Source organism: Stegostoma tigrinum, chromosome 45 (genome assembly GCF_030684315.1).
Source record: "Stegostoma tigrinum isolate sSteTig4 chromosome 45, sSteTig4.hap1, whole genome shotgun sequence".
NCBI lineage: Eukaryota > Metazoa > Chordata > Chondrichthyes > Orectolobiformes > Stegostomatidae > Stegostoma > Stegostoma tigrinum.
In genome coordinates, this window is record NC_081398.1 from 11,325,437 (window position 1) to 11,397,525 (window position 72,089).

General features: G+C 42.3%; 3 protein-coding genes across 3 annotated transcripts; all 3 read left to right on the forward strand.

Annotated features, from left to right (window-relative positions):
• The first annotated feature begins 4,032 nt into the window (after positions 1 to 4,032).
• LOC132207343 (probable G-protein coupled receptor 139) lies at positions 4,033 to 6,319 on the forward strand. The gene is made up of 2 exons (XM_059642683.1): positions 4,033 to 4,129; positions 5,424 to 6,319. The coding sequence occupies exons 1-2, from the start codon at positions 4,033 to 4,035 to the stop codon at positions 6,317 to 6,319; spliced, it is 993 nt and encodes a 330-aa protein (XP_059498666.1).
• Positions 6,320 to 16,870: 10,551 nt separating this feature from the next.
• LOC132207344 (probable G-protein coupled receptor 139) lies at positions 16,871 to 23,849 on the forward strand. Its single transcript, XM_059642684.1, has 4 exons — positions 16,871 to 17,017; positions 18,659 to 19,533; positions 21,792 to 21,989; positions 23,757 to 23,849. Exons 1-4 carry the CDS (start codon positions 16,921 to 16,923, stop codon positions 23,847 to 23,849), a joined length of 1,263 nt encoding a protein of 420 aa, XP_059498667.1. The 5' UTR covers positions 16,871 to 16,920.
• An 8,813-nt stretch (positions 23,850 to 32,662) lies between these two features.
• LOC132207332 (probable G-protein coupled receptor 139) lies at positions 32,663 to 37,492 on the forward strand. Its single transcript, XM_059642611.1, has 2 exons — positions 32,663 to 32,807; positions 34,576 to 37,492. The coding sequence occupies exons 1-2, from the start codon at positions 32,711 to 32,713 to the stop codon at positions 35,466 to 35,468; spliced, it is 990 nt and encodes a 329-aa protein (XP_059498594.1). The 5' UTR covers positions 32,663 to 32,710; the 3' UTR covers positions 35,469 to 37,492.
• Positions 37,493 to 72,089: the final 34,597 nt, after the last annotated feature.

A 72,089-nucleotide genomic window follows, 5' to 3' on the forward strand; every position in this document is an offset into this window, starting at 1 on the left:
TTGCAATAAATACTGGCTTTCTAATGGTCCATGATTTTGTCAAGTGCATCCAAATGTAACTTCTTCAATTGCCTGGGTCATCCTTGAATTGATGCATTGTTCAATACACTATTTGTTCCATTTATTTTGATTCTACAATGAAATGCATTGACAGTGAGAAATATTGTATTAGTTAACAGTGCTTGGAGGAGACTCCTGGGTTTTACGCCTGGGGCGAGTACCAGCGACCCAGAGATGAGGAGTTGGAGGAAGTAATTGATTATGCTATTTATTATCTGACAATTTCATCGTACTATGGATGGTGATGATTGCTTATTCCAAATTGAGGTGTACATGTGACTTCAGACCCATAATAATGCAGTTCGTTGTTAACTGGCCTCTAGCAATTCAGGATGGGCAATAAATGCTGCCTAGCCAGCAAGACCCTCATCCCATTAATGAATAAAAATGGACAGTGAAAGGTTTACCCAAGGAAAAATATCCTGGCACAGGAGGAAGTCCACAGAAGGCTTGTTTCGCTGATACTAGGAATAGAGGTGACGGTGTTATGAGGAGATGTTGAGGAGGTGAGCCCAGAGTCGTTGTGTTTTTGGCACATCAGAGGTGACACATGGAATCTTACAGGTGTTGACAGGGTAGATGGGGAGAAATTGTTTCTCTGTGTGGGAAAGTCTATGACCAGATAACATCACCTCATAATGAGGAGTGTGATATTTAAGATAGAGATGTGGAGGAATTCGTCTGTCAGTGGGCAGAGTATTTGTGGATTTGTTTTTCACAGCGGCCTGTCATGGCTGGTTTCCAGGTATATTCAAGGTTGAGGCAGGCTGATATGTAAATGGGGTAGCGATGGCCTCAGGGTATTATTGCTGGGCTGTTAATGCAGAGACCCAAATAATATGGTGGGGAGAGATAACAGGAGTTGCAGACGCTGGAGAATCTGAGATAACAAGTTGTAGAGCTGGATGAACACAGCAGGTCAAGCAGTATCAGAGGAGCAGGAAGGCTGACGCTTTGGGTCTAGAAATTTCTGAACAAGGGTCTAGGCCCAAAACGTCAGCCTTCCTGCTCCTCTGATGCTGCTTGGCCTGCTGTGTTCATCCAGCTGTACACCTTGTTATCTCTAATGTTTGGGGACTCAGGTTCGAATCCCAGTGTGTTAAATGGTGGAATTTGAATTCCGTAAAATATCTGGAATTAAGAATTTAATGATGATCATGAATCCATTGGCAATTGTCCATCTGGTTCACTAATGTCACTTCGGGATGGAAACTGCCATCCTTACCTGACCTGTACTACTACTAACTTAAGGCTTAGAGCAAAATGGTTGACTCTGAAGTGCCCTCTGCGCCATGAGGGATGGGCAATAAATGCTTCCTAAAAGTGATGGCCTCATCCTGTAAATGATTTTAAATAAGCAGTAAGAGGATTAAGGATAATGGGGAGAGTGGTGTTGAGGATGATCATATCAGCGATGATTTCAGTGAATGGTGGAGCAGAGTCAACGATCCAAAAGGCCAACTTCTTACAGTCCCGAATATCCTGTTCCAACATTCCCATCCTTCTGGAATATTTCAGTTAGAGGAAGATGAATAAACATGACAATCCAACCCAGTTGCTGTTGCCAGAAAAGCCACAGATTTGCAATCAATTTGGATGGCAGATCATGTAAAAATGAGTTGAAAGCAATTGTTTTCACTCAGAGATGGCTGAGCGTGTGGAGTTCTTCACAGTCTAAAGCTATGGAACTAATTCACTGAATATGTTTAAGACAGGAATGGACAGGTTTCAACACACTGACGGTCTTAAAGGGTATAGGGAGACGGGGGAATGTGGCGTCAAGATAAAGGATCGACTAATACTGGATCAAATGTTTGTGAATGGCTCATGATCTGAACAACGTGCTGTTGCACCCATTTTCTATGTCGCATGATCCTTAGCTTCTCATTGACAACGATGAAATGGATTTTTCAGACTTGAGTTTAATCTTATAAATAGTACAATTGCAGTCTGATGGGATCAGACTTCTGTTCATGTTTGGTTAACCCATGCACATCAATGTTTCTGACTTCTGCCGACAATTGTTTCCATCACAGTTTGACCATGCCTTCTTTTACCAATCACTCACTTTAGGCAGAAATTGCGAATTTGTAGTGAAGGCAGAAAATCTCAGGAATGACTGAGAATCTGGATCAATGATTCACATTCTTTCCAGACCCATGGCCCACTTCAACCGGGCAAATAAGAGCACAACACATTCACATTCATCTTTTAAGCCATAAGGCGCAGTATCCAAAGCATGCACATGTGTGAATCTGGTGGTTTGCCTCCGCACATTTGTCGACAGTAGGTGTAGCCTTCAATAGTAGACATTGAAGCTCTGAACAAGATTGGAAACATGAAAAAACTTTCTGAAGAAGGGTCTATGCCCGAAATGTCAGCCTTCCTGCTCCTCTGATGCTGCCTGGCTGGCTGTGTTCATCCAACTCTACACCTTGTTATTTCACGACCTCGCACTGCCTCCCAAACATTTTGCAACACAGTTCAGACCTTGACAGTGCTCGCCAGTGTGCTGTGATACAATCAATAACCACTGTGAAACTTACTCAGGAAAGTCAAAAACACAATGCACACACTCTCTCTGCTTCCTTTTGCTTTGAATGCCAGGATGTTTACCATAAGATCCAAATAAATTACTAACTGTTGCATTGTTTAATTTATCCAGGGTGTTTTTCTTTTCAAGAACTATTTAACTAATTAAAAAAAAAACTCATATTAGTGCTTGAATCCCCATTATGCCCATCAATATTTATACTTTCCTACATGAAGGCAGTCAGAAGAAAGCTTTAAAGCAACTGTGGCCTCTCCTTTATCTTGCCATAAGGGGTGTGTGTTCCATTTTCTGCTACTGTTCTGTTTCACACAATTTCAGATGCTTGTAAATTTGCTTATGTTTAGGTTGCTTTATCTTTCCTCTCTATTATTGATTTTTGATTTTGAATCAATTCCCTTTCGAGAAAAGGATATCTGAGGCTCGCAAGCTGATGAGAAAGACAAAAAAAACCTTATCTCTGTTTTATTGGTCATCACCTTGTTCAACTTTCAACTGTACATCTTGTAGATGATGCAGGCAGCTGGTGATGGTGGAGGGACAGGGTGCTTGTGGATGTGATGCCAATCAGGCGAGCTGCTGTTTCCTAATTCACGCCAAGCTTCCCCAAGTGGTGTTGGAGCTTCACTTGATCAGGCAAATCGTGAGTGTAACATCACTCTTCTGAATTTCAGGTTGCAGATGCTTGACAGGGTTTAGGGAGTTAGGAGTTGAGTTGCTTATTGCTGTATTCTAAGCTTCCTACTTGGTCTTGCTAGCGTGTGTCTAACTGCAGCTCATGGACTGTACCAAGTAGGCAGGTCAACAGCACATTTTTGTGAATGAGAAATAAATGCTGCCACACGCAGACTCACTTGCACCCCACCACCAGCGAAAAAAGTCGAAGGATTTATTTTTATAGCTATTTGAATGAAATTTCCAGTCAAGAAGTCCGGGAAGTGGCTAGTGTATAAATCAGTGATTATAGCCTCATCGCAAACTCTTCTGTAACATGTCAATACTAAAATACCAATCTAAATACTGACAGTTAAACTCACCCATTAAGCTATTTTTCTGTGCAAATTTTGTTCTTATTTTCAAATATTGATTTTTTTGGAAAATACCTTTGTCAGATTTGTTGCATATGGGCTGCTCCATTCATGTGCAGATTGGGCTAATGTTTGGGTTTGGGAGAAGTTTTAGGAATAACTATTCTGGGCATCACTTTTTTTATTTACAAATTTCTCTTACAATAATTGGTGTATTTCATTACTTTCATTCGTGTGTGTGTAATTAGGCTCCATTAACTTGGGAACTGATTTTCTGATCTGATAAATTCTCCCTCCTATAAATAAAGGAAATGATCTCAATCTCTCAAAGAGACAACTGGCTAAATTTTGACAAGGATCATCAAAATATCCACCATTTGTAAAAGGAAAATCATGTCTCTTGGTTTTTTGATCAAGTTGAAGATTCTGTGGGCGATTACTGCTTTACAGAAGATTTATTATCCAGTTTTAGCCACGTTTAGTGTCCTGGGTAAGTTACACGTGTGGATGATGTTTCAAAAAGTGGAATACAGTCATGTTTCATCGTAACCGTTGTGCCACTTTTTATTTAGAGATCCTCCCTACGTTTGAGCAAAGGCTAGACATCAAGAGGATTCCGTTCTTCTGTTAGAATTCAGAACTGTCATATCACTTGCGAGGCACAAAAGAGTCTCTCCATCTATCTACCTGTCAGTTCTTTGTTTCTTTCTTTCATTTTCCCCCTTCTTTCTTTCTTTCTGACTGTCTGTCTGTCTTTCTTTCTTTCTTTCTTTTTCTTCTTTGTCTTTCTTTCTTTCTTTCTTTCTTTCTTTCTTTCTTTCTTTCTTTCTTTCTTTCTTTCTTTCATTCTTTCTTTCTTTCTTTCCTTCCTTCCGTCTTTCTTTCCTCCTTTCTTTCCTTCTTTCCTCCTTTCTTTTCTTCTTTCTTCCTCCTTTCTCACTATCTTTCATTTATCCTCTTTGTCTCTCTGCTTCTTTCTAAATTGCCGTTACAATGGCTTCTTCTAATGCAGGGAGGAGAATGGGATTTAAAAAAAAAGTGCGTGAGCAATTAATGAAATTTGTCCATGACCCACCTGAATGTAGCAGAACATCAAAGACTCTGACTGGCTCATTTCTGTTCCAACATTTCTTTCTTGATAGAAAATAGGGCTCCAATTTGAAAAGTTGCTCCTTTTGTATCTCTGGAAAAAGAAACATTGGTTTTGTTTTAAGCATGTTTCACGAATTCATGTCTTTTGGGTGAACATATCACAATTTATCTCTCTTTCAGCTAGTTAATAAAATCTCTTTGAGAATCAGGTACTTGATAATTTAAACTTTATTAGAATCCCTCACATAAGCAGCTATTAACCATGCAACCTAAATTTGCTGGTAGCTGATGAATGTTTAAATCTGCCCAGGATTTCAAACAACACTGTTCTGTCTCCGGAAGTGTCCTTGTGCAGCGTTGAACCAAGATATTCTGCTTTTGACTTGTTCTGCAGTTGGATTCTTGTACAATTTTCTTTCTTTGAAGTTTCTGATGGGACATTAATGATTATTCAAAAGATTGTATCCTCTCCCACATTAATTGCTGTTTGGAGAGCTCAAGTCTGAATCCTGCCTTTTCATCATGGAATATTAAACAGCAGCTCTGTGATAACATTTCAGTTTAATGCAACGTCATTGGATATCCAATAAGAATGTGCTTCAATATTTCACTGGAAATAAAGCTACAACAAACAAAAAAAAACTTCTGCATTATATCTGAACAATAAATGATCATTTTTGTCTCCTTTCAAGTTAATGTGATTGCAATAGTGGTCCTGGTTCGAGGAAAGTGCGGCCTTTCCAAATGTGTGACTCATTTCCTGGTGGCCATGGCAGGAGCAGATCTGTTGGTCATTATCTTTGATCTGATACTACGACAAATTCCTATTGCATATCGGGAGGACTTCTTTTTTCTGAATTTTGTCTCCTTGTGCAACATCCATGCTGTTATGCTTTATGCTGCCACAGACTGTTCTGTCTGGTTCACCGTCATGTTCACCTTTGATCGGTTTGTAGCCATTTGCTGCCAAAAGCTGAGAAGTAAACATTGCACCAAGAAAACAGCGTGTGTGGTTTTAGGAACAGTGACTGTGCTGAGTTGTTTGAAGAACATTTTCTGGTGTTTCTTGTATTCAAGTAGTTACTGGCTTTCTAATACCCCATGGTTTTGTAGCGTGATGTATGCTGTAATTACTTCAATTGCCTGGACTATCGTTGAATTGATGCATTACATAATTACGCCATTCATTCCATTTGTTTTGATTCTAGTGTTAAATGCATTGACTGTCAAAAATATTATATTAGCCAACAGAGCCCGCAGGAGACTCCTAGGTCAGTCAACTGGGGACAGTCCCAGTGACCCAGAGATGGGGAGTCGGAGGAAATCCATGATTTTGCTTTTTGTTATATCTGGCAATTTCATTACACTATGGATGGTGTTCATTGCTTATTCCGTATTAAAGCGATTTGATTACTTGGGATATCCAGTTCCGCTGCCAACATTTGTGAATGAGATTGGCTTCATGCTCCAGCTCCTGAGTTGCGCCACGAACACCTTTATTTATGCAGTTACCCAGAGGAAATTCAGAGAAGAGTTGAAGAATGGAGTAATGTATCCCTTCATTAAGTTGGTCAAAATAATTTGTTGACACCTCATGCCAATATTCACCGTTAATACGCCACCTCAGTTTAAATTCTTTTATATTATCTGTTTAATGATTTATTAAAATGATTTGAAGTCTGTGTGCCCACCATGGGTAGTGTTGGTGCCCTAACTGATCCTGATTTTTATAAATGGCTTGAAAGTTAATTTAAGAGGGGTGATCATTATGTTTGCAGGTGAAACAATAATTGGTGTGGTGGCAAGTGGTGAGGAGGCTAGTTTTAGATTGCAGCAGTGTGTAGACAGTTATTTGCAAAGGCAGACCATGACAAATGGAATTCAATCTTCATAACTGTGATGAGATGTCCTTGCACAGGACAAACAAGGCATTGCAATGCATGATGAACTGTTGCATGGGAACAACATATATTCAAGGCGAATGATTCCCAACCTTTTTCATCTCAATGCCCACTTTATTGAGGGAAATAAGACAATGGCACACACACTTTCTTTCACAGTACAAGTGCAGAATCAGACTCTGGGTAGAACAGAAGAGCAGACCGTCCTTGGTGTGTATGATCATTAATTCCTTCAGGTTATCAGGCCAGGTGTTTAACGTGTTTGAGAAGGCGTATGATATGCTTACATTTATGAGTCCAGGCTTAGAGTTTAGGATCAGGGAGAGCGATACTGGAACTGCATTAAACACTGCTTCGTTCTTAGCTCATATATGATGTGCAGTTCTGGAATCCGCATTATGTGAGGGATGTGGTAGTAGGTGAGCAGGTAGGACAGCACATTGCTGGGCTGTTACCTGAACTTGAGAGTTTCAGTAATGAGGAGGGATTGGACATACTGCGGTTATTTTCCTTAGAGCAGAACATATTAACACGGGACCGCATTGTGATGTATCAAACAATGAGGAGCATAGATGTAACCGATAGAAAACAAAGCATTTCCTCTTGATGGAGGGATCAATAACTGGTGACGTTGATTTACCAGGAGGTTAAACAGAGATGGAAAAACTTTTCATCCAGTGGGTGTTTGCTATCTGAAACACATTGCCTGTAAGCTTCCTGGACACAGAAACTCATATAATATTTTGGAGGTATTTAGATATGCCCTTGTAATGTATGTCATACATGGCTAAGTGCCTGGTTCTCGGGTGTGGGATGAGAACGGTAAAGTGTTTGTTGTGACAGCCATAGGATCAAATGGAGTCAGAAGAAGCATGTGTGGGTTGGGTTAGGCTCTTGTAGACGCAAGTTTTAGTTTTTTTTTTGCTCTCAGCTGTTGAGTTAGTCCTTCCCCAATTTAAAGCTGCTATATCCGGTTCTCTCTGATGCTACAAATGCCTCGAGTTCTCTCTCTGCTGTTAGATTTATTCTTTTTATGTTCCTTCTCCTGGACTGCAGAAGGTAGCAAGAGAGGGAATCTGCTTGGCTGAATTTGTCTGTGCCAAGCGAGAGCTTATGAAATGCTGCCACGTTGGAACATTTAATGAGTGAGCATTAATGAATATATGACCTTTTTAGCCATTTCAAGAGACTTAAATTGACGCAAATTCTTTTTTTTTTGTTTTTATTTTGACTGTGGTATAAGAATGAAATGTGTTTTCCTTTAAGCCTAGTAGTTTGATCAATTGATCCAAATCTGGGAAGGACCACCTTACCCTTGCCCTTAAGAAAATTCAAAGTTGGGGTCTAGGCTCTCTCCTTCATATGTATTGATTGGGTTTAGCAAGGCCCGTAACAAGGATCACTGAATTGCTACAGCACAGAAGGAGGCCATTCAGACATTGTGTCTCTGCTGGCTCTGAAAAAGAACAATTCACTTCGAACCTCTCCTCATGTCAGCTGAAGATTTGATTCTCTCCAAATGCCTCAATTGAATTTTCCTCCACCCTTATCCGAGGTAGTGCATCACAATCAAAACAAGTAGCTGCAGCATCGTTCTTCTTTCCCTCCTGGTGTCTCCATTGCCTCTTTCACCAATGATTTCCATTCTGGGTTGATGTGTTGGTGATGATATCATCAATGGGAGCCGTGTTTCATCAATCTTATCTGTGCCTGGACTCCTACTGATTTCAGAACGTAAAGTAAACCTTCAATGAACCTTCTTCATTCTACTTGAAAAGTGATTTCCATCTCTCAATTCTGTCCACCTGATTGAGGCTCCTTATGCTTTTGCAATAATCATGAACCTGTGCCTTACCCTCTTCAATATCTTCACATCTTTGCTAAAATGTGGCATCAAAAAAGAGACGCTACACTTTGTGCCAGTGAGACAGCGTCTGATACACATTAAACATAACCTCCTTGTTTCTTACATGCCCGAGTAATAAAGCCTAGATTTCCCAATAACATTGTGAAGGATTCTTGGCCTCTCATCTTTCTGAGCTCTGTTTATTGCAGCCCAAGTTGTACCAATCACTCCTGATACTGTCGTCCCGCCATCCCTGATGTTAATCGAGTTTAGATTTGCTGCACTCCCTCTTTCATCATTAATGACACGATTGCAAATCCCTCAGAGACAGCTTCTCCTGTAACACCTTTAGAATTGCATGTTTTTATTATATTGCCTGTTTGTGATTGTCTGACAAAAATAAGTTTCTTGACACTTCTTAGTGCCTCAGTGTTTTTAAAATTTCCATGGCCACTGGTCGCCTCTGAATGGGGTATTTTGAGACTTTCCAAATCAGAAAGGACCTGATATAAAGTGTCGAGGCAGCTCGAAGACTGGGAATGATGAAAGATTTACAACCTCATGGGGGCACACTCCCAAATGAATGAATGGCCCACATCCTGTGTTCCCAGTCACAGTGCAACACTGTGGTGTCTGCCAGTTATGAAGTGCCCCACTGGAAAAACAAAAATAAAGCTGAATTACTTTGGAGCCTGGACATTGCATGACACCAGAGAAGACTGCAGGGCTGGGGGAGGTCGACGTGCATAAAGTGTAAAGGTTTGTCAGCAAGTAATCCTGTGTCACTTCCCCAACATGTCCATTATGATTTAGTTGAGGAGCCTGCTCACTGGGCAGCACTGTTCCTTAGGAGAAGACTCACAATGCTCCTGCGCATCTGGCTCACTGGTCACCCTTAGACTTTACGTGTCCTCAATTCTGCAGAAACAATAACTGACACTCCTCTATGCACTTTACTCTTCTCTAAACACTTCTGCTCTCTATTCCTTCCCACGTCAATTCTTATGCCCAGCCCATTATAAATAGTCCACGTGATGTTAGACACAAGCCAAATGGCACTGAGTGCAAAATGTAAGTACGGACTACTCCAGTTATGCAAGACTTTTGTAAGACCACACATTGAGATTTGCCTGCAGAATTGCACTCTATAACTAGGAGATGATTACTTACAAAGACGTTGCCTGTGCGCCTCTCTCTCACTAGTGCCCTTGTACTTCACTTTTTTTTATTCATTTACAGTTTGAGGACACTGGCAGCGAGGCACACATTTAATAGCCATAAGTAATTGCCCAGAGGGCCATTTAAAAGTCAACCACATTGCTGTGGGTTTGAACTGACACTTAGAAATACGTGAGCAGTCAAGTTCAACACATCATAGCGAAGGAAAGTTGGCTGTTGGTCTTGTTTTCAAAAGGAATGGAATACAAAAGAAGGAGGCTTTGTTAAAAATGTACAAGGCCCTGGTTAGGATGCATTTGCAATACTGTGAACAGTTTTGAGACATTTCTCTCAGGAAAGATATTCTGGCATTGTAGGTAGTCCATAGAAGGATTATTCAGCTGGTACTAGGCATGGGGTGACTGCCTTGTGAGGAGAGGTCGATGAGATTGGGTCTGTAGTCTTTGGATTTTGGACAAATAAGAGGCAATGTTGTGGAAACATAGAAGACTGTCTGTGTATTTATGAGGTTGGATATGGCAAGATTATTTCTGCTTGTGAGAGAGTCTAGGAACAGAGAGCGTTACTTCAGAACAAGTGATTACACATTAAAGAAAGCAATGAGGAGGAACGCCATGTCTCAGAGGAGAGCGAGTCTGCGGAATTCGTAACAGCTGAGGGCTGTCAAGGTCGGGTTTTAAGAATTTTCAAGGCTGAAATAGGCAAGTTTTTAAACAGAGAGTGAATCAGGACTTGTCGATAAAAGGCTGGAAAGTACATTTGAAGATGATCTGATCAGTCATCAACTGGGTGGCACAGTGACTCCGTGGTTAGCACTGCAGCCTCACAGTGCCAGGGACCCAGGTTTGATTCCACCCTCAGGTGACTGTCTGTGTAGAGTTTGCACACTCTCGTCGTGTCTGCGTGAGTTTCCTCCGGGTGCTATGGTTTCCTCCCACAGTCTAAAGATGTGCAGGTTAGGTGGATCAGCCATGCTAAATTGCCCGTAGTGTTCAGGGGTGTGTGGGTTATAGGGGGATCGGTCTGGGTGGGATGCTTCAAGGGGCGGTGTGAACTTGTTGGGCTGAAGGGCCTATTCCCACACTGTAGGGAAATTATTGAATGATGGAGCAGACTCAGTTACCCCAAAGACCGACTTCTGATCCTAGCTCTTGTATTCCTGAATGTCCTATTCTAATCTCCCTCACCTTCTGAATGTTTCAGTCTCAAGGAACTGATCCGATGTTGGCAGAAAACCAGCAGGAAAGCTTTCCATTTCAGCAACTTGGATGGCAGGTAATATCGAAGTCAGGTGAGAATAAATATCTTCATTCAGAGACTGCTGACCGTGTGGAATTCTCACTGTACAAAGCTGTGGAACCAATTCACTGAACATACGCAAGGGATGAACTGATAGATTCCTCGTTACTAAACATGTCAAGGAATTTGGGAAGGCAGTGGAAACATGGTACTGTGCTAAAGGATCAATCATGAATAGGTTGAATATTTCAGCAGGGCTGATAGGCCAGGGAGCTGAATTTGCACGTACAAATGCATTGTATTTTGTTCAAAAAGCACACAATTTGTAGACAGTCAATGAATGTGGCATTTTATAAATTCCTACTTTAGAAATAAATCCAGTTTGCCTCCAAACCAAAACATAAACAGATTCTAAACAAGGCTTCACACTCAACATGCATTGTCTGACGTAAAATACCCCCTCTTCGTTCTGCTGATAAATTCTTTAGTTCTCTCAGGACTGTGAATTGAAAGGAATTCTGGAATTTACACAAACACATTGATCAATTAAATCCTTTTATCTGATTAAAGATTGAACAGCATATTAACTTTGTTCAATACACCGACATCGGTGGTGTGAACCTTTGATCTTTTACTTATAAATTATCTGTCTGATACTCCTCTCTCACTAACAAACGAAGACGGTGTGAGGTTCCAACAATTTGTGCTTTCAAATAAACCTGTTGGATGATAACCTGATCTTTTGTGATTTCTGACCACGTGTGTGTGAGCATGACAGTATGTGTGTGTCGTGTAGAGTGTGGGAACATATGTGTGTACATGTGGTAGAGAGTGTGTGAACATATCTGTGTGAGAGCATGTGTGATGGCACTTGCGTGTATGTATGCATGTCTGATTGTGTTTGTGCATGTGTGAGTGTGTGAATGTATGTATGTGTCTGTGTGTGTGTGTTGATTTGTGTGCGTGTGTGTCTGTAAGTGTACTTTTAAAATGTTTCTCATTCCCTTTCCCTGACCCATCTGCAAAAGATCTTGTGCTCCAATGTGGTGTCCTTTTCTTTGCACAAGAAAGTAAACACAGAATGTGGCATCGATGGTGTCAATGACAGGGGAACCTGCAATATCCATAACTAGATTTTCCTGCGACAATTAGATTTATGCTTGATGCTGTTTCTTCTCATGCAGTTGTTATAAAGCTTAGGCTGTATCCCAGCCCTGAGAACAAAAACCAAAGCACCGAAAGACGAACACTGCTCCCTGTAACCTGTAAAAGGTGTGTGAAATGTGGTGTAACCTGCCTTTCAGCAACTTCTTGTGGTTAACTCTAATTAATCCCTGCAACACACTTTAAAACCAACAGGGCACAATTTATTTGTTTAACTCTAATGGTGAGTGCATCATTTAAATTATTAACAAACTGAATAAGTCCATTCTGGCTCCCAAAAATTCCCAAATAATGCAAGATTCTAATGGTGTGCTGTTCCAATAAATACAAGCCCCACTTCTGTTAAAAAAAAAACTGTTGAATTTAGTTTCTCGAAATTATAGCAAGCTACCTCCCCTCTGGAATGTTCAGTACCTTCTCTGTTGAATCATGAGTCAGGAATATTAACTATTCGTGCAGTTGGCCCTGTTGTTATTTCGATGTTTCTTTCTCTAAGACGTAGAGGAGTCTGCGAGCTCAGGGCTGTTAGCTCTGCTGCTTTACACAGAAACAGCAAATCATCTTTTAAAAGGGTAAGGCAATGCTTACCCTCTTGCATTTAACAAACACCAAATTCTAACTTCCTGTGTCCCTGAACACAAGTACTCGACCCAAACTGGCAACAACTCACTCTTTGAAAAAAAACGAGCCATTGTTATGAAAAGACGGCTTCATTTTTTCCCCATAAAACCTTAACTCCTTTGGACTACTAGACCTATTGCTTATTAATCTGGAGTTACATGTTTTATACACATTCTACACATGTACAACATTGAACACCACCATTTCTATCTTTTTGACATCTTTCTTTGGAATTCGCATCAATCATTCATAAATAATATTTTCTTGACCCATAACACGTATGCTCTACAAATGAAATACTTGTAATATGAGATTCCAATGACATAACCTGGTCTCCATGTGTTCAAATTTTTCCAAAGGTATCAAAGCATTGAGATGGATACGTATAATCCTCTCTAATGTATTGCTTGCAGTGTGAACAAAAAATGCATTACCAACTCAATACCAAACTCTTCAACAAAAGGTACTTGGCCAGTAACCATGATGTCAGTCAAACTTTATGATGTAATTGGCTTGTCCAAATTTTTCCACAAGACTTTCAACCTTGGATTTGGGTAAATATCAGATTTGGTTGCAGCCTTGAACTTCCGATATGTACTCATAATTGTTGAGGAATTGGGAAGTGTTATAATCTGTGAAGTCCACACATTTTGACTTGTCTTAATGATGTCTTTTTGGAGCTTACTTCCACTTCCTGCTGATTTAATGTGGCTTTAAGAGGATTAAGCCGGTACATGTGTTGCTTTGTCGGCACAACATTCCCTATACAACCTCACGCACTATAGTCTTCCCCATCTTATTACTGTCTCGGTCCTCATACCACTGTAAGAAAAGTCTTTCAACAATTGTCTGTTCCTGGGACATTTCGCTCACGAGCATTTCCCATTCCTTAATGGAATTCGTCATTATTTGATTTATCCTGAGGCCCATCAAAATACAAATCATCTCGATTTGATTCCTCACTCTGAGTGGTAGTAAGTAATACCTGTTTCTCTTGTTACCTTTCCCTGTCATAGTAGTGTTTCAGCATGTTCACATGACACACTCAGTAATATATATTTTTCGTTCTGGCATCTTTACCAGATAATTCAAAAGAATTAAAATGTTCTGAATTGTGTAGGGACAACTAGAACTTGCTGTGAAGAAATACCCTACCACTGTTAGTGACACCGATACTTTATCCTGACAAACAAATGTGCAACTTTCAGATTTCTTATCTGCTCCTTGTTTCATCAGATGCTGTTCTACCTTCACCTGCAGTGTAGATAATTCAGAGCCTCTGTTTAATTTTTCTCTCCCCCTCAGATACATAATTCAGCTGTGAAATCTCTGGTTTTGGACCCATCAACTTTTCCTTCATTAATTTTAAAGTCCCTCTTCCTTTTTGTCTGAATATCAGTTCAGACAAAGTGAACTGAGTCAATGCATTTGTAGCATTTCCAGTAGCAAATAATATAAATGGGATACTTCTATCCCAATAATTAGGTTAATCTTGACAATCGACTCTCAGCATGGACTTTAAGTTCTGATACTATCTTTCCAATGCTCCCTGGGATTCAGGATGGTATGCACTTGATTTACAGTGTTTGATGGCTAAACTACCCATGACTTCCCTCAACAATTTGTCAGTAGGATTGGTGCCTTGGTCGGACTGAACCACCCTGGCTAAGCAATAACAGGTAAAAAAAGCAAGCAACATCTGCACCCACCTTTTTTGCCTTTGCATTCAAAAATGGAATTACATCCAGAAACCTGGTAGACACATCTATTGTGGTTAGCAAATACTGGCTTCTATTTTTGTGGTTTTAGGCAGGGAATCTGCACAACCAAATGTGGGATTTGCCACAAAAGGCTCCGGATTTATTCCTGCCTGTGCCATCTGACACGCATAACATGTGCGGTAAAATTCAACCACATCATGATGAAATCCAGTTCCATCAGAAATGCTTCTCGACCTTAGCCTGAGTCTTCCTTACACCCTGATATCCTACTGCTGGCAATTCATTTGCTAACCGCTGTCTTTCATATCTATACAACACCTCCAACACAATCTGGTGAACCTCTACTCATTTCCCATCTGCACCAACCTACTAATGCCTCCATTTGCACCTTAAGATTTTATCCTTAAGGCAATAGCATTCTGGAATATAGTCTGATTCCTTTTCCAATTAGACTTTATGATATAAATCTATTATTGTCTCATCTTTTTGTTGCAACTCCATTAATCTTTCAGAACCAAACACCTCTGCCTAGTCTTCTACATGCTTAGGGTTTTTGTTACCATTGCATGAACCTGAGCGTCAACTAACTGGCCATCAATTCGCTCATTTTTGTCTTTTGTTTTCCTTTCTTGCTTTAAGTTACGACTGCAGGATCTTGTCCCCACACAGCCTGGAAAACCTCCAGTTTACTTTTATTTTAAACGCCTACATTTCCTGGATTTCTCTCGGCTTTTACACGACAGTGGGTATCACTCCCACCTGTGATCCAGCTGTATTGTTTCCACGAATAAACTGTATTCCAGGAACAGCCAATTTTTCAATCCTTCCCCACTACCACATCCCCAGTCTTGATTGGACTTTCTACTCTGATCTTACACAAGGGAGCGGTACTCCTCTCTCTATTGATTTCACAGATTAGCAGTCTCTCAGGCAATATTTCAGAAGGAGTGCAAATATTTTCATTTCTTTTTATCATAGACGGGCTATGTCCTGTATATTTCAATATTTTAACTTGTTTACCTATGCCCTCTGTTCGACCTGAGTAAATCTTACCCAACAAGAGGAAGTCTTTGACAAGATTGGGCGTTATCTTATGATACAGACCATAACTAGACTGTGCACTCTGCTGCAGCGCCTTCAGTTCTCTCATGATTTCCTTCACTGCCTCAAGTAATCCCACTGGTTTAGCCTCTGTTGCCACATCTTCTTTTCGCATTGACTCTCTTAAGCCATCAGCAGTATGCCTTTGTGAGTCTGACCTTACTGCAGTGAAAACACCTGAGGCCTCTCACCGCTTTTCCGCTCTCTTGTGTTTCTTTTTCTGCATGTAGCAAAGCGCTATCCTCCGACACTTCTGCCATCTACAATCCGACCCCACCACCAAAGATATTTTTCCATTCCCTCCCTAGTCTGCCTTCCGCAGAGAACACTCTCTCCGGGGCTCCCTTGTCCACTCCACACTCCACCCCACCACCAAGCCTAGCACACCTGGCACTTCCCCTGCAACCGCTGGAAGTGCTACACTTGCCCCCTCACCTCCTCCCTCACCTCCATCCCAGGCCCCAAGATCACTTTCCACATCAGGCAAATGTTCACCTACACATCTAGAAATGTGGTATATTACATCCGCTGTACACGGTGTGGCTTCCTCTACATTGGGGAAACCAAGCGGTGGCTTGGAGACCGCTTTGCAGAACACCCTCACTTGGTTCGCAACAAACAACTGCACCTTCCAGTCGCAAACCATTTTAACTCCCCTTCACATTCTTTAAACGACATGTCCATCCTGGGCCTCTTGCAGTACCAGACTGAAGGCACCCGAAAGGTTGCAAGAACAGCAACTCATATTCCACTTGGAAGCCCTGCAGCCCAGTGGTATCAATATGGATTTCACAAGCTTCAAAACTTCTCCTCCCCCCACTGTATACCAAAACCAGTCCAACTCGTCTCCGCCTCCCGAACCTGTTCTTCCTGTCACCTATCCCCTCTTCCTACCTCATGCCGCACCTCCATTTCCTACCTACTAACCTCATCCCGCCCCCTTGGCCTGACGAGGTGGTGTGGTTTGTGAGGACGTGAGCAACGCTCCCATTGAATTATGCCAATATCGTCTCTTTAAATCCTGACAGTTAAACTCCCCCATTATAATAATCATGTAATTTTTGTTCTTAATTCCCACTATTGATTTGTTTCAGAGGATGCTGTTGTTTGAATTGTTGGGCATGACCTATTCTGTTCATGTGCAGAATTTGACTAATTCTTGGTTTTCAGGAGAAGGGATAGGATTAACTGGTCAGGACATGCAGTGCTTATGTAAAAATTCCCCTTACACTAGTTGTTGATTTTATTACTTGCCCTAGTGGTTGTAATTAGGTTTCATTAACTCGGGAAATGTTTTTCTGTTCTAATGAATTCTCCATCCTATAAATGAGGGAAGCTTTCCTAACCTCTTAAAGAGACAACAGCCTTATACTTAACAAGAGTCATCAAAATAACTATTATTTATCAAAGGGAAATCATGTCTCTGAGCTTTTGGATCAAGCTGAAGATTCTGTGGGTGATTACTGATGTTCAGAAGATCTACTACCCAGTCTTAGCCACGTTTGGTGTCCCAGGTAAGTTACACCCTGTCAACGATGTTTCAAAAAGAGGAATATAATCATTTGTTTCATTGTAAATTTTCTGACAGATTTTTTTAGTGATCTCCCTCACATTTCAGAAATAAGTAGACATCAAGAAGAATTCTGTTCTTCTCCAAGAATTCATTGACGGTGTAAGACATGCGAGGCAAAAAAATTCTTTCTCTCCTGCTGAAGGATCTAAGTCCTCACATCGATTCTCCTGCTCCTCTGATGCTGCCTTACCTGTTGTGTTCCTCCATTCCACACTGCAGTGACTCTGTTTATCTATCTAGCTGCGCTTTCTTTCTTTCCTTCATTCCTGCTTTCTTCCTTTCTTTCTTTCCTTTCTTTCCGTTCTTGTGCTCTCAAGCTGGGTTAAGATTGGGATTGTTAAAAAACTAACGGCAATTAATAAAATGTATACATGACACAACAGAACAGAACCAGACATCGGAGATTCTGAATAGTTCATTTGTCTCCAGCATTGCTGTGCTTGTTGGTAAATGTGGCTCCAAACTGCAGTTATTCCTTTTGTCTTTCCTGAAAAACCTTTTTGCTTGTTTTAACATTGTTTCACTGATCCATATGTTTTTGGTAAACAATTTATCTTTCATTCCGATACTTATTACAAATTCTCACAGAACATCAAGTACTGAAACAATAATTTGAACTTTATTGTACCCCCACGGAGAAAATCTAAGCCAAGTAACCGAGTTTAGGTATTATCTGAATAATGGTGAATGCTGCCCAGGATTTCAACTGACAGTGGTCTGTCTCTGGAAGTGCCCCGGGTTCAAACTTTAAGCAGTGTTGTTCTTTGAAATGCTGCTGTTGTTTCGTTCTGCTGTTGTATTCTTACACAATTTTGTCTATTATTAATGTTTCGGATACAGCATTATTTTTGATTTGAAAGATTCTTTCATTCCTATCATTAATGACAATTTGGAGACCTCAAGCCTGCAGCATGCCTTCTCACATAATGTCACGCCATTGTTCCTTGCTATATTTGGCGTTGGGTGTCTGTCTACGAAACAGCTTTCCCTGCAGTTGGCCCCTTTAGCTCGGCAGATTATTGTTGCAGACAAATCTTAGTTACTTATTTATTGTGAAGCAGCAGTTTATCAAACAAGCGCTATGTCCTTTCTCTCAGGAAGAAGATTGTTTTCATTGTTACAGAAATTCCTTTTGACAAAGAATGCTTCATTGGAATGTTGTTGTAACTGCTTTTATTACCATTTCTACTTGTCCCATTCATTTTCAGAAACATTGTATTCAACAGTCATTGCTGTTTCTCTCCTTGTGTGACAGGTTATTATTTGTTCAAACAATGAACAGTTACAAATGTTGTGAAGTTTATACTATCAAATACGGTGTTGTATTTTTTTTTTGTTTGTCTCGTTATCATTGACTTGGACTGCAGTCTTTCCATTCTCTGACAAATAGCACATTTAGATTCATTTCTGGATTGAACGTTAAACAGCACATTTCTGATAAGGTTTCATATTGATGCAAATACTTTAAATACTCATTCAGAATTAATTTCACCATTTCCTGGAAATAAAGCAAGCAGAAAAGAAAAGCATTCCTGTGTTATATCTGAGCTATAATTGATCATTTCCACTGTCTTCTTTCAAGTTAACATGATTGCAATAATGATCCTGGTTCGGGGAAAGTGTGGCCTTTCCAAATGTGTCACTTATTACCTGGTGGCCATGGCAGCAGCGGATCTCTTGGTTATTATCTTCGATCTGATACTACGACAAATTCCTATCACATATCGGGACGAGTTTCTTTTCCTGCTTTATATTCACTTGTGCAACATCCATGCTGTTATACTTTATGCTGCCACAGACTGTTCTGTCTGGTTCACCGTCATGTTCACCTTTGATCGCTTTGTGGCCATATGCTGCCAAAAGCTGAGAAATAAACATTGCACCAAGAAAACAGCGTGTGCGATTTTAGGAACAGTGACTGTGATGAGTTGCTTGAAGAACATTTTCTGGTATTTCATGTATTACAACAAATACTGGCTTTCTAATAGCCCATGGTTTTGTCGAGTACCTCCAAATGTAAGTTCTTCAATTGTCTGGACTATTATTGAATTAATGCACTATATAATAACACCATTTGTTCCATTTATTTTGATTCTACTGTTAAACGCATTGACAGTCAGAAACATTATATCAGCCAACAGAGCTCGGAGGAGAGTCCTGGGTCATACGCCTGGGGCCAGTGCCAGTGACGCAGAGATGTTGAGTCGGAGGAAATCCATGATTATGTTATTCATCATATCTGGCAATTTCATCGTGCTGTGGGTGGTATTCATTGCTGATTCCATATTGAAACGATTTGATTACTTGGGATATCCAGTTCCTCTGCCAACATTCGTAAGGGAGATTGGCTTCATGCTCCAGCTCCTGAGTTGCTGCACCAACACCTTTATTTATGCAGTTACCCAGAGGAAATTCAGAGAAGAATTGAAGAATGGAATAATGTTTCCCATCACGAAGGTAGTCCAGATAATTTGATGAGACTTTATGCCAATATTCATGGTTTATCCACCATGTCAATTTACTGTCTTTTAGATTATCCATTCACTGGATTATTAAAATGATTTGAAGCCTGGGCACCCACCAGGATCAGCACTGGTGTCTGAAATGTTCCTGATTTCTACAAATTATTTGAACATTTATTGAAGAGGTATCATCAGTTAGTTTTCAGATGATGCAAGCATTGGTGTGGTGGCAAGTAGTGAGGAGACTAGTTTTAGATTGCAGGAGTATGTAGCCAGCTCGTTGGAAGGGCAGACGGTGTCAAATTGAGTTCGGATGTTCTAATTGTAATGTGATGTACTTGCACAGGGCAAGCAAGGATATGTAATGCATGATGAGCTGTTCCATGGGAACAATATATATTCAAGGTGAATGATTCCTAAACTTTTCAGTCTCATTGCCCACTTTAATGAGGCAAGTAAGACCATGGCACACACACGTCCTTTGAAATCGCATATGCAGTACCCTAGCTCCACAGTCGCTCAGACAGACATTGATATGCATGATCATTAATTCCTCTGGTGTCAAGTCACGTGGATAAAGTGTGGGCTGCTTACCTTTCTGAGTCCAGGCTGAGAGTTGAGGATCAGAGCAGGTGATATTGAAACTGCATTAAACACTGCTTCTAGCTTAGCTCATGTATGATGTTCAGTTCTGGTTTGCAGATTTTAGAAGGGATACGATAGTACAAGAGAAGTTGAAAGGGGAGTTACCTGGATATTACATGGGTAGGAGAGTTTTACTTCTCCAGAGAGATTGATCAGACTGTGCTTGTTTTCATTAGAGCTGGGGAGATTGATCAGGGACATCATTGAGATGTGTCAAATTATGAAGACCACAGATAGAGTAGACAGAAAACCAAACTATTCCTCTTGATGGAGGGGTTAACGACCACTGGCATCGATGTAAGTTAATGAACAGCAAGTTTACAAGAGATGTGAGTAAAACCATTTCATTCAGTAGTTGGTGGTATCTGAAACTCGCTGCCTGTAATTTTTCTGCACGCTGAAATCTATATAAAATTGAAGAGGTTTTTAGCTATGCCTTTGCAATAACAAGGGATTCAAGGCTAATTTGCACATTCTCAGAAGTTGGATTAGAATGGTGAAGTGTTTATTTTGACAGACCGAGTCTTAAATGCAGGTAAAAGAAGCATGGGTGTGTGGAGTCAGGCTCTTATAGACACAGGGCTGTATTTTTTTTGCTCTCAGTTGTTGAACTAAAATGTATTTTGCTTTAAGCCTCGTAGTTTGACCAATTTAACCACATTTGGAAGGCACCAGCTTACCCATGCCGTTATGTAAGACCAATTAGGGTCGCGGCTATCTCCTTTAAATGCATTGATGCGATTTGCTCTGGTCCAGAACAAGGACCGCTGAATTGCCACAGAACAGAATGAGGCCACTCAGACATTGAGTCTGTGCTGGCTCTGAGAAGTAAGAATTCACTTCGTGCCTCTCCTCGTGTAAGGCCATGATGTGATTCTCCCAAATGGCTCACTTGAATTTTGCTCCACTCTTATCTGAAGCAATGCATCCCAATACAAACAATGACCTGCAGCATCACTCTTTTCTCTTCTCCCGTGTGTCTCCATTGCTTCCTTCACCAATGATTCTGATTCGTGTTTTATTTGTTTGTGATCCTGCCAGCATTGTTTGCCTATTTTTATCAATCTCTATGCTGCTGGCCCCCTTTTGATTTCAGAAGCTGAAGTAAACCCTCAATTAACCTTCTACATTCTACTTGAAAAGAAGTGTCCACCTCTCGATTCTGTCTACCTGATTGAGGCTCCATGTGGTTCAGTTTTATTCATGAACCTGTCCCTCCCCCTCTCCAATATCTATTTGATACAGTGTGGCATCATAAACCAGACAGTACACTTTGTGCCACATTGAACGTAACCTCCTTGTTCCTCACATTCCCGGTGTAATCAAACCTTGAGCTCACAATAATATTGTGAATGACTTACTACCACTCATCCTCTAACCTTTGTTTAATACAGGCCCAGTTGTACCAGTCTCTCATCATACTACAGTCCTGCCGTTCCCGGTATCAGACGAGTGTACATTTGCTGCACTCCCTCTTCCATCTTCAACGACAAATATGCAAATCCCTCAGGCACATCTTCTCCTGTAACACCTTTAAAATTGTATGTTTTTTTTATTAGATTGCCTCTTTGCAATCGCTTGACCAAAATAAGTTTAATAACATATTAGGTTCGTTTTTCAGAGGCCTTCACAGACTTGAGGCAAGAGCCAGACTCTGACTTGGTTACAAAACCACAATCCTTTATTATTAAGCAAGTACAAGCTGCGAGGATCACTGTACACAACCCGGCACAGAGTGCTGAGCATCGTGAGCGATTCTCCCTGAACAGGGGACAATCCGTGCTTTTATACCCTTGGAATCGGCAGGTATTTAAAACAAGTATCACATCTGAGAACAGGATACATCTTCGATCATCACAACGTATATGATAACAACAGGATGCGATTGCAAGTGGTGTGACAACTGCCTGGTTTGATCAAAGGTCACTGACCTGTCCATCTCAGCAGAAACAGGGGGAGGTAGCAGTGTAGGTAGAGCCATAAATATGACAGAGCTTAATGCTTTTTGTGTTGACAGATGTTTCACACCCCTACAGATGTTTCACACCCGATCGTATTCGGGCAGGAATCTGAGACAGTGATCATATCCCCCTGTATGAGGAGAGAAGGAGCATAAAAAATCATGGGATGTTAACCCATTAACATCTCAATCCCTCCTTTTGTCATTCCATGACCACCTATATTGGGTCCGAGAATGGAGCTACTTGTCTGTCGGTAATAATTCAGTGACAAGATTTCAGGCGTACCAGGGACATGTAACAAACAATTCAAACAATCAATAAGACAACCAACTCATAGAGTAGGTATAAGCCCCAAGAATCGCCCCGAAGCCATCCCAACCATTCTTCCCCAGTCGAGGTTTTTCTCTGTGCTGTTGCAACTGGCTTGGATGGCCTGCGTAACATTATCGGATTCATTGGTAACATGGGTAATGCATTTATCCCCTATAATTGTACATACTTCTCCGTTTGAGCCAGCTGCTAGTCCACTACATATTGGATTTGCTGAGCATAGATCTGAACTTCGGCTAATTCTCGATTCACTGCCTCCAATGCCAACATTGTGCTATTTCCCAGGGCGGTGAGTCCACACATAAGGTATTTTTGGTTTTTAGTGCACACCACCCCTGAGGAGAATCCCAAAGTGACAATTCCCAGGAAGCCATATCCCAGGGGAGAGCCCACGGTGATCGGATCCTGCCACTCAGCGCAAAACTCCTTGCTTATGGAGCATGTGACAATTCATCGCCGAGTATGTGCTTGTTCGGGACATTGGACCGTGAGAGACCCAATGGCCCCAACAGCAAACAGCATCAGTAATGTTGGAGTAACAGTAGAAAAGGTCCCATTGAGAAGGAAAGCGACTTCCTTCTTAATACAGGAGCAGGTAACGGACTCATGTACTATCTTGTAACTATTCCAGAAGGATTGACTCTTAAATGGTTGGATGTCTGAGGAGTTAAGTGGAAATATCCCATACCCCATCTCTGCATGGGTGCCATTACATCTCCCACAGGCCCACTGTATGCCTGAAGTCACATTTCCCAGGCTTGATTCCAAACAGAGGCAGTTCAATAGCCCTCCTTCCACTGTACAAGTTTGTTTTAGACACTGACGTGGCCAGGGGGCATCATGGGGATGGTTGGTGACATTTACGAAGACATATACACAACAACTTCCAGTACCATTAAAACAAAGTGGATAGATGGTAGGATCTGTGCAGTTGGCCCTTTCCTTCCCGGATTTAGGCTTAGTACCTGTACAACCGGAGGGGCCATTAACTATCAAATCCACACACCGACCCTGCACACCCCTCCTCCAAGTTCCTCTCTCTCCTTGGCAAGGCTCACCAGAATAATCTCCTTCATGGAGTTGGTAAGTGTTTCATCCCAGGGTTGCTACAAATAAAGCCTCTACAGACTTTGCTGGTGGATAACACACTGTTCAATTACCATGCAGTTGGATATGTGCATTGTAAAACAAATTGTCCTCCAGGCCTAATAGGCCATGATACCACAGAGTGCAAGTGTAGTCTTTAGGCCGTCTGAGGGCCCCATCGTTTACACTCACTCAGATGGATCCAGCCACTCTGTCCTCGAACTTTGACAGCCATGAGCGTCTGAAGGAGTATCTGGGGGTCCGAGCTTGGAGCGATCCCAGTCATTGATCAGCACGAGGTCTCTCTTCTGCTGCCTGGGGGTGTGCATTCTGGTCGTCTGAGCTCTGATCCATTGCTTGTGATGGTGGTACAAATGTGTGCGTTACCTGTGAATGGAGAAACTTTAGAGACAATATTAGCTGCTCAAAGTATCTTTGCATTTCCTCTCCCATAATAATTAATTCTCTGTGGGCAGGTGGGTCTGTGTGGCATCATAACAGGTCCTACTGGGCCGGCCATAAATTATTTCTGCGGCAGACAGTCCAGTGGTCGAGTGTGGGGTAATTCTCATATGATACAGAGCTAAAGGCAAGACCTTCAACCAGTTGACACCTGTTTCAGACATTAACTTAGTTATTCTGGTTTTAAGATTCCCATTCACCTTTTCCACTATCCCTGCCGCGCTAGGATGATAAGCACAGTGGAATTGTTGTTGGATGTGTAACACGTCACAAAATTCCTCATTAACCTTTCCTACAAAGTGGGGGTCATTATCAGAACTAATTTGTCGAGGCACTCCAAATCGCAGTATTACTTCAGTTAGTAAAAAATTTTACCACCATCCAGGCTTTGTTATTTGTCTTTGGGAAAGTCTCTATCCGTCTACTGAATTCATCTACAATGACAAGACAATACTTGTAGCAGTGTACAGGTGGTAATTCAATGAAATCCAGCTGAAAACATTCAAACGGTCTCCCTGGTAAGGGTGTTCTTCCTGGTGAGCATCTCACTCCATGACCAACATTGCTTTGCTGGCATGTCAAACATGAGGTTGTATGAGCCTGTCGGAAGTGCCACCAGGTACAGAGCATGATACCACTCATTCCCTCCTTGCAGCTCTGGGTATTAGAATCAATGTGCAAAGGCAACAAAGCATCAGGGATACACACTTGGCCGACTGGGGTCACCTGAAGGCCTGAGGACGCAGAATGCAATCATCCATGCACCTTGTAAACATCCTTGACAGAGGCAGGGGTGATCCCGTAAGTGCTGAACAGTGATGAGATCTGGCCCGTCGTGTTCAAAGAAGATAAGTGATTGCTGATATAGGCACAAGAAAAGTGTGATCTGTTTGGCAGCCTGATCAGCCTGAGCTTTTCCCTGAGTAACTGTAGAATCATCGGAGCCATGGGCAGCACATTTGATAATAGGCAATTGTTCAGGGAAGAGGATTGCCTGGAGAAATTTTTTTAACATACAGGGAATTCTGGGTGGATGTACCTGAGGATGTTAAAAACCGACGCTGAGACTATAAGTGGCCGAAATCATCGGAGATGCCAAAGGCATACCGAGAGTCAGTGTAAATATTCACTGACTTCCCTCAGGCTAAGATGCAAGCGTGGGTAAGGGCAAAAAAGTTCTGTTTTCTGAGCAGGCACCGGGGGTCAAATGCTGCTGATTCTAATGTAGAGGCAGCATCAACAATCGCAAATCCAGGGCGGAGGGTACCCAAGGGAGACATGGAGGAACTGCCATCAACAAACTGGATAAGGTCCGGAGAAGGGAGTGGGTAGACAATAAGCTCTGGGCGTGGAGAGGTGAGAAATTGGTTCCTGAGTAAGCAGTCATGTGGGGGTTCTAAGAATTCAATTGTTGGTGGGGGGGGGGTGGACCCAAAAACACGACAGGGTAAATAATGGTGCAGAAAGAGAACGTCAACAGGGGATTGTTAAGAAGTGCGACTTCATCGCGGCTGAATATGCCTGGCTAAGGTCTTGAGCCTGGCAGGAGGTGAGGAGGGGTGCCATGGCATGTGTGGTACAGTCTGTAAGAGGCTGGTGGAGAGTAACATGAGAGGCCATACTGACGAAAGAATAAATCGCAGGAAGAATCTGGGAACTCGGGGCAAAGCCTGAGCTACAGAGTCCAGGTGGGTAGAGTAGTAGGTAACTGGTCATTTGTGTTCACCGTGAGTCTGTGTCAAGACTCCAGTAGCACATCCATCCAGAACATTAACATATAGCTGGAAAGGCCTGTCATATAAAGATCTTCCCAAAGCCGGGGCTGCAACAAGGGCTGCTTTCAAATTTTGTAAGCACTGACGTTTGTTCGTCAGAGAAGGTGAAGGTTTTTGGGGCTTTACAAGAAGCCAAAGGGGTCAGTAGTTTAGGGAGTAAAGTTACAAGAGGGAGCCATGGTCGACAAGAATGAACCAATCCTATAAAGGCCCTCATTTGGTCAGGGGTGGTGTGCAAGGTGGTCGTAGGAATGGGTGCAATACGCTGAGGGGTGAGCGTGCGGTGGCGGTGGTCAGGGCACAGGCGATTGCTGTGTCTCATGGTGGTGTTGAGATGCCTGTAGGTGTTGGTTGGTCAAAGATGGGGAGAGTTATGGAGAGGGTGATTGACCTAGTCGGGTGGGGGTGCCTTCTCCAGTTCTCCTCGTCTTGTTTATCTATGTCATTACTTTGGAACAACATCGGCAAGCCCGATATGTCAGGAGGTACCTCCGATTTTTCTTTATCAGCAATTCGGCCTGCCACTTTGATCCCGGTTCTCTATTTCATCTTTCCCTTTCCAGCCCTTCTCGGTTAACCCTTTCCCTTTCATGCATTTTATGATCCTCACAGTGCAGCTTTAAAACCTCACAGGTTTTTGGTTTCCCCCTATTATTACTTACGCTAATCCCTCGCCAACGTGCATTATCCTCCCAGCTGGCTGCTTAGATTTATTTGTACAGCAGTCTTTTACCATGTGGATCGTAATGTTTTCCATTTTGTCCCCGGATTACATTTCCAAACTGCCTCTCCCGCTTTTATGAATTTATCTATGAGAGCCCCAATGGCCCACCAGCAAACAGCATTGGCAAAGTCGGAGTAGCGGTAGAAAAGGTCCCATTGAGATGGGAAACGACTCCCTTCTTAGCATGGTAGTAGGTCACGGACTCATGTACTATCTTGTAACTGTTCCAGGAGGATTGACACGTAAATGGTTGGAAGTCTAAGGAGTTAACCGGAAACATCCCACACCCCGTTTCTACCTGGGTGCCATTACATCTCCCAAAAGCGCACTGTCTGCCTGAAGTCATATTTACCGGGCATGATTCCGAACAGAGACAGTTCAATAGCTCTCCTTCAGTCGCACAAGTTCCTTTTACATTCTGATACTAATTTATGAAACTGACCTGAAAATGACAGACAGGTCTGAGTCTGCCTAAGACATTTGGTTGGTGACATTTACGAAGGCATATATTCATCAACTTCCAGTACCATTAAAGCAAAGTGGATAGATGGTCGGATCCGTACAGTTGGCCCCTTCCTTCCCAGGCTTAAGTTTAACACCTGTACAATTGGAGGGGCCGTTAACATCTCACAAACCAGGCGATTTAGCACCAACATGTCAAATTTCTACCTGAGCCGGAGGGACTCTGCGATCCAAATGCTTCATTGTGGACTTGGCAGTTTAATCTGCCTCCAGACCAAGTGGAAAACCAGTCTTGTGCGTGTGGCCACCAGAGGTTTGCAAGCACCTTTTACCATCAGAAACTCGCAGGGTGGATGTTTCCCCACTTCAGTCCCGGCCATAGCTTTTGGGAAAGTAGTGGATCTTTTGTAGCTGATTATTTTCGCTGTCGGAAGGAAGGTTCCACCGAAATTTGTATTCAATCTCCACCTTGCGAGTCATGGAACTGATGCTTTGCAGCTTATTAAAACTCACAACTGAAAGAATTTCCTCTTTGATCAACATCCTCCCCCACTACCCTGTGGTTTGCATGACAGCTTGGAAATTATCTTCGCCTCAGACATAGGAGGAACTGCAGACGCTGCAGATTCTGAGAAAACAATGCGTACAGCAATTTGAACGCAGCAGGCCAGGGAGCATCAGAAGAGCAGGCACGCTGACATTTTGGACTGAGACCCTTATTCAGATGTATTTCTGAAGAAGGTTCTCGGCCCAACACGTCAGCGCTCCTGATCCTCGGATGCTGCTTGGCCTGCTGTGTTCATCCAGCTCGAACCTTGTTTTGTCAACTGTCTTTGCCTGTCTCCTCCATTTCAATGGGATTTCAAACGCATTTTATGTTGTCTGTTTAGTTTTGTGATTCCGGTTGTTCTGATACAGCAGCGATCTGCTGAATTGCTTTGCTGCTGCCTCATTGCATGCATGATCTTTAGTAGCATGAGACAAATTCATCTTCTGAGTTTAGTTTACCGGTGCCCTCTACTTTGGTGTGTAAGAGAACTTGTCTTGATGTAAAGCCTTCACTAGTTTCGCACACCTTTCCAGTAAAACTGACCCTTTGTATTTCCCCAGCATTGTTAATGACAAGAAGTTAGAAAATTGGTATAATCTGCCTCTCACCCCTAATCTGTGTTAAAGGCGTGTTTGGATGAAATAAATGCCTGACAATCACTTGATAATCAAAAAGTAATAATGTAGTTAACCAGCTCTAACAATGAAGGAATTAACTGAACTATTACCAAACTGAACAATTCCACTCTCACTATTAATTATTCCTGAATAAAACAAGATTTGCACGGTATGCTGTTCCTATAAATACATATCCCACCTATCGAAACCAAACAAAGAAATATTAGAATATCAGAGGTAGTAGGAACTGCCGCTACTGGAGTCAGAGAAAACATAGTGTGGAGCTGGATGAGCATAGCAGGCCAGGCAAAGCATCAGAGGAGCAGGAAAGGTGTCGTTTCAGGTCCAGACCCTATTTCAGAAATCGTGGAGGGGAAAAGGGATCTGAAATGAATAGAGGGCATGGCACATGATGACAGAATATGGTTCGAGGAGCAGTCAGGTGGAGAGAAAATGGACAGGGCAACGAAGCAGGGATGAAGTTAGTTCAATGATAATAGGAACTGCAGATGCTGGAGAATCCAAGATAATAAAGTGTGAAGTTGGATGAACACAACAGGCCAAGCAGCATCTCAGGAGCACAAAAGCTGACGTTTCGGGCCTGGACCCTTCATCAGAGAGCTGGTTCAGGTGAGTGTAGATAGGGAGTTGGAATGGGGGTCGGTTAGTGAGGAGGGAGGGCAGGTAGATGGGAGGGAAGACAGGGAGGTCAAGGAGGCTGGTCAGTGAGGTGATTGGACAGGAGAGGTATGTGAAATGACGGACAGGTCAAGGAGGTAGGGGCAACAAGAGGTTGTTCTTGTGATAAGGTCTTGGATGGGTGCATTTTGAATCTTGTAAAGTCCACATTGAGATCATTGGTCTGCAAGGTTCCCAAGCAGAAAATGAGGTGCTGTTCCTCCAGCCAACAGGCGACATGATTGTGGCACTGGAGGTGTCCCAGGATGGATATGTCATCAAAGGAGTGGGAGGGAGATTTGAAGTGGTTCACAACTGTGAGGTGCAGCTGTTTGTCACAAACCGGGTGTAAGTGTTCCACAGAGAAGCGTCGAAATCTCCGTTTGGTTTCTCCAATGTACAGGAGGCCACAACAGGAAGAGTGGACACAATATAAAACATGAGCAGAAGAGCAGGTGAACGGTGGCTCAGTGGTTAGTACTGCAGCTTCACAGCACCAGGGACCTGGGTTCGATTCCAGCCTCGGGTGACTGTCTGTGTGGAGTGTGCACGATCTCCCCGTGTCTGCGTGGGTTACTTCTGAGTGCTCCGGTTTTCTCCCACAGTCCAAAGATGTGCGGGCTAGGTGGATCGGCAATGTTAAATTACCCATCGTGTTCAGGGGTGTGTGTGTTATAGGGGGATGGGACTGGGTGGGATGTTTCAAGTGGCAGTATGGGCTTGTCGTGCCAAAGAGCCTGTTTCCACACTGTAGGGAATTTAATCTAATCTAAACATCTGTTTAATGTGGAACTTTTTCATGGTTCCTGAGATGGTGGTTAGTGGGGAGGTGTATGGGCATGTGTAGTGCTACCTGTGGTTGTAGGGAAAGGGTATGGGGGGATTGGAGAGTGTGGAGCAATTGAGGTAATCACAGAGATAGCGGTCCCTCTGGAAGGGGGATAGCGGTGGAGAGGGGAAATGTTTCTTGGTATTGGAGTCAGACTGCTTATGGCGGAAGTGCATGGAATGATGCATTGAATCCGGAGGTTAAAGGGGTGATAAGTGATGACAAGCGGAGTTTTGTCTCTGTTGTTATTGCAGGGAGGGGATGTGAGGACTGAGGTGCGGGAAACACAAGTGATGTGGTCGAGGGCATTTTCGACCACTGTGGAGGGGAAAGTGCAGTCCTTGAAAAACGAGAACATCTGGGAGTCCTGGACTGGAACGCCTCACCTTGGGAGCAGATGCGGCAGAGATGGAGGAATTAAGAATAGAGGATTGCAATCTTGCAGGAAAGTGGGTGAAAGGAGTTGAATTCTAGGTAGCTGTTGGAGTTGGTTGGATTGAAATGGATGTGAGATTTCAGATGGTTACCAGAAATGGAGACAGCTAGGCCCAGGGAGGTGAGAGATATATCAGAAAGGGCCCAGCTGAATTTAGGGTTGGAATGGAAGGTGTTAGGAACTGTATGAGCCCCTCATGGGATCAGGTTCTGATGCAGAAATCGATGTAACTGAGGAAGAAGTGGGGAGGGTGACAGTGCAGCTGCAGAAACATTGTTTCCTGAAAACCGGGTTCTGTCTTCTAGAATGTTTTGTGACCTCTCCATTGACCAGAGACTGTGGGAAATTCTCAGATCAAGCACTTTGGTTAGAAGAATAAAAGCACAGACTATTTTCTAAAAGTGGAGAGAATTCAGAAGCCTGAAGTGCAAAGAGACTTGAGAGTTCTAGTCCAGGATTGTCTCCAGGTTAATTTCCAGGTTGAGCCAGTAGTCAGGAAGGCTTGAATATAAAAGCCGAGATGTACTACTGAGGCTTCATGAGGCCGTGGTCAGGCCACATTTGGAGTCTTGTGTGCTATCTTAGAAATAATGTACTGGGCCCGGAAAAGGGTCAGAGGATATTCATGAGAATGGCCCCAGCAATGAGAAGCTTAACATATTAGGAATGTTTGAGGACTCTAGGACTATATTAATTTGAATTTAGAAGGGTATGGGGCGATCGTGCTGAAACTTACAGAATATGGAATGGCTTGGACAGAGTGGACATTGGTAAGATGCTCCCATTGATAGGAAAGTCTACGGCCAAGGGCACATCCTTAGAGTAAAGGGAAGAATTTTTAGAAGGGGGATAAGGAGAAAATTCCTCAGCCAGAGTGGTGAATCCATGGAAATCACTGCCACAGAAGGCTAAGTGGCCGACATCATTGAGTACATGTAAGACTGAGATAAATAGGTTCTTGATTCTTTAGGGGATCAAGGGTTCCTGGGAGAATGTGGGAGAATGGGGTTGAGGAGCTTATCAGACATGACTGAATAGCAGAGCAGATTTGATGGGCTGAATAGATTCCATGTCTTCTGATCTTAAGGTCTTATATTCTGTTAATGCAGTTCTCGCACTGCCAATTTTATAACTGTCCCTATCTTCTATAACCTTGAAAACATATAATTTCTTACAACAGGATTGGTCTTATGTGGTCAAACCCACCAGATTTAAATTTAATTGTCTTTTGGAGCCAGAGTGCCTGGTTTAAATTAATTGTCTGAGTTCAATTTTGTTGTCTTGATAAGGAATCAATACTGTTGCTTGTACTGCGAACTATCCAGCCTTCAACGCGAATGTTACTTTCAGGCATTCTGTGCATCTGCAAACCTACAACCTGCCCACAGGCATCCCGTTTCACTCAGCCGAGGAACAGCACATCATCTTTTCAGGGGACCACACACTGCTTTACCCCCAGTCATTTTCTAAGTATCAATATTTTACAAACACCAAAGTGATGCCAATGAAGCAAGCTGAATTTTCCTGAATGGCGTTAAGTTTCTTGAAGTTTGTTTGAGCGGAACTCATTCAGGTAAGTGTGGAGTATTCCATCACAGTACAGATGTTAATCAGATTTTGCTGAGTGAGGAATTGACTTGCTTCCTGCAGTATGCCAAACCTCTCAGCTGCTTTTGGCAGCGTGCATCTACCTACAGCATATGGACAGCAACAATTCAAGAGGGCAGCTCACAGCCACATTGTTAAGGATATCAAGAACAAGAAATAAGTTACACCACACCCAAAGAAACCTGCATCCGATGAGATGCTAAATAAAGACAGAGGAATGATGTGGCCAGTTCAAATCAGTTGTACATTCTCCCCATGTCTGTAGGTTTTCCTCCAGGTGCTCCAGTTTCCTCCCACAGTCCTAATGTATGCTTTCTAGGTTAGATTGCTCATGTGAAATTTCACCTTTTTTGTCCCAGGATGCTCAGGTTATGTGGATGAGCAATGGAAAATGCAGGGCTACAGGGATAGGGTTGTAGGATATTTTGAGTGGGGATAGTCTTTGGAGCTTTGTTATAGACTCGATTCACCCAAAGGCATGCTTGTGTAGTGAAGATACTCGATGACTGCAGGATTGCAGTCAAGGGTCCCAGACACCACTCGAGGGGAAATCAGTGATGATCGTCTCATTGAACGCTGCCATTGCATTATGCCAATATCGTCTCTTTAAATCCTGACAGTTAAACTCCTCTATTCTAATTATCTTGTAATTTTTGTTCTTATTTCCCACTATTGATTTGTTTCAGAGGGTACCTTTGTTTGAATTGTTGGACATGGCCTATTCTGTTCATGTGCAGAATTTGACTAATTCTTGGCTTTCAGGAGAAGGGAAAGGATGAACTGGTCAGGACATGCACAGCTTCGCTAACAATTCCCTTTACACTAGTTGTTGATTTTATTACTTGTGTTAGTGGTTGTAATTAGGTTCCATTAACTTGGGAAATGTTTTTCTGCTCTGATGAATTCTCCATCCTATAAATGAAGGAAGTTTTTCTCATCTCTAAAAGAGAGAACAGTCTAATCCTTGACAAGAATCATCAAAATAATTATTATTTACGAAAGGGAAATCATGTCTCTTCGTTTTCTGATCAAGCTGAAGATTCGGTGGGCAATTAATGATATTCAGAAGATCTACTACCCAGTCTTAGCCGCGTTTGGTGTCCCAGGTTAGTTACACCCTGTCAGTGAAGTTTCAAAAAGTGGAATATAATGATTTGTTTCATTGTAACTTTCTGATAGTTTTTTTTTCGAGATCTTCGTTACATTTGAGAAATGAGTAGACATCCAGAAGAATTCCGTTCTTCTACAAGAATTCATTGACATCGTAACACATGCGAGGCAAAAAAAGACATCTTTCTCTCCTGCTGAAGGATGTACACCGTCGATTCTCCCGCTCCTCTGATACTGCCTTACCTGTTGTGTTCCTCCAACGCCACACTGCATTGACTCTGTTTATCTAGCTAGCTGTTCTTTCTTTCTTTCTTTGCATCTTTCTTTCTTTCTTTCTTTCTTTCTTTCCTGCTTTCTTTCTTTCCTTCTTTCTATCGTTCATTCCTCCTTTTACCCTCTTCCTGCGTTTCTTCTCTCCTTTCTCATTTTATTTCATTCCCTCTATTTTCCTCTTTGTTATATTCTAACTTGCCACTAAAAGCCTGTCCTCTAAATCAGGGTTAATATTGGGATTGTCGAAAATCTAATAGCAATTAATAAAATGTATACGTGACCAACAGTACAGAACCAAACATTGGAGATTCTGAATAGTTCATTTCTTTCTAGCATTTCTGTGCTTGTTGGAAAGTATGGCTCCAAACTGCACAGTTATTCCTTTTGTCTTTCACAAAAAAAAACTTTTTTGCTTCTTTTAACATTGTTTCACTGATCCATATGTTTTTGGTAAACAATTTATCTTTTATTCTGATACATACTCCGAATTCACACCGAACATCAAGTCCTGAAGAAAAGAATTGAACTTTATTATACCCGGGTAGCAAGTCCAAGCCAAGCAACCGAGTTTATGTATTATCTGAATAATGGTGACAGCTGCCTAGGATTTCAATTGATAGTGGTCTGTCTCTGGGAGTGGCCAGATTTTAAACATTCAGCAGTGTTGTTCTTTGAAACGCTGCTGTTGTTTTGTTCTGCTGTTGGATTCTTACACAATTTTCTCTGTTATTAATGTTTGGGATACCACATTATTCTTGATTTGAGAGATTCTTTCATCCCTATCATTAATGACAATTTTGGAGACCTAAAGCCTGGAGCATGTTTTCTCACATAATGTCACACCATTGTTCTTTCTTACATTCCGCGTTGGCTGTCTATGAGGCAGCTTTCCCTGAAACTGACCCTTTAGTTCAGCATATTATTGTTGCAGACAAGTCTTAGTTACTTTTTTATTATGGAGCAGCAGTTTATCAAGCAAGTGCTATGTCCTTTCTCTCAGGAATAAGATTGTTTTCATTGTTACGGAAACTCCTTTTGACAAGGATTTCTTCATTGGAATGTTGTTGTAACTGCTTTTATGACCATTTCCCCTCATCCCATTTATTACAGAAACATTGTGTTCAACAGTCATTGCTGCTTCTCTCCTTGTGCAACAGGTTATTGTTTGTTGATTCGTCCAAACGATGAACAGTTATGAATGCTGTGAAGTTTATACTATCAAATATGGTATTGTATTTTTTTTATTTGCGTAGTTATCATTGCCCAGGACTGCAGTGCTGCTATTCTCTGACAAGTAGCACATTTAGATTCATTTCTGTACTGAATGTCAAATAGCACATTTCTGATTAGTTTTCGTATTGATGCCAACACTTAAAATACTCATTGAGAATTAGTTTCAATATTTTCCTGGAAGTAAAGCAAATATAAAAGAGAAGTGTTCCTGCATTACAGCTGAGCTATAATTGATAATTTCCACCCTCTTCTTTCAAGTTAACGTGATTGCAATAACGATCCTGGTTTGGGGAAAGTGTGGCCTTTCCAAATGTGTCACTAATTACCTGGTGGCCATGGCAGCAGCGGATCTATTGGTCATTAACTTCGATCTGATACTACGACAAATTCCTATTGCGTATCGGGCAGAGTTTCTTTTCCTGCATTATGTTCCCTTGTGCAACATCCATGCTGTTATACTTTATGCTGCCACAGACTGTTCTGTCTGGTTCACCGTCATGTTCACCTTTGATCGGTTTGTGGCCATATGCTGCCAAAAGTTGAAAAGTAGACATTGCACCAAGAAAACAGCGTGTGTGGTTTTAGGAACAGTGACGGTGTTGAGTTGTTTGAAAAACATTTTCTGGTATTTCATGTATTACCATCAATATTGGCTTTTTAATGATCCATGGTTCTGCAAGGTACCTCAAAATGTAATTACTTCAATTGCCTGGACCATCGTTGAATTGATGCATTACATAATAACGCCATTATTTCCATTTATTTTGATTCTACTGTTAAACACTTTGACTGTCAGAAACATTTTAGTAGCCAACAGAGCTCGGAGGAGACTGCGGGGTCCAACGACTGGGGACAGTCCCATAGATCCAGAGATGGGCAGTCGTAAGAAATCCATGATTATGTTATTTATTATTTCGGGCAATTTCATCGTGTTATGGGTGATGTTCATTGCTTATTCCATATTGAAACGATTTGATTGGTTGGGGTATCCAGTTCCTCTCCCAACATTCGTGAGAGAGATTGGCTTCATGCTCCAGCTCCTGAGTTGCTGCACGAACACCTTCATTTATGCAGTTACCCAGAGGAAATTCAGAGAAGAGTTAAAGAATGGAATAATGCGTCCCTTCACAAATTTGGTCAAAGTAATTTGATGCGACCTCATGCTCCCAAGTTATTTGTGAAATAATTACATATCTGGGTGCACACAGCGATCAGTGTTGGGGTATTGTCTGCTCCTGATTTATGTATGTAACTTAGATTCTAGTGTAGAAGGGATGATGAGAAAGTTTGCAGATGATACATTAAATTGGTGGGTGGTCGATAGTGCCAAAGATAGCTGTAGATTACAGGAGAATGGAAACGGCTGATCAGAAGGGCAGAGCTGAGCAAATGTAATGCAATCAGTATCAGTGTAAGTTTTTTTGAAAATTCATTCACGGGACGAGGGCATCGCTGAACAGGCTGCATTTATTGTGCATCACTAATTGTCCAGAAGACAGTTCAGAGTCAACCACATTGTTTTGGTGCTGGAGTCACTTGTAGGGTGATAGTTTCCTTCCCTAAAGGACATTAGTGAACCAGATGGGTTTTCCCTGACAATTGGCAACAGATTCAGAGTCATCATTAGACTGGGCTTTCCCAGATATTATATCTGATTCAAATTGCACCATCTGCTCTGGTGGGATTTGAACCCTGGCCCCCAGAACATTATTTGGGTCCAATGAATTAACAGTCCAGCAGTAATTCCACTAGGCCATCACCTCCCCTGCTGATGTAACTGAAGTGGGTAAAGAAGGCAAGGGGTGGTATGATGAACAGTTGGACCTTGGGGAACACAGAGGATAAGAGGGACCTTGATGTGCATAATCATTAGCCCCTTATCATGTCAGGGCAGGTGAATAAATTAGCTGTGAAGACACATTTTTTACTTGCCATTCACATTCTTGATTTCGAGATTAATAGCAGGCATGTGATGCCGGACCTGAGTTCAACACTGCTACACCCTCAGCCTGAGCATGGTGTGCTGTTCTGGAATCATATTTCAGGAACGATGGGTTAACACTGGAGAAGGTGCAGAGGAGATTCACCAGGATGAAGCCTGGGCTGGACTCCTTCAGCCATCAGGGGATTTTGAACAAGTTTTGGAGTTGTTTTCCTTTGAGCAGGGGAGATTGTGAGGGGGACATAAGTGAAATGTATCAAATTATAAAGGGTATGTGTACAATAGAGTGCACGAAAGGTTTTCTCCTTGATGGAGCTGTCAATGACCAGTCACATTGATTTATGTTAATGAGCAGCAGGTTTACAGGAGACGTGAGTAAAAACTTTTCACCCAGTGTTTGGTGGGAATCTGACTCTCGCGGTCTGTAGGTTTTCTGGGCACAGAAACCCATATAATATGAAAGAAGTATTTCAGAATTAGATAAGCCCTGGCAGTGTCCAGGCATACAAAGACAGGGACCAAGGTCAGGAAAATGGGTATATTAGTGCCTTGTCTTGTGCTGCAAATCTCCAAGACTCGATAGCTATTAAACTGACTGTACGCAATGTGTAGCCAGCTTTCCGTTCCCTGATAGATTGGCAGTAAGCTGTGGCTCTGACAATGTCAATGCAACACAGCCTGAGTCTCTACTGTCTGTGCTCACTATGGGTATTTTCTACAGGACGCGATGAAAATTACCTTGAAGAAGGATTTGTTGTGTCCCGTTTCCCTTGGAGATGGGTGTTGCAAAGGTGTCTAGGTATCTGCTTCATGTAAAGCTGAGTATATCGCTTTGTTTCGTTTTTAAAGTAAACAAGAGGAGTATGTGTTGTTGGAGTCGAGCTCACACAGACCCAGGGTTTTATTATATTTTATTATCTTACAAGCAGTTGCTGAAGATGGGCTTTTTGAATTTGAATCTGCTCGATACAGCTGTACCTCTGCTACTGCATACATGTTTGAGTTCTTTCACTGCTGCTGGAATCATTCTGTTGATATTCCTTCTCTTGGAATCAGGGAGATAACAGTTGTGGGGAATCCATTTTCCTGAATGGGCCTTTGCCAATGCTTTAGTTATGTGATGCTTCCATATTAGAACAGTTGATGACTACTCGTTAAATAATATTTCAGCTTGTGAAGTATTTTCACAGAGGTAAATTTACGTCAATTCTTCTTCGTTTGTTTGCATTTTTATTGTAGTGTGAGAATAAAATGATTTTTGCTTGAAGCCTCAGAGTTTGATCAATTTACTTTTAACACAAATACCTTACACTTGCGAGTGAGTGTCGAGGCTAAACACTTCATATGTTTTGAGAGTGTTTGCTCTGGTCCATAACAAGAATTGTTGAATTGCTACAGAATAGACAGAGGCCATTCCAGTGTTGTGCCCGTGCTGGCTCCGAGAAAGTACAGGTCACAAATTGTCTTTAACAGTTAATGAGCCAATTTTTTCACAAATGCCTCACTTGAATTTGCCTCCACCATTATTTGAAGCAATACATTCCGACCCAAATGTTCAGCTGCAAGTTCGATCTTTTCCTCATGTCTACGTTGCATAATAAACCAGGCACTGCACATTGTGCCAGGACACAACATAGACAGGAGTCAAATAGATATTGAACATGATCTCCATGTTTCTCACATGTGTGTCAGAATGAAGCCTTGAGTTTCGAATAGTATTGTGAATGACTCTCTGCCTCTCATCCTTTCACCTCTGTTTAATACTGGCCCAGTTATATCACTCTCTCCTCATGCAAAAGTCCGCAATATCACCCTCGTGTACATTTTTGTCACACCCTCTTTCACTTTTCAGGAGAAATATTCACATCGATCCACCACTGGTTCTCCTGTAACAATTCTGATTAAAAACTTTTACTTATAGTATCTCTGTGTTTATTCTGGCCAAAGTGAACCACTTGAGACTTATTACAACTGCAGTGTTTTCAAATTCCCTTCGGCTTCGCTCTCCCCTGAAGGTGAGGTTTTGAGTTTTTACAAATCAGAAGGGACTTGATGTAAAGCATTAATGCAGCTGGAAGACCGGGAATGTTGAACATTTTTACAACCTCACGGGGCCAGTCTCCCAAATGACAAGTGGCCCAGATCCTGTGATCCCAGTCACTGTGTAATGCTGCAGTGTCTCCCTCTTTTGGAGAGCGACACTTGGACAACGAATGGAGTGCTGAGTTCCTTTGGAGCCTGGAAATTGCATGACACCACATTCGAATTGTCTCTCTGATTGGACCAGATTAACAGCCCCAATCAGCGAACTCAGATTCGATAACGACTGTGTTGCTGACCTTGTTGTGATCATGATACCCAGGACCCCGGTTCTCTGGATGAATAATCTTGTGATAACACCACAGGGGCCATGACAACCCGAGATCTGCAGAACGAATAACCAACATTACCTGCATTTTTGACTCTTCTCATTAGTATTCCTTCCTGCCCTCTATCCCATCCTGCATTAGATCCTTTCCCCATCCCATTGAGCAATTCTCCTGATGTTCAAGAAAATTCACGTGACAGTGAGCATATGATGAGGGTATAACTTAGTGCAGTTATGCAGGACATTGATGAGAGCACAGTCCAAGTGTTTTATGCAGGTTTGCTGTCCCTCCCTGAAAGGTGTATCCTTTCCTTAGAGGGAGTGAAGTAAAGGTTTGTGAGGCAGATCCTGGGAATGGCAGCATTGTACAGTGAAAGGAGACAGGTAACCAATTTTTACCGAGATCAGGAAACATTTCTGCATTCACAGGATGATCAAGCTATGGAATTGTCGATCACAGAAGACTGCAGAGGTCAGGTCACTGATATATTTGCTAAACAGATGCACAAATGTTGTCATTTAAGTGCACCAAATATATATCGGAGAGAGTGGGAATATGCCATTGACAGAGAGTATCAGAAATGATCATATGGAAATGTGGGACAAAAATAGAAGTTGCTGGAAAAGCTTAGCAGGCCTGGCAGCATCTGTGAAGAAAAATATAGAGTTAACATTTCCAATCCAGTGACCCTTCTTCAGAACAGTTCTGAGGAAGAGTCGCTGGACCTGAAACATTACCCCTGACTCTGTCTTCACAGATGCTGCTGGACCTGCTGACATTTTCCAGCAACTTCTGTTTTTGTTCCCTATTTACAGCATCCAATGGCCTTTATTCTGAAAGGCAGAGAAGGTATGAAGGGCCAGGTGACCTACGTCTGTCAGGTTCTATATTTTAGGCAATACGGAAGTAGCCTTTGTTCAGGGCACTTGACAACTTGACAGCCATCTGTGGAAAAGAATTTCACACGTTCGCTGTCTTCTGAGACAGGGGGCTCTTCCTCATCTCTTCATCTCAGTTGATACCCTCTGTTACTGGACACTCCCGCAAGAGGAAATAATTTCACAATATCCAACCTCTCCAAAACGAGAATAGTCGTATATGTTTCCACAATTATGCCTTTCATTTGTCTAAAGTCTGATGACGATAGGCCCAAATCCAGCAACGTCTCCTCATAAGACAGTATCAGATGTGCAAACGTTCTCCGGGCTCTCTCCAATACCAGCATATTTTTCCTGGGAGAATGGGGCTCAAAACTGTTCACAATATTCCAGGGGCATGCTGACCAGTGCCTTGTACAGTTTTAACAAAACCTCCCCGTTTTGTACTCCATTCTGAGCAATAAAACGGCCAACAGCTGATTTCCCCTCCCACCGTTATGTATTGAATTTGGCTGCTCCCTTTTTTGTGATACATGCCTGATGACTCCTGAATCCTTCTCTGCTGTAGCTTTCTGCAGTCTTTCTCCATTTACATAACATTCAGCCCTTCTATTCTTTCCATCACGGAATCTCACGTTTCCCTGACCAAAGGCAGATCATGTAGTGGGTCGGTGGAATGCACTGCCAACGGTGCTCATTGAGTCAGACACATGATGGACATTTAACCTTCTCTTGGATAGGCACATGGATGACAGAAAAAATGAAGGGCATGCAGATTATTTGGACCTTAGAGTAGAATAGTATGCCAGCAACATCTTGGGCTGAAGGGCCTGTACTGTGCTGTAATGTTCGATGTTATATGTTCCATGTCAAACTCAAGTGAGAATAAATGTTTTCACTCAGAGCCTGCTGACTGTGTGGAAATCCCCACCATATAAAGCTGTGGAGCCAATGAACTGAACATACTTCAGAGAGCAACAGGGAGATTTCTTGATATCAAAGGTGTCAAGGGATATGGGAAAACAATGGGAACATGGTGTTGAGATAAAGGACAACTCGTGATTAGATTGAATGTTCCAGCAGGCTTGAGGGGCTGAAGAGCCGACTCTTACATCTATTTATTACTTTCCCTGACAATTTTAATAATCTAGCAATGACACCACGAGGCCATTGCTGTCCTCAGACAGCAATCAAGGTGGGCGTACTAAGTGCATTCAAGGTTGTAGCAGACAGAGTTTCAATCAGCAAGGGAATAAAACACTATGGGGACAAATTGCAAACGTGGAGTTCCTGTTTATCCTGATCCAAACTTCTGGAATGAAAAAATACACGATAAATTTCTGAAGGCTGTGATGCTTAAATCCCACAGAAAACATTGTCCATGTGCTGGATATCACGGGCAAGATCTTGATCTGCACACGTTGAAACTAATTCCCCAATAAAGTCTGTCACTGAGAGATTCTTACGAGTGTCATCCCAATCTTTGAAATAAATAGAAACAGACACTGAGGCTGTGTTCTTCAAGGAATTCCACCAGCACTGGTGTAAATATCAGTGTATAAATCGAGTGGTTAAAAAGGCATTTGGCACACTTGCCTTCATTGCTCAGAGCTTTGAGTATAGGAGTGGGGATGATATGTTAAGTTAGTACAGGACACTGGTGATGCCTCTTCTGTAATACAGTGTCCAGTTCTGATCGCCCAGTTTTAGACAGGATATTATTAAGCTGGGAAGGCTTCAGAAGAGATTTACCAGGATGAGGCGGGAAAGAAAGTTTTGAGTTTACAGGAAAGACTGGATAGGTTGGAAATTTGTTCAATGGAGCTCAGGAGGTTGAGCAGTGCCCTTAGAGAGCTTAATAAAATCATGAGAGGTCGAGAGTTGATGGTAGTTGTCTTTTATGATTGGGAATTTCAAGACTAGCAGCACATTTTTAAGGTGAGAGGAGAGACACTTATGTCAAAAAAGAAGCTTTTTCTCACAGAGAGTCGTTCGCGTATGGAATGAACTTTCTGATGGAGTGGTGGATGCAGGTACAATTACAGCAGATATCTTCATTTTACCATTTGTCCTTTTGCCAATTACTCTAGATCTATTTTCTTCTGGACTCTCAATCCTTCCAACATCAGGAACAGTTCTTCCTCTCCACTCTGTCCAGATTCCTTAATTGGATTTCCTCCCAACATTCTCTCCTCCGAGGAGAACAGACCTCACCCTAATCCATTCAGGCAACCAACATTGCTCAACCCTGGAACCGTTATCACAGCCATCCTGAGCCGTCGGTGCAGAGAAGAGGAACCTGGGCACGTGAAGATCCGAGAGAAGAAGAAATCGAAGAGGCTGGCCTTGGGGATGTGAGCGAGGACGTATTTGTCCAGTTGGAGAGTGGGCAGAATGGTGAGAGCACCGTGATGGTCAGTATCAGGGAAGTGAAGAGTTGGCCTGAGATAGGTCAGTCTCGAGTCAGTGACGAGAACAGCCAAAAGTTAGTGTTTTCCAGAGCAGTGCATTGGAGGAGTAATGATCTTTGATCAGTTTAGTGCCACATTCAGAGTTTCAGTGGCTGTCAGTGAAACTAGTAACCTTTGCTGGCTTTAGAGTAACACTGCTAGTGGTTACAAACATGCATATTGGGAGTAGAAGTAGGCCATTTGGCTCATCATTGCCATTCAAGAAGATCATGGACTTATTTTATCTTTTGAATTCCACATTCTCATCCCCTCCCAATTGTCTTTCATTCACCATGCCCAACACAAATCTACCTCCGCTTTAAAAACACCCACTGACCCTTAACATCCACTGATGTATGAGGCACTTCCAAAGCCTTGAAGTGAAAGAAGTTCCCCGGATCTCTGTCCTAACAAGCAACCCCAACCTGAAGTTTTAAATAATGGCTCCCTAGTGCTGGACTCACCCCCTAAGAGGAAACATTTTTATTGCCTTGTCATCTTCCCACCTTGGGTAGATAAATGATTAACCCTACTGCCTCCCTATTAGGGACCCAGGTTCAATTCTACCCCTGGGTGCCTGTCTGTGTGGAGTTTGGATGTTTTGTGTGGGTCTCCTCTGGTTTCCTCCCAGAGTCCAAAGATGTACAGGTTAGGGTGGATTGGCCATGCTAAATTGTCCCGTAGTGCCCAGGGATGTGCGGTTAGGGTGGATTGGCCGTGCTAAATTGCCCCATAGTGCCAGGGATGTGCGGTTAGGGTGGATTGGCCATGCTAAATTGCCCCGTAGTGCCAGGGATGGGCAGGTTAGGGTGGATTAGCCATGCTAAATTGTTCTGTAGTGCCCAGGGATATGCAGCTTAGGGTGGGTTGGCCATGCTAAATTGTCCTGAAGTGCCCAGGGATATGCAGCGTAGGGTGGATTGGCCGTGCTAAATTGTCCTGTAGTGCCCAGGGATGTGTGGGTTAGGGTGGATTGGCCGTGCTAAATTGCCCCGTAGTGCCTAGGGATGTGTGGGTTAGCGTGGATTGGCTGTGCTAAATTGTCCTGTAGTGCCCGGGGATGTGCAGGTTAGGGTGGATTAGCCATAGCCATAGCCAGAGTTATAAGGATGGAGGGAGCTCTTTGGGGGATGGGTGAGGACTTGATGGGCTGAATGTCCTGTTTCCACACTGCAGGCATTCTATGATGAGGACTTTATGCACGTCGCAAATTGCCCCACGATATCAAGGCATGAGTTAATTCATTCCTGACCTTTGGTCTCCATGGTGAAGAATGTCCAGCATTTCTCTGTCAGTTTTCTTCCTATCCCCTTCAGAAAGATTCAACTCCCTTTCACATTCGCTTTCACAAGGCACCGACTTTGCTGGAAGACCTCTCCAAAGTGGCTACTCCTCCAGAGCACTTAGGCTCTGAACCAGCTGCATAACTGTACGACAGTCAGACGTATCTGACAATAAGCTCATTCCATTTACTTTCACTGACATCACATCAGTAAGGCCAGATGGGAATCAAAAATTGTTTGGTTTTGAAATGGATCTTGCTGAACTAAAACATAGCCACCCAACTGCATGATACAAATTGATGACAATTTCTGGGCAGTTTCAGTCAGCAATTAGCAGCTCAGATTCCAGAGTTTAACACACTTGGAATTGCATGGACATTCCAAGTGATGACCATGATGGAGCATTAAAATTGTATGTCTCTCCAGCAGTAACTGGTAACAATGAAAGTTATTGAAAAGTCTTGTGCCTGTAAAGGTGCTACTGGGCCATAATCTGAGACTAGAAAGCCTCAGTATAATTGCAATGGTGCTCATAGCCCCATTAATCTCCGAAAGTGAGCAATGTATTGATCAGTGAAACTGACTCCTATACCCGTCACTGAAAATCCCCTGGTCTTTATAAACATTAGTTGTACATTACTGAAGCTTTGCCTCAATCTGCTGAGTATTTTCCCTGCTGGTAACACTCAGTTTGTGTCAAGTGAGTTGAGCCTGCAAGACAAGCAGCAAAATAGCCAGGATCCATTCTAACAGCGAAGCCTGCCTTGAGGAAACGGTCTCACCATAATTCAGAAAGAAACCTCGTTTTTAACTGAAGAGTGGACAAAGCAACCTCACACAGCCGTGCCGTTGTGGATTTGTTAATGAACTCATCAACCCCTGCCTTGGCTAACTGATCCCTGCCGAATCTGAGTTCCTCCAGGAAAGAATCCTTACTGGACACTAACTTTCTGTGCTCTGACAGTCATGTGCATTAATGTTCAAGCTTTGGTGATTCCGAATTAGCAAATCTTCCTTTTCTTATTTTCTACCTTGTGATGCGTGTGCGAGTTATATCAATCATTCCCCAGGCTTAATAAATCATGTTTCTGATTCAACCCGAAAGAGAGTTTGTGGTGGGCGAGTTTAAAAATTGGAATGAGTAAACAAACGAAGCACACAGTTGCCTGTTCTTAAAAAAACTCCACATGTGGACAGAAAGTAGATCAGATCCAGCAGTGGTCAAAAGGAACAGGAAGTGCTCAGAAGAGCTTCCAGGGCTGCAGGAGATAGGCAAAGATGGATTAGTGCGTGAGGTAAATTCTATCCTTCAGCAAGACCCCTGGGCCACGTTAAAATTCTTTCTGTCAGCCGTCTTGATGCACACCTTCGACATAAGTGGTTTTGGGGTCGGGGTGGGGGGGGGATGCGGTTGCTGGTAGGTAGGGGAGGGGAATGGGGGTGTGGGGAAGTCAGATATGCCATGAGTGAAAATGTTACATCTGTGCCCCCTAAGCTGTCCCTGCTGCGATGCCTTTCTGAAGTGACAGCTTGAAAGTTTTCAAGAGCTCAGTGAGAGCGCAGGGGTCCATGACTTTCACCCTGAAACGTGAAGTACAATTTGAGCAGGCGCAGTGCAGTGGCTGCCAGTTAGCTCAGTTGGCTGGAATGCTGGTTTGCAATGCAAGAGTAATGCTAACATCATGGGTTCCATTCCCACACTGCTGATGTTACCTAGAGGATCCTACCCTCATGGCCTCCTCCTTCACCTGAGGTGTGCTGACACTCATGTTAAGCCACCAGCAGCAGTCATCTCTTTCTAATGAAAGGTGGCACAACTCTGGTGTCTTTACCTTCCTCTTTGGAGAGGCAGTGGCCTAGTGGTATTCTTGCTGGACTGTTCATCCAGGGGCTCCAGTTCGAATCCTGCTGTGGCCAATAGTAGAATTTGAATTAAATAAACAAAATAAATTCTGCAATTACAAGTCCATTGCTGACCATGAGCCTGTAGTCAACAGTTTGAAAGACCCATCAGGTTCAATAATGTCCTTTAGGGAAGGAAACTGCCATCCTTACCTGGTCTGGTCTACATGTGAGTCCAGACTGACAGCAACGTGGTTGACTCTTAACTGCCCTCTAGACAATTAGGGATGGGCGACAAATGCTGGCCTAGCCAGGGAAGCCCTCATCATTAAAAACACACTTGGCACAGCAATCTCTTTCTGCAATGAGGGGGTGACAAAAGGGACATCAAGGTTTATTGTTGGGGTAGGTGAGGAAGCAGAGGTGAGGGCACAAATGGATCGTATTGAATGGTGCCGCAGACTTGAGAGGCTGAACGGCCTAGTTTGCTCCTTGTTCCTATTTTGAAAGTGAATTGTCGTGAAACCTGCCTGTGATAAAATATCAGTAGCTAATTTCCTCTGTGCTAATCAGTGACTGTATTACACAGTGATAATATTGATTGATTAGTTTTAATGAGATTTGTCTGAATCTTGCAGTGCTGTTCAGCCTTAACAATCTGTACAATTTACAACTGAAAGTGAGCTGTTGTAACCTTGATAGAAATCCCCTATTCACCAAAAAAACTCAAGTCTCCCACCAGGGGACACAAATGATCTCCAGGACGTGCATTAATCGATTGTTCTGTATGACCAGGCACATACACAAAAGATTCTTCCAAAATACTCCACACTTGCAAACATGACGCAGGGAGTGACCTTGTACTCTACCTTCGCCTTATTAACAATACCGTCCAAATCAACAAAACTGTAATCAGATTAATAACTGCATCCAGGCTCATAAACCTTTATTAAAGTTCACTTTGATATTTTGGCAAGAACTTTTTCCGGATGTTTTAGGGTTGTCTGTCTGGAAGTATAACTATGAAGTCTCCAGATTGAAATTTTGCTTTTTGTTTGGGAGAGGGGATACGCTCCGTGGTATGTCTCTGTATCTCATGTGTAAGGGGGACCTCGAAAAGGAACAGACTCCTTGACGAGCAACCTGGACTTTGAATCCCACCGTCGGAGTATCTCGACTCTTGCTGCCTCAGCCAATGGAAATTTCTGAACAACTCTGGTGCACTGAGGATCATTGTTCCTTTGCCAACTTAGCCAACTCCTCATCTCAATGTCCAGTCCTGAGCTCAGTGATAATGGGAACTGCCGCCTGATTTGGATCTGCTCTGCCTCACTCTTCACCTCATTCAGTCCTGAGCCACCACTTATGAGCCTGCTCTCTGCTACCTTTTCCACATTATTTTTGCCGTTCACCAATATAGCCCTCACTGCCAGCAACTTTGAAAATTGTTCCTTTGGGTTCCACATTGGAGTTGAGAAATGTTTTTAGCAGCTTCCCACCTTGCCTCAGAACCTTTGTAAGAATGCCAATGTATGTGGAGAGAGTGTACAGTGTGCCATGAGAATGGTGTTGCCCTTGAATTGGTATTCTTGCAGACTGTCCTGATGAGTGCGAGCCAGAAATGTGTCTTTTGTCAGCAATACTGAAGTTCTGTAAAATATTGGTTAGGCCACTTTTCGAATACTGCACACAATTCTGGTTTCCCTGCTACAGGAAAGATATTAAACTGAAAGGGTTCAGAAAAAAATTACAAGATATTGCTAGGGTTGCAGGGTTTGAGTTATAGGGAGAAGCAGAATGGGCTGGGGCTTTTCTCCCCTGGAGAATCAGAGGCTGAGGGGTGAACTTATAGATGTTTATAAAATCACGGGCCGTCTCTCATTTATATAAATGATTTGGATGAAAATATAGAAGGCATAGTTGGTAAGTTTGCAGATGACACCAAAATTGGTGGTGTGTAGACTGAAGAAGATTTTGTAAGATTATAAAAGGACCATGATCAAATGGGTCAATGGGCTGAAAAATGGCAGAACGAATTCAATCTGGATAAATGTGATCGATTGCATTTGCTAGAACAAACAAGGGTAGGGCTATACAATTAATGGTAGGGCCTTGGATAGTGTTGTAGAACAGATGGGCCTAGGGGTTTGAAGTCTCTGTCATAGATAGTCAGGATGGTTAAAAGGCATTTAGCACACTTGCCTTCACAGGCCTTTGAGTACAGGAGTTGGGACGTCATGTAGAGATTGTACAGGATATTGGTGGGGCCTCTTCTGGAGCGCTGGACTGGAGCATATTTGTTATAAGGAGAGGTTGGGTAGACTTGAATTGTTTTCGTTTGAGTGCTTGAGGTTGAGGGGGTGGCCTGATAGAAGTATATACAACTATGAGAGACATGGATAGGGTGGAGAGAGTATTTTTTTCCAGGCTGCTTATGTCAAAAAAACTGGTCTCATAGGTTAACATACTAAATGTCTTCTTATTTGGGGCGGCACGGTGGCTCAGTGGTTCAGACTGCAGTCTCACAGTGCCAGGGACCTGGGTTCAAATCCACCCTTGGGCGACTGCCTGTGTGCAGTTTGCACATTATTCCGTGTCTGCGTGGGTTTCTTCCGGGTACTCCAGTTTCCTCCCACAGTCCAAAGATGTGCAGGTGAGGTGGATTGGCTGTCCTAAATTGCATGTAGTATTCAGGGGTGTGTCGGTTATAGGGGGATGTGTCTGGGTGGGATATATCAAGGAGCAGTGTGGACTTGTTGGGCCAAAGGTCCTGTTTCCACACTGTAGGGAATCTAACCTAATCTAAACCACCCTGTCTACCTGTGAGGCAAATTTCAAAGAATTACGTACCTGAGCCCCTAGGCCTGTTTGTGCTATTACACTTCCCAGGTCCCTGTAACTGTATAAGCCCTGTCCTTGTTTGCATTACCAAAATACCAGCGGGGGTAGGCCATTCGAGCCTTCCACACTGCTTCACCATTCAAAACGATTACAGCAGAGCTGTTTCTGGTGGGAGCAGGAACTGAAATGATGGCACCCAACGCTGCTTCTGGCTCAAGCATTTAACTAAAGCCCTGACTCCCACCCTGTCTGGTAGTTCGTTACACACAACTCCCCATGCCCCAAAACCATTGAATGACTAGGATTTCTGAAAATGCCATGGCGGGACCAACACCAAATCTGACACCTCGTGGCTATAAATATAGTGCTGTCCTTCCCATGAATATGGGTTGGACATCTTCACAATTGCCACCAATGATGGCAAGTTCAGCGCCAATGTGTCGTGCCCCTCCATCAATGATTTCACTGCCTGCTTGACCGCCAGTCCAAGATGTCGCCATCAATTTGTGTCTCTGGGGAATGAAGTGCAAAGCCCGGATGACCAGTTGGAGTGGGTTGGCGAGTACTCTAGGATCTTCATTCTTCCAGTTCTCTTCCACTGCATCAGAGATTCCGCATGTCGTAAAGGGAGAATTCAGTCAGACCACTGCATCCAGATACCCAGACACCACACTTTAGGAAGGATTTTCTCTGGAAAGGGAAGAGAGGTGGTGGCCTAGTGATAGTACAACTGGACTCTGGTAACCCAGGTAATGGTCTGTAGGCTTGGGTACGAATTTGGCTATGGAAGGCAGTGGTACTGAGTCCAGGACAAAACTTGGAGTGTAATGATGTTAATTGTTGGGAAAACTCATCTGATTTGCTACTGCCCTTTCAGGAAGGGAACAGTTGCCTGTACCTGGTTTGGCTCTCATGTGACTCCAGATCCCCAATAATGTGATTAACTCTTAGCCATTCTTCCAGTCAATTAGGGATGGGTAGTAAGTGTTGGCCTTATCCACCAAGATCCTCATCTTGTGTATACATTTGCAGAGAAATGTAGGTAGTAGCATATTTTTGATGGGCCAAAGGACTTTCTCTGTACTGAATGACTTAATCAACGTGTTCAACAATATTGAGCGTCCCAGAGAGAGAGAAGCTGTTCCCACTGACAGAAGGGCCAGGAACAGAGTGGGCACCAGATCGAAGGCACTGGCAAGAAGAAGCAAAATTGACAGGAGCGAAAATCTTGTCATGCCATGTGTGGTTGGGTCTGGACTGTGAGAGAGTTGTCAAAGGTAGGTTCAGTAGACGTGCTTGGAAGGGACTTTCGAAACATGCAGAGGTACAGGTTAGGGAGAAAAGGGGATATAACTACATAGGATGATTTAACCACACATGGAGCTCAGGCAGACATGAGGGGCTGAGTGGCCTCTTTTCGTGCTGTTACATCACTGCGATTCTGTCAGACTCAATGTTTGTGAGGCCAGTGAATGTTGCCTACTCTGTCGCTTGCCCTGTACTTGTTTCTTTAGTACTGAACCCGAGGTGGCAAACATATCCACTGAGCACTGAACCTTTGGTTCCTCACTGAATCTGCCCCACAATTATTCTTTTTTTAAGGCTCTTGAGTAGGTCTGTAGCACGGGTTGTGGATGCACTCAGGGTGTGGAGCGAACCAACCGCAGCATTATTTGCATCCCCATCCACATGATTCAATATTGTCATGCCATCCGGATCTTAGGAGGGGAAAGATGCAACTTATTTCTTTATGCACCAAACTGTTTCCAAATCAACTCTGCGATTTCAAACACAGTTTGCATAATCAACCAACTTGAGATCTTTGTGTTGGATGCCCCCTGCTGCTGGTCAAGACAATTGCAAAATTGGAGCAGGTACTCACCTTGAAATACAAACCACGCTCGTAGAATCCAAGATAACAAAGTGTGGAGCTGGATGAACACAGCAGGCCAAGCAGCATCAGATGAAGTATCTAGGCCTGAAACATCAGCTTTTGTGCTCCTAAGATGCTGCTGACGAAGATGCTTTTGACATCAAAAGCTGACGTTCTGGGCCTAGACCCTTCATCTGATGCTGCTTGGCCTGCTGTGTTCATCCAGCTCCACATTTCATTATCTTGGATTCTCCAGCATCTGCAGTTCCTTTTATCTCTCGTAAAATCCCTACACTGTGGAAGCAGGCCATTCAGCCCATCGATGCTACACACACCCTCTGAAGACAATCCCACCCGACCCCGCCCACTACCTGATCGCCATAATCCTACAGCTAACCCACAAGGCCCCTGGATACAATGGACAATTTAGCATGATGTAATCTTTGGAAGCTGTAGCACCTGGAGGAAACTCACACAGACATGTGGAGAATATGCAAACTCCACGCAGGCTGTTGCCTGAGGGTGGGATCAAATCCAGGTCCCCGGGGCTATGAAACAGCAGTGCCAACCACACAGCCACTATGTCACTCCGATCAATCAGAGCTACAGTAAGGTTGATGGTTGTCACACTTTTCCCCCTCTGAGGGTTGCAATGTTCCCTGCAGCACCTTGGATGCTTCTATCCAGATGTTGCCCTGTGGTGGAAACAAAAACCTGGAGAACAAAGGAGGGGCAATTATCATCATTTGAGATGAGAGCAGAGAAATTCTGTGCCGTAAAATATATATTGGAACCATAGAAGGTGCCTTGTCTGAAACTTAAAACCTTCCTTCCCAATTGTACAAGCCTCAACAAAAACACCAACACACATACCCATCCAGAACCTATTTTTAATTCATTCATGAGATGTGGACATATCGGCAAGACCAGAAATTATGGCCTATCTCAAGTTGACAGGAAGGCAGTTAAGAGTCAATCTCATTTGTTCTGGATCTGGAGTCACATGGGGTCACGCTGGAGTAAGGATAACGGGTTTCCTTCCCTCAAGGCCATTGCTTTACCAGATGGGATTTCACAACTAAGAGCACCCGGTCCTCTTTGTATTGAAATTTCACCCTGAGTCATGGTGCGATTCGAACTTGCGAGTCTGGAGCATTAGCCTGGATTGCCTCTGCCTGGCCATCAGGGCAGTTTGCAGGAGGGGTCGATTGGGCCCTGAATCTCACCAGCTTTGGGACCTTCCATGGCCATCCTTGGACAGGCTGATGGAGGCCATCTCCAGTCTTGGCCCTTTCTATCTCATTTGCGCGTCCTCTTTCTCCTGGGAACGAGAAGGAACTTTGCGATGATTGTGCCACTCTCCAGGGGGACCTTCAGGCATGTAGCTAACATGCACCCATTGCCAACAGACAATGTTTCCCAATTTCTGTGATGCAGCCATGGGCTCCTGTAGTTCAATAACTCCACCTCCCCAACACGAACCCCACCCTCCACCATCCCTGTCTCTTCTCAAAACGTTCAACTCACCTGCTGCCATCAGCATGTTGTGCCATATCGCCCACAGCACTTGGGAAACTCAATGGGCAGCCCAATGTATGAGCCACTTCCCCATTTTTAAAGCCATTAGATACTCGCCCTGGCAGACTCTGAGAGGTCATCTAAGGCCTCTGCCACTCCAGCGAGATTCTTTCGATGACCCCATGTAAACTGTAGCCACCAACAGTGCCTCACTGATCTGGCAGAGAGGTTAACCCCATCCTAGGTTGAATCATGAATGGCGGGTGTGTTGCCTCTTAACTGGGTGATATTCAGAGATACTGCTAACATTCCCTATAAGCTATGCAGCCTTACCGATGACCCAATCATGCTCATTGCCATATCAACGCTTTACCCTCTAGTTTTAAACATAGGAACAAGAGTAGCCCAGACAGCCCCTCAAATCTGCTCCACCATTCAATATGATCTTGGTTGATCTCACCTCGACATTCCTGTATGTCCGCCTGCAATCTTTCATTCCCTCAGTCATCCAAACTTAATCTACCTCTGCTTGGAAGATATTTAAAGATTCCACAAATCCATTGCCTTTTCATGAAGGGAATTCCAAACGGCCTCAAATGTTCACTGCTGTAGAACCAGAGATGGCGCTGGAGAGGGCTAGATTGGCACGCGGGCCATCACAAATACTGTGTCTGATCAGATATCTGTGAGGTGAAAATTTGCCCACTTCACTCCAGGCTGCGGTGTTTCTGAAAATGACAACTTCATCAAAGATGATAACTTCCACTGCTGGAAAAGAAAGGTTCCCACGGAGATTTGAACTCAGATCACTGAATACAGAGTCTGTAGAGCTCACCACTACACCATGCAATCCAGAGGCAGCAAAGGTCCGCAAATCATTGCTCAAGAATGTTTGTCTCCTTTGTCAAGTGTGTAAACAGCAAGGCCAAGGATCAGGATGTCAACTGGTGATCACCTGAACCGATGGTTCATGCAGCACGTCTTTCACAGGTGCGGCTCCATGGTTTTCATGAATCACATCATTTTTGCCTGTGAAATGTTTTTGAAAGCAACTCGGGAATGCACCAGAGCTCCCTTCTTCTTCAGCAAATGTAGTTTCTCACTGGGAGCAGCCTTGATATTTGCCAAGCACATCACTTATGTCTGTACTGACATAACAAGATGTTGAGCTGGATGAACACAATAGGCCAAACAGCATCAGAAGAGCAGGAAAGCTGATGTTTCCGGCCTAGACCCTTCTTTCCTGCTCCTCTGGTGCTCCCCTGATTCTCCAGCATTTGCAGTTCCTGCTATCACTGATGTATGTACTGGTGCTTTTCATGACTGTGTGACAACAAGCTCACAAAGCCACAGATAGAAACGAGGGTAGAACTGAAGGAGTAAAGATAAGGAAGTTGAAGTTCAACTACCAGAAACTATATTTGATCAATTGGTTGAGAAATAAACAATTACAGTGGAAAGAATAGAAACTATAGTGATTGTATCAAAAAGCCTGTACAGAAGAAGAATCTGAATGTGTTTCTATCTTAAAAAATAAATTCTAGATGAGAAGATGGAGAGATGAGTAATGGGCGGAAGCTCAACAAGTTGTATTACTGGTGTGCGATAGAAAGGAACTGTTCAGGTAGGTCATGAGGTCATTTGGGAGGAAGGAAAATGCAAGCGAAAATATGAAAACATTTTTATTGGCTTTGACTGCATAAAAGGTGTAGCTGAATTTCATCAGATATGTAATACATGCCAGGAAATTGGAAAGTGTTTGGCACTGATAAAACCAGCACCCTTAATACCCATTCCTGCAATAGATGGAAACTTTCACAAGAGACATAATTGATTGCATGGAACCTGACCTAAAACAAAAAGTTGGCATCAGTGCATTTGACCATAATGGACGTGTCTACTTGATTTCTGGAGGCCATTCCATTCCATAGTATCACAGATAAAAGGATTGATAAAAGATAAAAGCATTCCTACTGGAACTCCATCAACAAACACATTGATTTGGAGCCAATCTACCATCCACTGAGAAAAAAGAACGGGAAATGATAACACCAATGCAGGAAATGACATCACCAACCCAAGGAAACGTAAAGAGATAAATAGAAAGCGGGACATAATACCAGCGCTTCATTGGAGGTTCACTGATGATGTTACCTAGAATGATGACGAAACGTCTGAAAACTAACCTTCCAGCTCAGCGAGCAAACTCACATCCAGAAACTCAACCTGAGCTACAAATCTTCTCAAAACTCGATAAAAGGATTGTAGAAGAATTACTCATTTTTTTTTACTAGATACAGACTACCCACCAGAGATACAGTAGAATCAAAGGTCAAATTGTACATCAAATTTATTCAAGCAAGTTATGGATGGCTTAGGAATAAAAAAATTCAAATCTACCACTGACCATCCAGAATCACAGGGAGCATTAGAACAGTGACATCAAATGTCAAAAACCAGGTTGACAGCTTATAGTTAGGTGATACAGAGATTGGGATGAAGGAATTCCATTTATCCTCTTTGCAATTAGGAATGCACCAAATGCATCTTTCAAATTCAGTTAATTTGAATTAGTTTTTGGGCATGAGGTGAGAGGACCATTGAAATTAATTAAGGATAAGTTGGTGAGTCAGAGTTTGGAGACCACATATTTGGATCATGTGTCCAGTTTTAGGGAAAGAATAAATAGAGCGGGAGTGTTTGCCAGACAGCATTTGAAAGTAGCACAGCACACAACAAAACAGGAAACAGATAAGAAATCAAACATTTGCAACTTTGCTCATGCAGATCAAGTGTTAATGTTGTTTTCAGTGAATGTAGAACCTTGAAAGGCAAAGTTTGGTGGACGTGATCAAATAGAAAGGAGTTTGACTGAGGTGAACTATTCGATAAGAATGCCAGATAGAAAAAAAAACTCACTGAATGTGTCATGTGAATATGCTCAAAAGGCATAGCGATAAGCAAGGGACACAAAAAGAGAATGTGTTGCTGGTTACAACACAGAATGAAGAAACCCAGTTCAGATGATTCTGAATTGGGCAGTCCAGTCATTCATTTGAACAATGAGGAAGTTCTCAAAATTGGGGTACATTATTGAGTAACCTCCCAGAGGAAAACAGAGGAAAATATGAATAATTATGTCAGAACAAGCTGGGCAGAACTAAATTAATTATGCATGATATAGATATAGAAAATATGGTTACTGTTAGGCAACAACCTTATAGACTGAACCTTCTAAAGGTGGCACATGTTCAAAAAAGGAGATTGAGCGCATGCTCAAAGATGATATAATCGAGATGAGTTGCAGTGATTGGAGCTCACTCATTGTAATTGTGACAAAACTTCATGCTACCCAATGAATATATATGGACTGTTGCAAAGTCAATGCAGTCACAAAATTTGACCCAATTCTTATTCCACGTTTGTAAGACTGTATTGAGAAGATGAGATAAGCAACTTATATTTCTAAGTTGGACTTTCTCAGAGGATGCTGGCAGGTACCTCTGCATGAAAGACTGAAGGAAATGTTGGGTTTTGCGACACTGAATGGACTGTACCAGTTAAAAGCCATGCCATTTGGTCTTTGGGCCAGCCCACAGGCAAAAATGACGTGAGTCGCTTTGCAGAGGAGCAAGCAGTGAAAACCACGTAGTTGCGCTTGCGGAAATAAGTGGTGTATGAGTCATTGGGTCGGCAGATCGGCAGCTGATATCCTGATCTTTATCGTTGCTGTTGTCCCACTTCTGTTGTACACAAAACGTTCTGTTCTGGTTTCAGGTGTTCAAATAGTGTTTGATCAATGCTTGACAGTACTGTACAATACTGTGGATCCCACTGCATGCTAAGAATAAGTTTCCATTTCATATTTGTTGTACCTCTCCATGACTTTTTAAGAATGTGTTCAAATAGAATCTCAACTTGATTTGCCTAGCAATAAGTTTTATTTGTTTAGGATCCACTCTGAGAATTCTTTAGTGGGAACATACATTTGTTGACATTTAGCTCCATTCATTTCCTAGCCTCATTGAACAATCACATGGCTACTCCTTAGTGCAAAGCAATGCATGTTATGCATTATATGCCAGTGTAGAAACGAGTGAACAATAAATAAATAAAAACACCGACCGAGTGATGCACTGGTGATACTTTATTTTCCTCTTTGAATAAATGAAAACCATAATAGCTACTTCAACTTTTCTCGGAATTTGTGTTGCGTTATTGCATAGATACAGGTTTTGGTGCAGCAATCACGAAGCTGAAGCATGAACCTCATGTCTTGAACAAACACAGGGATATACGCAGATTCATAGCCAAGTAAGCCATTCTCCAGTAAATACAATAAATCATATATACTGCTGATAAAAATATGAAGTTCCCTGATTTAACGTTTAGGATAATCATGGACTTCCCACGGCTCTCCATCTCTGGGTCATTAGGACACTTCCTATGGCCACAATTCCTGAGTCTGCTGTGGGCTCTGTTAGTCACTAGGATGTACCTGACTGTTAAAGCATTGAGCAGCAAAAACAAAACAAATGGAATGCAAAGGGGTTACGACGAAGTGGAAAAACTTAACTGCACCCCACACCTTTGATTGTGTAACACTTTGTACCATTCTATGAAGCCATGATAGGTTTGACAGATGGTATTCAATCCCGTACATAAAGTACCAGAAAATATTTTTCAATAAGAAGAGCACAGTAAATGTTGCTAGAATCACAGTCGCTGTTTTCTCCACGCAACATTTCATTTTCAGCTTCCTGCAGCAAATGGCAATGTAGCAATCGAGTGTGAAACTGACTGTGAACCAGACCGAACAGTCAGTCACAGTGTAGAGCAAAATAGCATGGATGTTACACACTGGGATATACTTCATTGAAATGAATTCTAAACAATAAACAGATGGGATATGCCTCAATACGAGATCAAAGATAATGACCAGTCGATCTGCTGCTGCCATGACTACCAGTTAACATGAGACACACCTGGAGAGGCCACACTTCTGCGAGGCTGGATTATAATCATCATCACATTAACTGGAAGGAAGCAAACAGGGCTGATTAGAATAAATGAAAAGACAATAATGATGGAATTTTAGTGTGATATAAAGAACAGTTGTTTCCCCTTGTGGGGCAAACTCAAAGGAAATGCCAGAGTTTGAAGCAAAAGAGCCTCGATTTAAAACAGAAATGAGCATGAATTCTCTTAGAGGGTTATGAATCTGTCAAATTGATGATCTCATTTGTGATAGATCAACTAATCAACTGCCAAGTTAAAGTGATGACAAATAGTAATAACGACATGGAATATGTAATTTAATAGAGGCTCAAGATGATGAGAAAATGTGGAATGGTTCCACTATGGCTAGCAGCGTGAGTTCTAACAGGGAATTAAAACACTATGAAGAAATTTTGAGAAGGCATTAAAGGAACAATCAACAATGGTTTAATTTGATTGAGTGATGCTGGATTATTGAGGATGTCTATTCACGCCACAGTATTTCTTTCAACAAGAAGGATAAGCAATGATTTCAGCCTTTGTCACTATTCAGTGGCCTGAGGGTGAGAGGAAGTTTGCTCTATGTAAGAACTCATTGTTCAGAATCTGCTGCAATGGAGCAAGGATAAAGATTTTATTTCATATATGACCAGATCAGCTGCAATGAATTTTCTTCCAGCATTTTTCATCATTCTTATTTTAAGATTAGGGTCTTAAGGGCACTATCAGTCCGAACCAGAGTCACTACACTGAAATTTTTTAAAAAAATTGTAATTTAACATCATAAAGCACAGGTGGAAACAAATCATTCTGGACTATCCGTGTACTCTGTTTTTAAAGGCAATTTAGCTAGACCCATAACTACCATTGCTTCTCATAGTTATCCCCTTCGATTGTTTAGAGACTTCTGTTGTGCACATCTCTGCCCATCATGTCCACACTGATCATTAAACTTCTACCTAATTGAATTCAATTTTCTAGCACTTGGACATAGCCTTGCATTCCATCGGATTCAAATGCTTCACCTAAATTTCTCCTGAGGGTATTTGCTTCTATCAGTGAGTTCCAGATAGGTATGACCCTTTGGTTGCTCAGTGGTTAGTAATGCTACCTTCCAGTAATAGGAACCCAGGTTTGATTCCAGCCTCAGGCGACTGTCTGTGTGGAGTTTGCACATGCTTCCCATTTCTGTATGGGTTAACACCAGGTGCTCATCTTTCCTCCTATAGTCCAAAGAGGCCCATCTTGGATGGATTGGCCATGTTAAATTGTCCCGCAGTGTCCAGGATGGGGCCTGTGCAAACTTGATGTACCCAATGGCCTCTTTCTACACTTTAGGGATTCTGTAATTTCTACTCAAATCCCCTCTCAAACTCCTGCTCCTTACCTTAAAACTGTGCTGCTTAGTTATGAAACACTGTACTAAGGGAAAGATTTTGCCCTGTTTATGCCCCTTAGAATTGAAGATTTATCTTGACACCTCATCCTAGCCTCTAGCCCTCATCCCCAAATTTTCTCTGATCTAATGAAATCATCCCAAAGTATCCAGATTCTCTTCATTGATGAATTGCTCTAGCCCACGCAACATGCTGACGAATTTCCTCTGCACCATCTCTCGTGCAATCATATCCCTCCCATCACATAGAGACCAGAACTGAACAGAATACTACAACCGTGGCCTGGGCAATGTTTTATGTAGTTCTCTAATAACTTCATTGCTCTTGTATTCAATACCTTATCTGAAAATGGTAATTAGCGCAGCCTTCTTAACTACATTATCTATCTAATCTGTTTCCACCAGTTTTCCAGGCAGTGTGAGTAATTTTCTGGCTCCATATGTTGTGGTCCAGACAAGACTCCTTCAAAATATATGAAGATAGCCGAGACCCTAACTTTTTCTTAGTTTGAAGCTAAGTGTAAGCTGTTGCAATCCAGATGCAATTCAATTGGGTAAATTATTTGACTTTAACAAAAGCATACTGCATTTTTACACTACAGTTAAAATGAAAACAAAATTAAGTATAAATAAAAAGAATTGCCTTAACTATTTTTATACAAACTACCTCTAAATAACTTTCCAATATAGTACCATCCCATAAACACAGCCTTGGCAAAGGCAAATTCAGGAAAATAGGTTGTCTCACATGCAATTCTAGGGAGAGAACCCCATCTTTTAGCTGTAGCAGAAAAATGAATAGGAACTTCTCAACCCAGCTGCTGCCAAAAGCTAAAGCTAAACATTCTGGCTCTGTGGGAGCTTGACACCACCCATTCAGGCTACTTCTATTGTTCCAACATAAAAATAAGACCCAAGGCCTCACATGCTCTTTCCATTATGGTCTTTGAGCAAATAGCTTGGCACCTCTGTCTTAACACTTCCTCATAACATACACCCCTTAAAGTTGTAGTGTCATTACACTTTAAGTATTCTCATAATCATTCAACATATGTCATCCATCCAGTGGAAGTTTTGTCAATTACCATGATCTGCGTCATTTCATTGTTAACAATACTGGCCGTGGGAACAGCTTCTCTATGTTCTTTCCATCAGAGTTCTTCACCATTTTTAGTGTCGCTCAACTTCATGCCAACCCTTCCTATTCCAAGGGGGACAACACCAGCCATTTTGACTTCTACTCATCAAAGAGGACAAGAGAGACCCAGATGTAGTAAGACAAAGACCGAAATGAAAGGGTGAGTTTAGTTGAAGATTAGCAGTGACAACATAGTGATTTGGGGAGGCTGCAAAAGCAATTAACAAATGGACTATTAATAATTGTTACTGAGCAGGGCTAGTACTTTGCTATTGCTAGCCCAGGTTATGTCAAAGACTGCTGTAGAGCTATGGCCAATAACATTGTGAAGAAATGATAACCTTAATGTTCTTTGATTTCTACCAGTTGTTGAGGGTCAACAGGAACGGAGATTTGAAGTTGCAAGAATATTTTATTGAACGGGTGAACAGGTCTACTCCTGCTCCTAATGGATGTCTTCTTTCAATGCCAGTATGGAAAATACAGACATTACAGGCAGTCCCTACGGTTGTGAATGGGTTCAAAGTCAATCTCTGTGCAATTCAGAACACAATGCACAACAATAGAAAGGAGCTATTGGTAAATACAGGAGATGTTTGTGTATTGGGTCTACAAAGTTACAGCCCTGTATGAAATAATGTTCGTAAGTATGAACATTTGTAAATTGGATGTTCTTAACTCAGTGCGTCCTATGACTGTTGCATGTTGAAACCGTAATATTTCAATATTTTCATACAAACGGTGAAATTATACTGCCAACATTATTTTATCAAAGGTATCTGGAGTGCAAAAACATTGTCACATCAGAAGTATTTCACTAACATCAGTGGTTGCAGAATGTTCAGAACAATTCATGACTCCTCAGACACTGAAGCAGTCCATGTCCAAATGCAGGAAGAACTGGACAATATCCAGGATTGAACTGAAAAATAACATGTAATAAACACCAGACAATAACCATCTCTGATACCCTTTGGCATGAATCCCTCCCATGATCAGCATTCTGGAGGTTACCATTGTCCAGAAAGTGACCCGAGCCATGTCAATACAGTGACGGCAAGACGACTTCAGAGGGTAAGATGACTGCAGCAACTAACTCAGCTCTTAACTCCCCAGAGCCTGTCCATCATCTACAAGATACAGGTCAGGATGATGGAATATTTCTCACTTGCATGCGTTAGTTTAGCTCTAAAAACACTCAAGAAGCTTAACATCATCCAGGACAAAGCAGCGACTTGACTGGCATCATGTCCATAAACATTCAATCCCTCTATCATGGATGCACAGTAGTTGCAATAGGGTGCCCCATTTACATGATGCACTGCAAGCATGTACCAATGATCCTTCGACTGAAACTTCTAAATCTAAGACCACTTCCATCTAGAAAGATGAGGACAGCAGGTACATGGGAACATCATTCCCACAAGTTCCCCTCAAGGGGAAACTAGGGGTAGGCAACAAATGCTGACCAACCAGAGGTACCCAGAGAGAATAAAAAGAATGTGACCACACATTGCGATGTTCCCAGGAAGGTGTGCTCGATAATTGTATTTACATTCTTTGAGGATGTAAGACACAAAATGTACAAAGGGAAACCAGTATGTGATCTGAGGAAGAGTCATATTGGTCTCAAATGTTAACTCAAGATGCTCTTGCCTACTTCACAAATGTGGTATCTGAGTTTTGGTGCTGGTTTGATGCCAGTTAAGTAAGCTGGTGGACCACATCAAACAGTACCGTGTATTGAACACTCACAGTGGGCAGCAATGCGTTCAATTAGACTATGCTTTCAAGCATCAGAACATTAGATGTCCATGAATAGATGTGGTTCTGTAGTAGAAGTCATTTATTTAATAACCCAGACTGGGCTAAGCATTAGATTGAAAACCACATTAAAGTTGTCAGTCAGGCTCACACTGTGATAAATTTGTCTGTGCTTGATGCTGCATACCTTAATGCATAGTCGTCTGGTTAATGTATACAAAAGGAATTTGTGCATACGTTACAATTTATTTATTGAATAAAGCAGGGGTAATGGATAGTCTCAATCTCTGCTGAGTTCCTATGATAATATGATCATCTATCTGCCTGATATAAGACCTTGTCTGAATAAGTACAGCTCTAACAATACTCATGAAGCTTGACACCAGCCAGGACAAAGTGACCCGTTTGATTACCACCACATCCACAAGCATCAAACTACTGAGACTCAGAATCAGCAACCTTTCATCTACGACATGCACTGCAGAAATTCCCCAAGGCTCCCTAGTCAGTAACTTCAAAATCCGCAAACACTACCACCCAAAAAGACAATGGCAGCAGATTACATGGGAAACCACCCTCTGCAAGTTCCCATCTGTGATGAGTAATACACTCACTTGAGTCCTGAAAATCTGTCCACCATCATTAAGGCACAAGTCAGGAGTGTGATGGCATACGTACCTGGTTGAGCATAGCTCCAACAGCACTCAGGAAGCTCTACAAGACAAAGTAGACAATTTGATTGGCACCGCTTGCACAAGCATCTACTCTCTCCACGACTGACCACCAGCAGCAGTATGTGCGATTCACAAGTTGCAGTGCAGAAACTCACTAAAGCTCCTTAGGCAACACCTTCTGAAACCATGTCTGCGACCATCTGGAAGGACAAGGGCAGCAGATACATGGTAACATCAGAAGATTCCCTCCAAGCCATTCCCCATCCTAACTTGGAAACATATTGCGGTTCATTTAGTGTTGCTGGTCCACAGTCCTGGACTATAACATCCCACCCCCAACAGGATTGTGGGGCTACTTATGGCTCATGGGTTGCAGTGGTTCATGAGTTCAGCTCTCCATGACCTTCTTAGGGATGCGAAATAAACACTGGAACTCCCAGCAAGTAGGCTTCCTACTAATGAATTTTGAAAGTGGATGGTTAATTCTGCATGGTAACATCGGTCTAACCAATCAGCTGTACAAACTGGCATCTATTTTGCTAAGTTTGCTTCCTGAGCCGTCATGAAAAGCTTCAAATCCTTAAATCATTTAGCAACATTTAGGTTATCAGATCACAAATAGATTTGCTTTCAATTCCAAATTTTCAAATTGTTTTTGAATTCAGAGTTCACCATTTCCAATGGCAGGATTCCCACCCATGTTTCACAGTTTGTCAGATGCAGAGCACTAGACTGGGATGTTAGTTCAGTAACGTTGACATCACCAACTCTCTTGGGAAAATAGTGCTACATGTTAAGATAACCATTCCTATAGAATGAGGCAAATAACCATTAGGTTTACTCCATGAACCTCATTGGGCCTGGTACATGTTGCCGTTCAACCAAAAGAATGCAAACTCTTCCCTGGTTTATTTTTAAGTAATGCTCAATGTCAATGCATCAATAACTACACAAGACCCTTGCTTCCTGGGGTGGATCATAAACAACCTGATGGCATTGTTAGATCTCATACTTTCAGTGAGAGCCCGAGTCATGGGAAGATTTCAGGTGCGATTTAAAGCTTCATTTTTCAGTACAACAAGGCACTCAAAAAGCTTCAGGATGTCGTAACTTTTACAGTTTAAACTTAAAGCGCACATGCCCCCTTATGATTACCATTGATCAGCAGCACTGAGTTATCCTTCTCTAACTGGCTCTCTGGTACAGCATCTTATAGAGTTCAATCTTGTCTGAATGTATTTCCAGTTAAGCTAATCATATCACTGAACAACTAAGAGATGGACAGGCTTGAGGTCTCTACTGGGTCTTTTGTGATGTTTTCCCAGAATTTCTTATCTTTCTTCTGGAAGCATTTCACAATGGATACCGTATTAAAGTAACATTTGCCTGCTGCACTAGCTTAACTGTCTATGAATTAGACAAAAGAATGTTGATTTTTCTTCAGTTCCAACAAAGTTATGTGGTTACACTTAATGTTAGAATTCTTTAGCTAACAGGCCGTGTCTTAATGTGTTTATTCAATCCACATTCCAATGTCTGCTCATCTCTGAACTCATTCCTTCCTGTAATGATACAGGTCTTGGCGTGGTGGTGCTTAGGCTGTCTGAAACCGGTCTGAATATTTTCTCTAATGCTTTTAGTGGTTTGTGTTTGTATATATGTGAATCTGCAACTACTTTGGAATCTATATAATTCAAGAGAGATTAGTAGGAAATGTCCTTACCTGTGTCTTGTGCATCAGCAGCTGCATCTGTCCTTGAATTTACAGAGCTGCTATTGTTCTACTTGTGAAGACGATAGTAAGCAAATATTTTCCCAAAAGCTGTAGCTACTGTCAGCTATGTTCTGCTGCATTAGCCATGGGCAGCTCCTGTTCATTTTGTGCCACTCAGTCATGGACAGCCCTAAGAGTGATCCTTGTTGAATGAATATTTCCACTGCAATTTGCTTCTTACTTCATGAATGTCCTGAACCACAGTAAAGTTTCGACCTATGCACTGATTGGATTCGCTCATGATTTATCGCCTGATCCAATGGCATTCTCTTGGTTTCAGCCATGATTAGCAAACTTAGGACATAGATAGCACAGCATGAATACTCAAATAAAGTTTAAATTAGCCACTGAATGGAGAGGTTAATCAGAGGATAGCCATCTTCAATGGGAGACAATGAATTTTTCTCTAAGTACAGTTAATGTGGTTGAGGAAGGGCAGCAGAGTAGGCCAGTCAATTACAGACCAGTTACTCTGATGTCAGTGTTGAGGAAATTATTGGAAAAAAATTCTGAGGGACAGGAATAATTAATACTTGGAAAGGCATGGATTGATTCTGGATTGTCAGTGCAGATTAATTGGACAGAGATCCTGCCTGACTAATTTCATTGAGATCTTTGAAGAGGTGACTAAATATATTGTTGAGGGGAGTGCAATTGATGTGGTTTACATAGACTTCAGTAATTTCTTTAACAGGGTGCCACCAAAAGGTAACAGCCCCTGGGATCAAAGGCAACTTGGCAAAATGGATCCAAAATTGGCTTGTAAATCAGAGGTCCAGTGTGACGGTGGAGCGGTTTCTTTTAAGCCTGTGATCAGAGGTTGTACCACAGGGATTGGTGATTGGACAGTTGCAGTTTGTTATAAAAGTTAATAGATTGGAAGTGAATGTATAGTATAATGTATAAGTATACTTAATAAATTTACAGATGACAAGATAATTGGCAGCATTGTTGACAATGAAGAACATTGATGTTCTGGCATTACAGTCTGATATTGATCAGCTGGTAAATTGGGCGGAGCAATGGCAGGTAGAATTGAATCCTGATAAGGGTGAGAGGTTGCTTTTTTGGGAGATTGAATAAGGAATGATTTCGCAATGAATGGCAGGACCCTAGTACTGAAGGACAAACTGTGACCTTGATGTACAATCCTTAGACCCCTGAAGGTATCAACACACAAAACCAGGGTGGTGCAGAAACCATACCAAATGATGGTCTTCATTACCTGCGGCATATAATACAGGACCAAGGAAGTATTACAGATTACGAAAACATTGGTTTGGCCACAGATGGAATGCTGTGTGCAGTTCTGGTCACCACACAATAGGAAGGATGTGATTGCACTGCAGAAGGTGCAGAGATAATTCACCGGGATATTGTCTATGATGGGAAGTCTCAGTTATCAGCAGAGACTGGATAGGCTGGGTTTGTTTTCCCTGCAGCAGAGGAGGCTGAAGAGAGATCTGATTGAGGAACACAAAAGTATAAGGCACATAGATATGATAGCTCATGAGAATCTTTTCTGCCTGCTCCTTTAAATGTATATAATGGGGATAGTCAGGGGTCTCTTCCAGGACCTATGACTTTCCTAATGTATATAAGTGACACAGATCTGATTGTACGAGACACAATTTCAACTTTTGTGGGTGAGTCAAGGCTTTTGATATATTGTAAAATGTTTGCGGTTGTAGTGTTAAACATTGAAAGGACAAAGACAGAATAGATGGACACATGGTGTGCAAAAGTCAAAGATGAGAAGCATGAATTTATTCATTTTGGAAGCAGGTACAAGGGGAGGCAAGATTAAACAAAAGCATGTAATTCCAAGTTGAGTGCAGTGTCAGAGAATGCCAGGGATCTGATCTGTGCTATCCACTAAGCCACCATAGTTGGGAACTATAACTGTATAGGACATTGGTGAGATCACAGTGAAGCACTGTGTGTAGTTATTTGCTACAGCTTAATGTTAGCGTTCTGTGATTCATGCACAAGGACACACAGTTCACTTTGTTTAACAGCATTATTCAGCCTGTCCTCAATCAAAGATAATGCTGCTTTTCAACTCTACCCAAAACACTGGGCATCCTCACACATTCCCACATTATACTTCACCTACCAGATTTGTCCCAGTTGTACAACTACAACATTTGAAAAACATCTGGAATAGTACTTGAATAGGAAGAGTTAGGGATATAGGAAAATGCTGGCAAATGGGACTAGATTTATTTCGGATATCTCATCGGCAGCGACACGTTGGCTGGAATGGTCTTTTTCCATGCTGTACATCTCTGTGATTCTATGGCTGTGCTTACCTCACAATCCAGATGCCTTTTAAATGTTGTAATTGTGCCAGCCTCCACCACTTCCTCTGGCAGCTCATTCCATACATGCACCATCCTCTGCGTGAAAATGTTCCCCCTTAGGCCCCTTTTAAATCTTCCCCCCCTCACTTTAAACCTATGGCCTCTAGTTGCGAACACCACCACCCTAGGGAAAAGACCTTGTCTATTTCCAATATCCATGCCCCTCATGATTTTATAAATTTCTATAAAGTCACCCCTCAATCTCTGATGCTCCAGGGAAAATAGCCACAAACTATTCAACATCTCCCGATGGCTCAAACCCTCCAAACCTGGAAAAATCCTTGTAAATCTTTTCTGAACCCTTTCAAGTTTCACAACATCTTTCCGACAGCAGGGAGACCAGAACTGAACACTGTATTCCAAAAGTGGCCGAAACAATATTCTATACAGCTGCGACATGACCTTCCAACTCCTGCACTTAATGCACTGACCAATAAAGGCAAGACATCAAGTGCCTTCTTCATTATCATGTCTACCTGTGACTCCACTTTCAAGGCACTACAAAACTGCATTCCGAGGTCTCTGTTCAGCAACACACATCAGGACCTTATCATGTTGTATTCAAGTCCTGCCCTGATTTGCCTTTCCAAACACAGCATCTCACATTTATCTAAAGTAAACTCCATCTGTCACTCTTCAATCTGATCAAGGTTCTGTTGTACTCTGGTGTAACCTGTTGAAATGTTGAAATGCTACAACACCAATACTAAGCTCATGGCCTCCTTCTCAATTGCTTTGTTGATTATTCAATTTTCTGGAATAAAATACCCAATAGGTCTTTTTATCTTCTTGTCACCTTCTTGTGGGAATACTTCACTGACCTGCATCACTTACATCAAAGGCTATTCTGAATGGCTTTCCATAATTAGGTGTGGCTAACAGTGGGTTAGCGGTAAACACAGCTTTCAGGCTGTTAAATGCTTTTGGACGGTCCTCTGTTCACTGAAGTTTTCTGCACTTCAGTAAGTCAGTCAGTGGAGCAACCAAGCTGTTAAATTTTGGTATGAACTTTCAATAAAACCCACTCAATTCCTGAAATAGTGGTACTCCTCTCATTGCTGGCGGCATGGGAAGCTCCCTACTAACCTTTGTTTTCACATAGTGTAGGGCGAACTGTCTGTGTCTGAGAGCATGGCCCAGGAAAGAGACTTGGGCTTTTGCAAACTCACTCTCAGCCAGGTTCATCACCAAGCCTGCCTCTCAAAGTCGATTGAAATTATCTGATAGATGTTGTAAATGTTCATTCATTGTGCGACTAAAAATGACCAGGTCCTCGATATGCACCACATTATTGAGCAATCTTGAAATGACTTTATTGGTTCATCTTTGAAATGTGCCTGGTGCATTTGTCATACCAAATGGAAAGTCTTTAAAATAGTACTGTCCATACTGTAGCTCCCAACTCTTCTGTGACACCAAATATCATCTAATGCTACAGTTAAAACAAATCTTGTTCAGTGACAGCTGGCCATTCCCATTCAAGCTGCTTTTATTTTCCCAAACATTTCAAACAAAAAGTGAAAGGCCTCCTAATCTGTTAATTGAAGGTATATTGAGTAGCTAGTTCAGAGCCTCTGCCTTTACAGCCTCTCTTCAAAAGAAAAAGACAGGACAAAATAATCTTATGAAAGTGACAGCATTGTCACAGGTGGAGATGAAGGGGGATTTTTAGTCATTATGCTGTATTAAGTCATGGAGTCATAGATGTCTGTAGCACAGAAGAAGGGCCCTTCCGCCCATCACATTCATGCCAGTCAAAAACAAGCACTTAACTATTCTAATCCTATTTTCCAGCACTTTGCCTGATAGCCTTCACATGCCTTGGTATTGCAAATGCATATCTAAATACTTCTTCAATGTTATAAGTAGTTCTGCATCTATCGCCATTATAGGCAGTAAGTTCCAGATTCCCCTCATCCATCTGGGTGAAAAGGGCCTTTAACTCATATCCGTTTTAAACCTACCACCTTTTACCTTAAATCTACAAAACATCCATCAAGGGGAAATGTTCCTCCTGTCTAACCTGCATATATCCTCATACTTGAATATAGCTCAGTCATGTCCCCTGTCAATCTCTTCTACTCTATGGAAAAAAACACCCCAGTCTGTCTGTTAGTATCTCCCGGGAAAGTGTACGAAATGTACACCGCTAGCAGCTGATGACCATATTCTATCATAATCCAGGAGAGTACTTTCACCGGATCCCTGAAATACGCTGCACTTTGAAATAACCCGACAAAGGCCTGCCACCCAAGTCATCCTTTATTTACATGTAGCGAGTGCTTGATACCGATCCAGCTCCCTCAGAGCCAGTTATCAGAGTGAGCAGAATCTCTGACACTCCTGCCTCTATCTGTCCACCAGGACTCCCTGATTGGACCAGGCTATCAGCCCCAAATCAGGGAACTCATATTCTTGGTGGTCCACCTGGTTGACCTAGTCACAATGACTACAACTGTGCGCCATGAATTGTGCAGCGCCAGCTCCTAGACATATCCTGAAATGTACAGCATTATTTGAAGCAGTGTTACATTTCAGTGTTTGTGACCACACTTAACCAGTACAAGCCATCAAACATTTGTTAGTAATAATCCAATCAATTCTTCAATTTGTTAAGGTATGCAGTTGAGATATGATAATTTAGTCAACCAGACAAAGAAAGGATGCAACCATGAAAATCGAGGATGGTTCATGGATATTTAACGACATTAACATTAAAACTCTCACAGCCCAAGAGGATTATTGGACCGGTCTTTCATCACATAATTTTAGGGAGTTCTCCCTGCTCATTTTCTGGTCCATCTTTCATCTGGGCAAGCCAGCTCCCGGACAAGGACTGTTAACAACAAGGACCACCTTACAAAGACTGCCCTCTCCTCCTGTACTCTTGTCAATAAAGCTGAATCCTCGGGGCAGGGTGCATACACCATGTCATTGGATTGTTGGAGCCATGGGGCAGCCTGGTAAGACTGTTATCCTCTTTCCCACCTCCATTCTAAGTCACATACATTCTATTCTCTCAAACTGAGAGTAAGAATTTTTTTTTATTCATTCAGGATGAGGGCTACACTGACCAGGCAGCATTTATTGCTCAATCCTAATTACCCAGAGGGCAATGAAGAATCAAAGACTTTACTGTGGGTCTGGAGTCACGTGTAGGCCACACCAGGTAAGGATGGCAGTTTCCTTCCCTAAAGGATGTTAGTGAATCAGACGAGATTTTTTGCACAATCGAAAATGAGTTCGTGGTCATCTTTAGATTTTTAATCACCGATTTTTAAAAAAATTGAATTCAAATTCCACGATTTGCCGTGGCGGGATTCAAACCCAGGTCCCCGGAAGTTGCTGTGGATCCAACTAATGTTGTTGATTCTTGCGTTCTTTCTTTTGTTCACTTTTTATTTATTGGATATGTTGAAAGAAGCATTCTGAATTAAAAACAGTTAGCTGAGACCTTACACTGCACAGAATGTACCAGGAAGGCTCAGGTTTAAAGGGGCGCCAAGTTTCAACACCAGTGACGAACTGGAATGGAATTAATGAGTTTATCAACGAAATCACATCTTCAGGTGCCTTTCAAATGCTTTACAATCAAACCAACAGTTAACTGGAGAAATTAGCATGATGCCTAATTCTCAGTCTCTGTAGCATTCATGGCACTGGTATTTCAGTGAAGGTCATGACCTCTGCCTGGAAAGTTACAAAACGAAAGAAAGTCCCATTGTTAAGGCATATGATTATCAACTACTGCAATAAACTGATTCCCGTTCTCCCTTTGCCCCACTGTAGCCGTGCCCCACTGTCCTTTTTCAGCCTCGACATATTTTTCTTTCTGCTGCCTGCCTTGATTTGCAGAAATCTCTATTTAAATGCCAGCAGAGACCATAAGACATGGAAGCAGCAATAGACCATTCCAGCCATCTGGTGTGTTCCAGCTTTCAATAAGATCATGGCTCAAGGATCAAAGAAAGGTGTCAACAATGCGATGATAAAGATACAACAATTAACGGGGCATTGAAAAACGGTGGGTTGTTCATTGAACAATTGTATTAGTCAGGGCTCATTCCCGCCAAAACAGGTCATTCGTGCCTTACATTCAAAAGTGGGCAGTGTATAAAAGTTGGTATTACTGGGAAAGTATGTGATAAAACCAGAGGTATGGCTGTCCATGACAAAAATATTGACTGGAATCAGTGACCACCAGGCCTAGGAATGTTTAATTGATTAATGTTTTGGAATAGATCAGATTTTGAACAATTTCCAAAGTATCAATAATGAGCAGAACATGACACAAGATCAGAAGGTACTGTTAAAAAACATGAATTCTCATCATCTACATAGTTTCACCATCAGTGAAAGGGAGTAGTTCACTCCACTTCTCAACTCCTCCCTAAACCTCCTCTGGGTTAGAGTGTAAATAAAAGTATTTGTACTGCAGCTTAAAAGCTGGAGCATTAAACCAATTTCCCGAACAAATGTTGGTAGAGAAACGGAATATTCCAATTAATCTAATCGTCTCAATATAGAACAAACCATGAACACCACCCACAGCAGTATGAAGTTCCCTGATATCACAAACAGTAGAATCATAGATTTCCTTCGACTTCCCATCTCTGGGTCACTTTGACTCTCACCATTACTCCGATTCTGAAGTCGCTTGCGTGCTCTGCTGGCCATTAATATGTGTCTGACCGTTAATGCATTGAGGAGAAGAATCAGAATAAATGGAATGAATGGTGTTAATATGTAATGGATTAATTCAACGATAGCCCAGACCAGCGAATGAGATACAGTCAGAGCCACACGACAAAACCAAGAGCTGTTTGAAAGCCAATATTCATTTGTGTACAGGAAATACCAGAAAATGTTTTTTAGAAAGCTCAACACTGTCACTATTCCGATGACCATAGCTGCAGTTTTTTCTGTGCAATATTTAGATTTCAGTTTCTGGCAAGAAATGGCCACAAATCGATCGAAGGTGAAAGTGACAGTAAACCAGACAGAACTATCTGTGGCTGCGTAAAGCAGAACGGCATGGATATTGCACAACGGAATTATTCGGAACAAGCTAAATTGTTCCCAGTAAACAATAGGTATCTGCCGCAATATCAGATCAATGATAACGACCATTAGATCTGCTGTTGCCATGGCCACCAGGTAGTAAGTTACACATTTGGAGAGACCACAATTTCCCCGAGCAAGGATCGTAATAGTTATCACGTTAACTGTAAACAAGAGAAAAATATGGACATTATTCAGCAGGAGTATATGAATAATTGCTGTTTAAATGTTTCCAGTCTAGTACCAGTTTAGGTTACATATAGGGGCACTTTTGTTCTATCATGTGATATGGGAATCATGGGCATGAGCAGTATTTTATAGACATCACGAACTACACTTAGTTACATGATGGTGAGAAAGCTATCGTGAGCTGCACCAGTAATTTTTCATTAGGAGTTTAAGAATTTTGGTCCCATGCAGTGAAAGCACAAATATATGGCCTCAAGTAAGGATATACATGAAGTAGTAGGCCATCTGGCCCTTCCAGCCTGCTCTGCCATTCAATAAGATTCTGGTTGATCTTTTCATAGCTTCAGTTCCACTTACCACCCTCTCACCACAACCCATAATTTCTTTACTAATCAAAGAATTATCTATCTTAGCTTTGAAAACATTCAATGAGGTAGCCTCAACTGCTTCACAGGGAAGGTCACAGATTCACAACCCTTTGGGTGAACAACTTCCTCCTCAATTCAGTCCTATATCTGGTTCCCCTTAATTTTGAGGCTATGCCCTACTGTTCTAGTTTCACCCGCCAGTGGGCGCAACCTCCCAATTTCAATCTTAACTCTTCTCTTGATAATTTTATATGTTTCTACATGAACCACCCCTCATTTTCCTACACTCCAATGAATCTAATCCCAGTCTATTCAGCCTGTCATCATAAGCCAACCGTCTCAACTCTGAAATAAACCCAGTGAATCTCTGATGCACGCCCTCTAGTGCCAGTAAATCCATTCTCAAGCTTGCAAGCCTTCGTGTTTTCCATGTGTTGACTGCCCCTTAGTCTCCTGTTTGTGAAAGACGTGTTTGGGAAGCACAGTTGAAGGAGCATTGAGGAGTTTTGGCACTGTAGGCTTGATTTGGTACACACTGATGTCATTGTGCCTCAGTGGTGAAAGGACTAAGTATTTAACTTGGCAGATGGGTGTCAATCATCATTCACTTTGTGCGAAATTGTGTTGACTTCTATGGTGTTGTTGAAGGCATGTTCAGTGAGGAAGTATTTTAGCATGTTTTTGGCTTGTGCCTTGTAGATGGTGGGCAAGCGTTGGGGAGTCAGAGGGTGCAGAATTCCCTGTTCTTGCAAAAGTTTATATGTTTGATAGTTGATAGGTCAGGTTCACTTCCTGTTCATGTGTTACTCCCTTGACCTTGACCACAGAGGATTGAGTTCAGATAATTTTGTTACGGGAAGGTGCTCATATCTTTTCTTGTGAAATAGTCACTGCCTGGACCTTGCATGTAGCACAAACGTTACACCTGCAAAACTTTGAAAACCATGGTTCAATTGGCTAATTGCTTTTGTTAAGCTTGACATTGTTCAATTTGTTGATGAATGGCATCCCATTATCCTTGGAAGAAATTGACAGAAACACGGGGACATCT

What these genes read in the sequence shown, in the direction of transcription:
- LOC132207343 (XM_059642683.1), top strand. Translation starts at nt 4,033, where the DNA reads ATGTCTCTTGGTTTTTTGATCAAGTTGAAGATTCTGTGGGCGATTACT. An exon ending in AGCCACGTTTAGTGTCCTGG is followed by an intron (nt 4,130 to 5,423) that starts GTAAGTTACACG and finishes TCTCCTTTCAAG; the next exon opens with TTAATGTGATTGCAATAGTG.
- LOC132207344 (XM_059642684.1), top strand. Translation starts at nt 16,921, where the DNA reads ATGTCTCTGAGCTTTTGGATCAAGCTGAAGATTCTGTGGGTGATTACT. An exon ending in TAATGTTTCCCATCACGAAG is followed by an intron (nt 19,534 to 21,791) that starts GTAGTCCAGATA and finishes ATAACATATTAG; the next exon opens with GTTCGTTTTTCAGAGGCCTT. An exon ending in TATACCCTTGGAATCGGCAG is followed by an intron (nt 21,990 to 23,756) that starts GTATTTAAAACA and finishes ACACTCACTCAG; the next exon opens with ATGGATCCAGCCACTCTGTC.
- LOC132207332 (XM_059642611.1), top strand. Translation starts at nt 32,711, where the DNA reads ATGTCTCTTCGTTTTCTGATCAAGCTGAAGATTCGGTGGGCAATTAAT. An exon ending in AGCCGCGTTTGGTGTCCCAG is followed by an intron (nt 32,808 to 34,575) that starts GTTAGTTACACC and finishes TCTTCTTTCAAG; the next exon opens with TTAACGTGATTGCAATAACG.